A 70,664-nucleotide genomic window follows, 5' to 3' on the forward strand; every position below is an offset into this window, starting at 1 on the left:
TGTTAATGCATATATGTGGAATCTAGAAAGATGGTACAGATGAACCCATTGTGGGGCAGGAATAAAGACGCAGACATAGAAAATGGACATGTGGACACAAGGGAGGGGTGGGATGCATTGGGAGAGTAGCACTGACACATATATACTACAATGTGTAAAACAGATAGCTAGTGGGAAGCTGGTGTATAGCACAGGGAGCTCAGCTCAGTGCTCTGTGATGACTTAGGATGGGGAAGGTGGGAGGGAAGCCCACCTCAACAGGGAGGGGATATATGTAAACACATGGCTGATTTGATTCATGTGCAGCAGAAACTAACACATTGTAAAGCAACTGTACCCCCCAATAAAAATTAACTTGAAAAAAGAAGAGGCACCAAAGTGAGTTCTGACACCCTGCACCCACCCACCATCCACCTCCCACCGCTCAACTCTCTCCACTGTCTGCAAGCCCAGAGTGCTCTCACCAGAATTCCATCTTTCCTACTTGATCTTGGGCTTCCCAGCCTCCAGAACTGTAAGAAATAAACTGCTGTTTAAGCTGCCCAGTCGGTGATGTTTCCTTAGGGCAACCCAAGCAACACTAACACAATTAGATATCTGAAAAGGTCCTAACATTTAGGGTAGGTCAAGACAAATCTGGAAATCAATTTTTTGGTTTTTTAATTGTATGGTACTTAATAGAGTTGTAGATCCTAAAACTTGTATGGCAAAGCCCAAGTCACAGTAAGCCATTTCAGCATAAAGAAAGATCCATACATTCCTTGCAGAGCATGTGTGGGAAAAAAATCCATTTTGTCCAGTTTTATTAAAGTATAATTGACATATATCACTGCACAAGTTTAAGGTGTACAGTCTAATGATTTGACTCGCGTATACTGTAGAATGATTACTGCAGTGAATTTAATTGGCATTCATCATCTTATATAAATACAGTAAAGGGAGAGAGAAAAACTTTTTTTTCCCCTTGTGATGAGAACTCTTAGGATTTATTCTCTTAACTTTCCCATATAACATATAGCAATATTATATTATTTCCCTAGTACTTACTTATCTTATAACTGGCAGTTTGTAGCTTTTAACCACCTCTCTCCTCTCCTCCCACCCCCTTCCTATGGGAACCACAAATATGATCTCTTTTTTCTTAGTTTTTTTTTTTTAATTAATGCAGATGAATCACAGACAATTCATAAAAAGGTGTTAAATGTATGTGTACAGCAGTATCTGTAATACCTATAACTCAATGGACTTGATATTTTAAAGTACAGTTATAGTACCCGAGCAAAATGGAATCATATGTCACTGAAACAAGTTAACCAGAAAGATCACTGGGGTTCTGGAGCCAAGATAAATTTTTTTTAAAGGTAAATTTTGAAGTCTTCTTTAAGTTTTGTTGTTTAGTCGATAAGTCTGTCCAGTTCTTTTCGACTCCATGGACTGTGGCCCACCAGGCTCCTCTCTCCATGGGATTTCTCAGGTAAGAATATTAGAGTAGGTAGCATGTTCTTCTCCAGGGGATCTTCCCGATCCAGGGATTGAACCCACATCTCCTGCATCACAGATGGATTCTTTACTACTGACCCACCAGGTTGTTGTTCAGTTGCTAAGTCGTGCCCAACTCTGCCATACCAGGCTTCCCTGTCCTGCACTATCTCCCTGAGTTTGCTCAAACTAATGTCCATGAAATTGGTGATGCCATCCAGCCATCACATCCTGTCACCACCTTCTCTTGCCCTCAATCTTCCAGCATCAGGGTCTTTTCCAATGAGTTGTCTTTTCCCATCAGGGAGCCAAAGTATTAGAACTTCAGCTTCAGCATCAGTCCCTCCAGTGAATATTCTGGGTTGATTTCCTTTAGGATTGACTGATTTGCTGTTCAAGTGACTCTCCAGAGTCTTCTCCTGCACCAACACTTGAAAGCATCAATTCTTCACGCTCAGCCTTTTTTATGGTCCAACTCTCACATCCAGTACATGACTATTATTGTAAAAACCATAGCTTTTACTATCAGACATTTGAACCACAAGGGAAGCCCCTTAAATTTTTTAGTGTTTCCATTAGGAACACTTGTCAGAATGATTGTGACTCAGATGGTCGCATTGGAGCTTCCCTATGGCATTAATTATAAAATGCTAGATTAGGGATTTATTCTTCAAAACATAAGAAAAACCTAGTTTCAATTAATAATTTACCAAAATGTAACATCAGCAGTCCCCTTCCACCCAAGTCGGCTCCAGTTCGGAAACATGCTAGAGTTCAGAAATGCTCTGGGCTTCATAAGCTAAAGGTAGCTGGTTCTTTGCAGTTATTGGGTCCATAGCCTATTTGGTCCAAACAGTTAAGGTCTACCTCTCGCTGGGCTTTTTGATCATTTATCTGCTCACTGGTATTTTTACACGTTAGGATAGCCAAGAAAAGAAAGGAAGGTAACTTGCTTAATATCTTTGTCCACACTGGAGTTTAATAAAGAGGGTAGAAGTTAAAGTAAACGGAGGCGTTCAGGTTGCCTGGCAACGTCCTCTGTCAACAGCCTCAGCATCCCGCGCAATTCAGCAGGACACCCCAGTCTCAAGGATCCATGCACGGACAGACACACCGGGTGATGGGAGATGATCTCCCCCACTGTGCACCTTGAAGGCACCGCGCTGACGGTCTGATCCCGGTCACTGCCTGCTGCCCCAGGCCGCCTCCCCGGTGCCCGCCCGATCCTCACAGGCTGGCCGCAGACGGCGTGACCGGTCGGTCTCGGGCTACAGGGTCCCCTTTCCCCGCTCTGGGCTCCTCCTGACTACGGAAAACACCGATCGCGAGAGCTGGGGAAGTAGCGAGCGGCGTCCAGGGACCTGTCGTGACCCCCGCCGGCCTCCGTACGTCCCCGTGACCCCCACGGATGGCCTTCGTGACACACGCCGGCCGCCGTACGTCCCCGCGAGGCGCCGTGACCCTCGCGGGTCGCCCCCGTGACCCCAGCCGGCCGCCGTACGTCCCCCTGGCCGCCGTGGACCCTGCCGGCCGCCGTAGGAGCGCCCCCAGCCCCGCCCGGGCCGCGCTCTCAAGATGGCTCCCGGGCCTCACTTCCCCCCGGCGCACTCGCTGAGGGCAGGGCAGTGGCCCTCTGCACAGGCCTCGCGTTCAGGCGCCCGCGCAGCCTAGAGGCCAGGAGCGGCCGACCGCCGGCCCTGCGCGAGCAGTCTCGCGGGGCGGGGCGGGGCGGGACGCCGGGCCCCTTCCGGGGATGGGCCCGGGCTCCTCCCCGCTCGGGCGGGCGCTCGGCCGTGTCCCCGCCCGTCAGCCCGCCCGGCCCGGCTGGCTGCAGACCGAGCCCGGGCAGTCGCACCGGGAGCTCTCAGCCCGCAGGCGTCGGGAGGCGGGTCCCGGGCCGCGACCGGGCCGTGCCGAGCGGGCGGCCGCATCATGTTCTCGCTTAAGCCGCCCAGACCCACCTTCAGGTCCTACCTTCTGCCGCCGCCCCAGGTAAACAGCCGTCTCCCCGCTACGCCCTCTCATCGCGCTTCCGGGGAGCCGCGCGCGGGCCGGCCCGGGAGGCTGTCCCGGACTCCGGACCCCGGCCCCGGATTCCGTTGAGGGGAAGCCACCTTCCAGCGAGCCCAGCCGGCTCGGTGGAAACTTGCAAAACTCCGCCGCAGCCGTTGTCGGCTCGGAGACGGAACCCCAGGGAGCGATCGGACCTGGATTTACTTAGCCCTTTGCCCGGCGGCTGTCCATGCTGTGACTGCCGGCGGGATTGCATCGCCTGCGGGCTTCTAGAGGAAGGGGTCACCTACCTGTGTAAATGTGAACACCTGGAGGCGCCTCAGGCGGTTGTGCAATAGTGTTTTTATGGTCCGACTCCCAATACCTTCCCGAACAGATCTTTACAGGGGTTTAGTAAAAATGTGAAAGAATTTAAGTGGGGGGATACGTGCCTGTCGCGTGTGTCATCACTTAGAAAAAAAATTTGCCTTCTCTCACGGAGTGAGGGGGGGATTTTGATTTTGATTTGTTTTGCTAATGTGTTTCAGACTGACGATAAGATTAATTCGGAACCAAAGATTAAAAAACTGGAGCCCGTTCTTTTGCCAGGTAAGCATGAGAGTTCTGGCAGATACTTTGACAGATACTGGCCTAAGATTATTTTACCAACTAGTATCATGTGGTTAACTTTACTCATTTACTTTAAACTTTAGTGAGTTAAACATCTAACAACTGTGGAGGGGGGAAAAGTTGGTTAGAACTAAAGGACAGCAACAAAAAGTAATGATTAATTGATGTTTGTCCTTGAAAATTGAAGCATCATAGAAAACTGTCAAGAATGTCATTACGTCATTTTCTTTTTGTCTCCTGAAATGTTCTTTTTTTAAGCAGTCATGAATTGCTTAGGTAGTGAGAGGACACTGCTCTTCATGCCCATCTGCAACTTCATGCGTTTGTGGTTAATAGTCAGATCATCATTTCAATAGTATGAAAAGCAACTTTTATTATGTCTCAGTCTCTGTACTAATAACAAAGCTTAGTGCACTTTGAATCACTTACTTGGCAGTTGTTTTTTTGAAGGTGTCAGCTGGCTGTGTTTGCAAATCTCCTTGTTTGAATTTAGAATGGAGTTTCCCAATAGAGACACTCCAGACATTTTGGGCCTGGTCATTGTTTAAGGGTTGTCTTGTGCATTGCGGGCTATTCAGCATCATTCCTGGCCTTTACCCCCAGATGCTAGGAGCACCCCCTCCTCTACCTTTTGTGAGAACCAGAATGTCTTACTAAACTGTTTTGTCAGCGGAGCTCTAAGCACAAAACTTTCTCCCTGTGGAGAAGCACTGGTTTAGAACAAAATTAACCTTAAATGACCTTAGAGGTATCAGTAAGAATTGATGGTAAATTGTTACACACTTTAGTTTTAACGCATATAAGATATTTATTTGACTGGTAATTTGAATTGTATAGTAATCATATGACAGTTAGGAAAAATCAGTAGTTTAACTCGATTATTGGGGAAAGTAACCAGGAGAGCCCATTTTAAATCTGAAATGCTATCAAATACCAGTCTGTGTGGCTACTATCGACATTTTAAAATCTCAGTCATTACTTAATGCTAAATCTGGTAAAATGACTAAAGCTCTATAAGTAGTAACTGAACAAATATGGAAACTTTAAATTTTGTGCTGTAAAATTTTAAATGTTAAGTAGGAACAAACAAATTTAAAACATCAGCCTTTGGTTCCATGTTACAGATGTTAACTTTTAAAATTGTTTCAAACTTAATTATGGAAGTTAGTTATAAATATTTTCTCTTTATTTTGTTAATGCTTTTTAGCCAAACTGCATGTACTAAGTAATCCTTTGCACTTGTCCCCAGAGTGAAGAATAGAATTAATAAATAAACTTTGCTCCTTGTGTGTGATCTGTTTTGGCCTTAGTCACTCTGGTCTTTTAAATGTCCCTGCGGCAAGCAGTGCTCATCCTGAATGAGAGCCTGTGAACTACTGAACTTTGGCTCCTTTTGCTCTGACTGAGCAGGCCCTGTTCTTTGATTCCCTGCTTCCAATACTTGATTTGATTTGACACTAATAAACCACATGGTCTTAGCTACAAATGATAGAGCTTGATTTTCATTAACTTCTGTGTTTAAGATATGCTTGTGAAAGTGTTGATACATATCAGTAAGCTCTAAGAACTTTGTGCGCTTAGTCACTCAGTCGTGTGCAACTCTTTGTGACCCCATGGACTGTAGCCTGCCAGGCTCCTGTCTCCATGGGCATTTTCCAGGCAAGAATATTGGAGTGGGTTGCCATGCCCTCCTCCAGGAAATCTTCCCAACCCAGGCATCAAAGCCAGGTCTCCCACATTGCAGGCAGATTCCCTGAGCCACCAGGGAAGCCCAAGAATCCTGGAGTGGGTAGGCTATCCCTTCTCCAGGGGAACTTCCCAACCCAGGAATCGAACTGGGGTCTCCTGCATTGCAGGAGGATTTTTTCCCAGCTGAGTTCAACTAAAAACTGGTTCAGTTGCTAAGTCTTGTCCAACTCTTTACGACCCTATGGACTACAGCACACTAGGCTTCCCTGTCCATCACCAACTCCTGGAGCTTGCTCAGACTTATGTCCATTGAGTTGGTGATGCCATCCAACCATCTCATCCTCTGTTGTCCCCTTCTTCTCCTGCCCTAAGTCTTTCCCAGAATCAGGGTCTTTTCCAGTGAGTTGGCTGTTCGCATCAGGTGGCCATAGTATTGGAGCTTCAGCCAGCATTAGTCCTTCCAGTGAATATTCAGGGTTGATTTCCTTTAGGATTGATTGGTTTAATCTCCTTATAGTCCAAGAGACTTACCTTTCTGTTAAAAAGTCAGAGTTTTCTGGGGAAGATGGAAACCTATTTCCTAACTGTCAGTGGTTTACTTGTCTTAGAGATTGCAGCTCAATCTGGATCCTCTTAGCCATGGTAGCGTTTTTTTTCTTTGGCTCTGTGTGTGCACACATGATGGCTTGACACCCAGCATTCTGTCTGCACCTAACCTGTTCCTCACAGAACGCTTAGTCCTAAATTAGCCTGTCTTTTGCCCTCCTTCCCCCTCCTGTTCATACCTTCTCCTGGCCTTCTCACACCTTTCCCATTCTTCCTCACTAGCCACCCCACCCTGCTTCACCGCTCGGGTTGCATCTCTGACTCCCGCTAGAACCTCTGCTGCTCTGTTTCTGGCCTGCAGCCACCTGCCCTCCACCTGTGGATCCTGGGAGACACATGGAGAGTAACTGCAGCATTGGTTATCTTAAGACCTGGGCTAGCTTAGGGCTTTTACTAAGAGAGCTTAATAATACAGTTCTAGCCTTCTTTATAGTTTAAAAAGAGGAAACTTGACCAAGTCACCTGTGGCTTTGCATAGGCACACGAAACAAGGAAGTAATTGTTCAGAGATGTAGTATTGGACGTTACGCTTTGGCATGGTGCCTTGGGTTCAAGGATATCCTACTTCAGCTGCCCAAAGTTTGAACTTTTAATTCAATAAGCAGATGAAAATTGGAACACACAATCAATTGTTTATTTGTGTGTAGTTACCATGTGTTCTGTTGAACTTAATGAGGCTATATTAAAATGAACTTCAGCTTTTATTAAGCATAGAAACAGAAGAAACTGACTAGAAATTTAATTTAGATGGTGGTTTATGTCAGTAATTCCCAGCTTGCCCAGTTTATGAAACTTGTTGAGGTGAAGGTTGTACCTAATTCAGCTTTGTGGCCCCGATGTCCAGATTCATCATTACCTAAATCTCATCCTTAATGTGGAGAAGACAATGGCAACACACTCCAGTGTTCTTGCCTGGAGAATCCCAGAGACGGGGAGCCTGGTGGGCTGCCGTCTATGGGGTTGCACAGAGTCGGACATGACTAAAGTGACTTAGCAACAGCAGCAGCATCCTTAATGACTGTGTTGTGTGTTGGTGATGCCAACACACAAATCATCCCAATCTTTTGAAAACAGGGAGAGTATGAATTTTAAACTGCATGTGTGCTTGTGTGTGTGTGTTCCAGCATATATAAGATTGTGTCTGTTTGGTAGCTGCTGGGCTGGCGGATGCCCTCTCTGAGCTCCTCCTGGGAGCCAGGCACCCAGGCTGCAATGGGGGGAGGAGTGGGCATGAATTGCAGCAGGGCCGGGGCAAGTTCACACAGCCTGTGGACAAGGCCGAAGGTGACCTGGGCCAGTGGGGCCCAGATTCTCATCAGGGCCTGACTGGCATCACATCGGGATGGAGTTTTTATCCACCCTTGGTCAAACTGAGATAATGAGGGAAAATGGGGCTTTTTTCCATAAAGCTAAATTGATGTGATTAAAAGGATTGTCCTTTATTCTAAGATTATGTCTTTCCAGCTTCTTTGGTGTAGATATGTTCTTCTGTTAGCAGCTGTGACTTTAATTTTTTTGAGTTTTTAGGTTAGCTCTTGTGTCACTTCCCCAAATTATTTTTGTAGTGTACCTGCTTTGTGGAATCTGAACTGGAGATCGTTCTGTAAAATTATTGTTATGTTAAAGGTACAGTTTAATGAGCACTCACACAAAGAACATCTCTTACTTTGTCTGCCTGGAGTCTTTCCACCATCTTCTGAAAAACGTACCTCTTCTCTTTTGACAAATTCTCCTTCCACATCTCCACCCAGCCCGGCGTTCTTGTGTGGCCAGTGAGGGTGATACCCCAACCCTAGACTGGCTGGCAGGCACACAGGTTTGCCTCTGGGTATCTTCAGATGGGCACTTAGGGAAGAGCTCCCTTTTGGTCGTGCTGCCTGTAGCTGAGGCTGCAGAGGACCTGCGCGAAAGAGTGATGTCACATTGAGAACTGCAGAGGCAGAGCCCCAAGGAGGGGGAGGGGGCAGTCTGGTGGTTCCCTTCTCCTTGAAGTCCAGCCGACACCAGAGACAGAATTCTTCTTCTTGCCAAGCCAGTTCCAGGCGTGTTTCTGACAGTTTCGATTAAGATCCTTAACTGATACATGATGTAGCCTGCAGGTAGCTCCTCAGAGCCACCCTGTGTGGCCGAGCTGAGCTGAGGCTGGTGAAGCACCGTCGGTCTCATCGTGGGGGGTGATTGAAAGGAGTGGGGCCTTTCAAAGGAGGTGAGTTCTCCCTCCTCTGTGTCTGGGACGTGGTCTTTCCAAGGATCTGCAGACTGGGAATGAGGACAGCCTGAAGTGTGTGGCCCCCAGCAGGGAGTGGACTGTGGCGCTGGTGCTGCATGTGTGCTCCCTACTGCCTGGCAGAGGAGGACCAAGCAGAGAGGGGGTCCTGCCCTGAGCCTTGGTCCCACTGAGGAGGGGCTTCAGTGGAGGGAGTGGAGGTGGTGGGGGCTCAGAGGAAGGGCACCTGAGCTGGACTGGGGAGGCCTGGGCTTGGGAGAGCACGTGCTCGGGGATCAGCTCCACTACCCCTTCTGTCTGCAGTGCCAGCAGCACTTCCACTAGATTAACCAGTAGAGCGATAATGAATGTGTGGATTGTCAGAGTCCTTTATAATCAGATCAGAAAAGGGTACGACCTTGGGCCATCCGGAAATGAAAATAGCCATTGTTGGACAGCTATCTGGTTTACTTGCATTTTTTTTTTTTAACGTATTCACTGCTTGGACCGTTCATGTATTGCTGTTCTTTGCCTCACCATAGGTCTTATTTCCTCTATCGAATTGTAAATCCCTTAAAGCAAAGTCTGTTTCAGGTGTCGTTTGTTTTGTTTTGTTGTATCTAGGATTTAGAGGTCACTGTAGACTGAATTTCATAGTATTTTAATTTTTAGATACCCTGCTTTTGAGAGACAAAGGCTTTTAATTGTTCCTTGGAACCGTGAGCAGTGTAATGAGCTGCGGTGTCTCCAGCTAGGTCTGTTCCTCACTGGGACAGCCTCCTGAGGATTTGGAGCCGGCCACTCCTCGGCTCCTGCTGCAGGACCTCAGGCCACCTTGGCGCTCCTGACCCTGCGGCTCCCACTCAGAAACTCTTCATGAACCTCCACTCCTGCTCAAGCAGGAGACCATCCCAGGTCTTTAATCTCTGTAATTTGCTGACCTCTGCTCTGCTTCCCAATGTTGATACCTGTCTTTCTCCAACCCAGATGACTTATTCCTTATCCAGGCCTTGGTTACTGGGATCACGTGTTCTCTCTGTCTTGACTGTCATCTGCCATCAAGATTTGCCTCTTCCTAAGGCCTGCCCTGCTGCCCTTCTCCAACCCCTATCATGGGCAGCATTTGCTGGGCCTGGCGCTTCATTCCGTGCTTGTTTGTGTCGTGTGTGACCCTGTGAGAACCAGGGGCAGCCTCAGATGGCTGGTGCAGAGTTTCAGCTTTCCTTTGTAACTGGTAGGCCACTTTAATTCCAGGACCTGAATTTCTCTGCATCCCAGGACCCTCAGGTCCTGGCTTTAGTGTTGAAAGTCCCACACCCGGGGATCCTCAGCCCCAGGCCATCTGGAACAGTCACTCACCAGATGTAAGGCCACGACTGAGCTATGCTTTGGGCCTCTGCACATTCCATAGGTTAATTAGCTTCTGTGTATAGTGAGGCTTTGTCTTAAGCTATTTTTCAAACTAAAATTTATGGGAAAGTTATTTTAATTCATCAGATATGTACTGACTTTCTAAATGTGTAAGATATTATGAAAGATAATGTGACAGGATTTTTTGGTTCTCAGGGAGTTAAAAACTTGCCTAGCTGTACCATTTAGAGACTTATTAATTTTAATTATATTTCCTTATTTATCTTTACAGATGAAAAGGTCTTGAGAAAACAAACTTTGACGATTTCTTGATCCCTTACCAGGTTGCAGTAGAATGTCTTGGCCTGTCATCTTCTAGTTCGGATTTTTCTCTGGTGCTTTTCGCATACCCTACACTGAAGCTCATTTCCTACTTTTTCTTTCCTGCGGCCCCTGTAGCTTCCTGCCCATGGTGTGCTGGCAAGTGCCTGAGGCTGAGGATCCTCCCACATGGCTGGCAGCACTTCGGCCTCCCTCCTCAGGGGAAGCCCAGGAGGACAGTCTCTGGGAAACCATCGAGGTTCTCAGGAGCTTTGAAGCTTTTGTGCTGAGTTTCCTCTTCAAGGTCACTAATTTAAAATGTAGCGAGAACAGTCTGATGGCTCTTGTGTGTCTGTATCTGTCCCCTCTGGGAAGAGGACTTTGTGTCCCCTATTTCTCTCCCGTCTGTGAGCTGGTTTCCTGGCCTACAGCTGCAGGACGTGGCTGGCAGCCGCTGAGGATAGCTCCTACCCAGGGTCCCCGCTTGTTTATAAAGTGTGAGCAGAAGACTGTTTTGCGAGCAGAGAGCCGGCTGTGTAATCCTTGTACTATAAAGCCTGGGTCTATAGTGTCATCAGCTTAACCTCCAGCCAGGTTAACTTGGCGCTTATTTAATGACGTGCTCACAAGAAGAAGCCCCTGCTCTGCATCTCCCCGTGAAAGTGCCCTCTTGTTCTTCTACCTCCATCCCGCCTTCCTGCCTTTTCTGCCAGGGGCTCATTTCCACTCCACGCTTGAAAAGTTGTGCAACAGTTTTCCTTGAAAGACCACAGCCCAGCGGATCTCTCTCTTACTTTGTTGTTTTATTTTTGGTTTGTATTGTTTGTTTCTTGTCCACTTTCTTTTCTTTGGTAATTTTATTTTAAAGTAAACGTTGTTGTAAAAGAGTACAGATAGTTAACACATAGTCTTCACCCAGCATCCCCTAATGTTACTATCTTATAACCTCAGTAAATTTAGCTGAACTAATAAATTAATTAGTCAGCCAGGTGGCTCAGTGGTAAAGAATCTGCCTACAATGTGAGAGACGAAGGTTTGTTCCCTGGGTCAGGAAGATCCCTTGGAGAAGGAAATGGCAACCCACTCCAGTATTCTGCCCTGGGAAATCCCATGGACAGAGGAGCCTTGCAGGCTGCAGTCCATGGGATCGCAAAGAGCTAGACATGACTTAGCAACTAAACAACAAGAAATTAACAGCACTATTAACTAAGCTGCAAGTTTTATTCACATTTCCCTAGTTTTGTTTTTTTTTTTTTACTAATGGCTGTTACCTGTTTTAGAGGTCCCGTCAGGACACCATAGTGCACTCAGCTATCCTCTCTCCCTAGCTTCAGTCTGTGACCATTTCTCCATCTTTACTGATGGATCATGAATTCTTTCATCTTGGCTCCTGTATCCTTTTGAAATATCCTTTCTCTCCTTTTTCCTCTCCCTCTCTCTCCCCCTCTTTCTCTCCCTCCCTCTGTTCCCTGCCCTTCCCCCCACCCCAACTGTGGCAGACACATCCAAGGGAAGTCGTGGATCTTCAGCACTGCTGAGTGGGCTTCCTGAGCCCCCTGAGGTCACTGCATCATTGCAGGTTGAAAGTGCCTGTTTTCTGACAGGACGTGCCCAAGTGCTTTTTCCAAGCCTCATTTCCCTAATGTTAAGAGTTGTCACTTAAGTGACTATATCTAGCACAGAGCTGGGCAAGCATCTTCTGTGAAGCCCCAGTCAGTGTTTGAGACTTTGCAAGCCCTGAGGTCTGAGACTTTGCAAGCCATGAGATCTCTGGTTGCAAGTACTTAGCTCTGCCTTTGTCCTGTGGAAGCAGTCCTGACAGTACACACATGAATGAACATGGCTACATTTCAATAAACCTTTATTTACAAAAATTGGGGGCTGCCATCTGGGTTGGCCCACCTCGAACCCATTAAACGCCTTCTGCTCCTTTTCATGTTTGTCTCATTTTTGCTGCCTTGGTGGACTGCATCTATTGTATTTTTGCCTATGGAGGAGAGTGCAGCTGGTGGGGAAGGGCTGCCCAAGTACAGATGTCATCAGCATGGTTGGCTAGCAGCACTACTGTGGTCGTGTGTCCTGTCCCACGGGCCCACCATCCCTTCCTTTCCATCATCATCCCTGCTCCCCTTCCCGGGATCTTGAAATCCTGTGGCGAGGCTTTTTTTTTTAAGCAAAATTTATCTGAGCATAACATACCCCCAAAATGTGTATGAATTATGTGTGTTAACCAGGTGTGTTTTTGTAGCATTGTTTTGAGACTCCGGGTTAATTGGCTCCTTGAAAGTGGCAGAGCATTGAATTGGTGTGGGCTCTGCTCAGTGAGCCAGGAGTTTGTGTAAAGAGCTCAGTGTTACAGGAGTGCCACCTCGAACTGTCTGAGCTGGAAATGACTCTTGTAGTTTCAGGGTTTTTTTTCCCCTCCAAGTTGACTGTCCTCTTACGATTGGTAGCTGTGATTTTCTAGTGGAGAAAAAAGGTTGAGTGTTCCGTTGCCAGATTCTGATATGGCATTTGGTAAACATTGTGTCCAGGGGGTTATGGAAGATTTAAATTTTATGTATTTGGGTTATTTGGTGAGAATCAACATATGTTGATGGCTAGCACTTTGAATCTGTAGTTCTGTTTGGTGCCTCCTGCTGCATCTCGATACAGAGCATTTAATTCTGTGTCAGACAGTAAAGAATCAGCCTGCAATGCAGGAGACCTGGGTTTGATCCCTGGGTTGGGGAGATCTTCCTAGAGAAGGGAACAGCTGCCCACTCCAGCATTCTTGCCTGGAGAATTCTGTGGACAGAGGAGCTTGGCGGGCTGTAGTCCATGAGGTTGCAAAGAGTTGGACATGAATGAGCGACTAATAACTTTTCATAAAGAAACAAGTTGAAATCAGAACACTTGCTTGTAAGTTCCAAGTATACTGCTTGCTTAAGATCTTGGTCTCTCTCTCGGTCCAGGTCCCTCATCTGACTCTCTCAGCTGATGAGTTGCTGAGAGAACCACATAGGAAAACATTGTGACCCTCCCACCAGAGGATTTTGCAGCTCTCTGTGGTGTGGCAGAGGAGCAGGATGGCCTGGGGTGGTTTTCCGAATTTGTGGTTACCGCTAGCACTTATCTCCTGACCCTCTTGGCACATGGCCCTATGACATCACTGGTTTCTGTCTGGCTGGAACCATGCCTGCCCCATTGGTGGTGCTGGTCTGGTGAACCCAGGGCAGTGAAGTGGTTCATTCACTTGTGTGCTAGCACTCATTGACTGGGCCCCAGCCCCATGCTCAGCCTTCACCTTACAACTACACTGTCAGCAGTGGAGAAAAATCAATCTGTGCTCTACCTCCAGGGGCATGTGGTCCTGAGGGTGGGACAGGCACTGACTTTATGTAGAGTGTATGTCATTGTACAGTAGCTGTGATTAGGGCTGAGAATTACAAGTAGATGATGCTGTGATTGATGGAGTTAATCTCTATAGAGGTTTTTCTCAGGCATTCCTGAGAAAGCGATTGGACTGATGGAGAAGGAAAGAGTATTCCAGGGAATGGGCACAGGGTACGAAGACCCCATGGATGAAAGTAGTCCAGCCCCTGAAAGTGACTAGAAGCCCACTGAGGCTGGAGAGGAGGGAGGGTGTGAGGACAATGCGGGGGCACGAGGGACCTGGCAGGCCACATGGAAGAGGCTTGTCTGCTTAAAAGGGACAGTTACTCCACTGGTCCAAGCCAAGAATTGGACATGAGCACATTTAAATTTAATCCTCAAGTAAATGTTAGGGTTCTGTTCTTAAAACTAGTCTTGCGCATTTTAAGAATTTTGAAAGTTGTCTTTGCAATTCAAGTTTATTTAAGAGAGAAGATTGTTTTGAGACAAGTTGTGTTCTGTGAATTGGTGGGTGTTTGGGTCTTGTCAGCAAACAGTTCTGTCCATCACTATTAGAGGGTTTATCAGGCAAAGTGGATCAGCACCCTAACCCTTCCACCGAGGACTCTAGACACGGATTATTGAAAAATATCCCTGGGTCTGATTGTATTTTAGAACTTGAAGGATTAATGATGACCATGGTTTAAATCAGTTACAGAAAATCACTCTTTTCAAAGAACATTATAACTTTTGTTTTGGTATCTTATATTTATTTCTTTTAACTCTTTTAACTCAAAAGCTATATTGTAGTTTTGTTGCCAACTAGTTATCATGTGAGTGCAGCAGGAAACTCGATTTGGCTTTGTGGGTTTATTTTAGGTTAAATGGGCTTCCCTGCTGGCTCAGGCAGTAGAGAATCTGCCTGCCATGCAGGAGACCCTTGTTTGATCCCTGGGTCCAGAAGATCCCCTGGGGAAGGAAATGGCAACCCACTCCAGTATTCTTGCCTGGAGAAACCTATGGACAGAGGAGCCTGGCAGGCTGTAGCCCATGAGGTCACAGAGAGTTGGACACGACTGAGCGACTAACATTTTAGGATAAATAGATTGCATTCTTAATCTTGAGATTAACACTGAACTGTTTCTCATCCCTTATGAAAGGAATCGAAGACATGGGCTTTGGAGATCAAGTCACGTGTTAATAGAACACAACTATCCCATCAAATAATACTCTGCAGGAGACAGGGCAGGTCATTTCTTCTCTGGGATGCCTTTCGGTAAATAATGAGAGGCAGTGTAGCACAGTAGACAGTGCAGACTCCCGCTCAGCCCTTCTGGTGGAACATCTCAGACCCAGGTCTTTGTGCCTCAGGTTCTGTATCTCACAAATGGAACACAGCGCCCCACTGCGGCTGTTACTGTTGTGAAGTCCTGGCTCAGTGTTTCTTCTTACTGTCATCAGGAAATCTTCCTTCTAGGTCACACAGCAACTGTTGACATTTTATGTGTGTTTATAGTTCACACAATGATATGTTTCTTTTTGTAAAGGAGAAATTGTTGTAAATGAAGTCAATTTTGTGAGAAAATGCATCGCATCGGACACAAGCCAATATGATTTGTGGGGGAAACTGATATGCAGTAACTTCAAAATTTCCTTCATTACGGATGATCCAATGCCATTACAGGTGCGTTTGATTTGTATGCTGTTTAATTGTATGAAGGCTTTATACTCTTATACCTTATACCTGGAGAAGGAAATGGCAACCCACTCCAGTATTCTTGCCTGGAAAACCCTGTGGACAGAGGAACCTGGTATGCTACAGTCCATGGAGTCACAAAGAGTCAGACACGACTGAGTGACTTCACTTTTATACTCTTATGCAATACATATTCTTACACAAAGCACAGATATGGAAAAATTACAATAAAATTATTAATAAGTGAGTAATGTAAGGTTGGATCTCCTTGCAGTCCAAGGGACTCTCAAGAGTCTTCTCTAATACCACAGCTCAAAAGGATCAATTCTTCGTCACTCAGCTTTCTTTAGAATCCAACTTTCACATCCAAAAAAAAAAAGACCCTGATTCTGGGAAAGATTGAAGGCAGGAGGAGAAGGGGACGACAGAGGATGAGATGGTTGGATGGTGTCACCAGCTCACTCAGTGGACATGAGTTTGAGCAAGCTCCAGGGGTTGGTGATGGACAGGGAAGCCTGGTGTGCTGCAGTCCATGGAGTTGCAAAGAGTCGGACACAGCTGAGCAAATGAACTGAACTGAACTGAGTGCAAGGTTAGGAATGTATTAAATTAAAATTCGAAGTAAAGTTTAAGGAGAATGTTGAGACGGGTGCAGTTAGTGAGATGGTTTTAAGTCACATTGCTATTTTTATCCTCTGTGATCTTTGCTTATGTAACCTTTTAAATAAGGGAGCTATTATTTCCTTCTAAATCTTTTAACCTACATATAAAAACAAAGAGATTCTTTTTGACTGGTCATAAAGAGAAAAAAGTATACAGCAAATAATCTCATAAATGCTGCATGTTTTATGTATTTCATAGTATCTAACTGGTATTTTTCCAAAAAAGTCAAATTCTTATTTTAAATTTCTAGTACAGTTAGAATGAAGAAAATATTGATTAATAACCTCTTGCTATTTTATTTTCTAACTGGATAAGAGTAGCTCCATATAATTTGAGTTCTCAAAAGTTCAGTCATTTGACAAACTTAATAATTAGGGACTTTTCCTCAATTCTCATTTTCTGTTTTGATTTGTAAAGTGTTATATACTTTACCCCCTAGACTTTTATTTGTGATAGTTATATTTGGGTGTTAATTCTAAACTTTTGACTGAAGTGTGTAACTATGGATAAGTATATTTCAATCTATTGCAGTGTGTAGGGATATTTAAATTTAAGGCATTTAGAGATACTTGCTATGTAGAGACATTGGCTTATTAGACTGTAAACTTGGGTTTTTCCTCTTGTTTTTAGCTTTATTTCTATCTTTGGCCCCAGATTTCACTGTAAATGAGACCTGTATACCTGGAAGAGCTTAAATCCAGTACCACTAGTAGAAAAAAATAAGCCAGTGCCCCACCAGCAGAAGGTTAATACCATCAGCTATGTCCTTAGTTTAAAAGTGTGTTTAAAAAGTGAGTTTAACAAACAAGCAGTAGTTTGACTAAAGATTTTTATTTCTGGTAGACTTTCTGCTCTAAAATCTCCATTGTGAAAATCAGGCCATGACTTTACCCATTAAAATCTGATGACTTTGAAGGCCCATTTCTTTACTATTTTAATGACAGTTTTACCTGAACTAGACATGCATGTGTTTGCTGTGAAGTGATTGACAGGATACTGTGACATACCCTGTAAGTTATAGTGACACTGTAGTGTGTAATCCGCCCTAATTTTATTGTTTAAAGTGTGGGAAAAAGGTGGAGAGAATGTGATCAAAGCAGGCATGTCATGTCTCTCTTCCTCCCCTGATTCCCACTGGAGTGTGTCCTGTGCGGCCACAGTGCCAGCACTGTCAGAGCTGCTGCTGCTGCTAAGTCGCTTCAGTCGTGTCTGACTCTATGCGACCCCATAGACGGCAGCCCAGCAGGCTCTCCCGTCCCTGGGATTCTCCAGGCAAGAATACTGGAGTGGGTTGCCATTTTCTTCTCCAGGGCATGAAAGTGAAGTCGCTCAGTCCTGTCTGACTCCTAGCGACCCCATGAACTGCAGCCTACCAGGCTCCACCGTCCATGGGATTTTCCAGGCAAGAGTACTGGAGTGGGGTGCCGTTGCCTTCTCCAACTGTCATAGCTACACACAGACAAGAGCTTTCTGTTCTTTTCAGAGAGCGTCCTTGCAGCTTCTCATCACACCTAATAGTAAGGCTTGTTATTACCATTGGGAAGTGATTGCTAACAGAATTAACATGAACATACTTTTTTATTTCAGAAATTCCATTACAGAAACCTTCTACTTGGCGAACATGATGTGCCTTTAACATGTATTGAGCAAATAGTCACACGTATGTATTATTCTTCACTCAGTTGCTAAATTCTTGCTTGAAGAATTATATCCCTCGAGTGCTTTGGTTGAAATTTTATTTCTGTAGGTTTTTTTCCTTTTTTATTTTTTGAGTCCCAGGAAAATTAATGAGAAAGTAATCAGTAAATTATTTTAAATAGAGATATAAAATATATGGCTTTTTATATTTTCTGGTATTTGTCCTCTTTTTAATTAAAACTTTAATCATTAAGTATAGATGGTAGTGATTTTGTGTAAAGAGATACCTTTGGTATCATCAGAAGCAGTGTTAAAACTGACCCCCCAAAGTTCTCAGAATCATATTTGAATGGGAAAGATTCCAGAGAGGCAGTACCCAAGTGGTGGGTGATCTTCCAGTTGTTCTCAGCAAGAGTTTGTTAAAGTATACTAAAGGGTAAGTATCAAGAAAGAAATTTTTTTCCTTTTCAGTAAATGACCATAAGAGGAAGCAGAAAGTCCTGGGTCCAAACCAGAAGCTGAAATTTAATCCAACAGAGTTAATTATTTACTGTAAAGATTTCAGAATTGTCAGATTTCGCTTTGATGAATCCGGTCCTGAAAGCGCCAAAAAGGTAATCCTGTTAAGTTCTGTCACAACTTTTGCACTGTGTTTATCAGTTGCAGTTCCTTATGGAAGTTCTCATTTCTCAGCTGCTCAGTTTTGTTGTTGTTTTTTTGGGGGGGGGGAAGTTATTAGATGTCTCCTTATGTAAAGTGGATGTCAGAAATGTTTCTAGAACTCTTTCCTTGGACTAGTTTATGGCTACTTTAAGCTATTCTACATAATTTTTTTTATCAACTTCTAAAATACAAAAAACTATTGTGTACCTTTTACATTAAGATCATTACCATCTGGTTTTTTTCTCATTAAAAAGATTGAAAAGATGATGCTATATTGTAATTGAGGTTTGGTAAGACTTAATTCAGAATCTCAGAGCTTTATCATCAAACTAAAAGCTCAACTGAGGTTACATAAGGTTAGGTAAATATGCAGTTATAGGAGGGGTCTAATAAATATTGGTATGATAAAGAAATTTTAATAAATTAATTTAAATGATATTCCACAGGGGCAACTAAAAGCTAAGGGCTTTTTAATTGCCTTGTTTTTCCCCTGCCTTCCAGGAAATGTTTACCGCAAACTCATGGAGTGAGATTCAAGGGCAGAAATTCCTTCTTTGAGTCCATATTTTGGCTTTAGTAGAGGAGTGAAGCTGGTCCTAAGCAACCTCCCATCCCAGCTAGTCTATGGTGCAGCAAGTACAGAGTCTACTAACAGAATCTCCAAGGGAGCCTTGCTCTCATGTATTGGGAATAGAGGAGCGATGAGGGAGTTTTGGGCCATGAGAAATGGGTGCATTTGTTCTCCATGGTCTGTAAACTTACTGTAGTTAATTTTCTGTTGATATCAGTGAGGCTATCGGAAAAATCTTATGGCAGCTATCTTCATGTACTTTGGTGGGGAGGTGATAAGTTTATTTTTAGAACCAGAGTCAACAGTTTCTTTACAGGAGGGCAAACATGAAATGAATATCTGAAGATGCCTGGCCATTGCAGCTCGGTTAGGTAGCAGAAGTGGTGGTGGGTTGGTGGCTGACCAGTTTTCAGAGAGTGTGTTAAGACCAACTTTCTGCATGCTGCAGGATGGGAAATTCAGCCAGATAACTTTTATGGCTGCTGTTAGCCATTCAGTTCTGCAGTTGTGATTTTGGCATTTTACTAGTTTGAGGTACCTGTTCTTATGTAGAAAGACTTCAGAATTAATTAGGTGGTAGATTACATATAAAATAGTTGAACCAAGTTAATTTTTAAAATTCCTCTATAGTTGTTTAATCAAAGCACCAGGAATCTGCTTATGGAAACATCACCTTCAGGACGTATAGCATGTCAAGAATAGGGACACCATTGGAACTGAGGGAATGGAGTTACAACAGGATTTTTTTTTTTTTTTTTTTTAAGTAAGAAATTGATACAGTGGCCCAACAGTCTTCCAGGAAGTTTACGTTTCTCCCATCCTCTATTCTGTGTCTCAGATGACACTGTGTCAGTCATTGAAAATCATAATTATCTAACTCCTTCTTGCGCCATCTAGGATATTTGTTGCTAAGTATAATTGAGGCAATAAAGCGTGAACAAATGAAAATTAAATTTAACAGTACAAAGTAGAAGCATGAAAGATGTTTCCACATAAATGATTAATTTCCAAATGAATGATACAGGAATTCAGAATATCCCTTATCTGTTGTTGCTGCTTGCAAGTGCTTCAGGGGCCTCACTGAACCATCTACACAAAACTGGCCAGGTGGCTCCAGTTTTTTATGCCCTTTCTGCAGACCAGATTGCTGGCAAAAATCCTTTACCCACTGTCTTAAAATATAAAAAGCAGTTACCTCACACCCAAAAGAAATACTGTTTTTGTACAATCATAAGGGGGGAAATACAGGAAAGAAACATAGGCATTAAGAATATAAATGGAGGGACTTCCCTAGCAGTCCAGTGGTTAAGACTCCGTGCTTCCACTGCAGAGGACTCAGGTTCATTCCTGGTCAGGGACTCACATGCTATGTGGTATGGCCAGAAAAAAAGAATACAAGTGGAGAATTTTTTCCCTGATTTACATATCTTCAAACACAGAGATTAAATCATGTATGGCTGCCAAAGTTTAATGTCTTCATGAATTTAAAACAAAAATTCTAGTATATCTTTTATTTCATGTGAAAATTTTTGTTTGAAACTAGGTCACAGTCGGGAAGTTACAGCTTGATTCTACCTCCTGGAAACTTTGAATACTGTTTTCTCTGGAAGTGCTCTGATTTTTGTAAATTGTTTTAAAATGACCAGATGCGTGTTCACAGTTCTCTGATGTATGAACTATTGATAATTTTTGGAAATACAGCAGTTATATTCCTATTTGAATTACAAAATCTTGAAATGTTAAATTGGTTCACGTATTGTTAAATATTGCTCCAAAGCCTTCTGGTAGTCTTATTTTGTTATTGCCTAAATATCAATCAATAGTATTACAAAAAATTACAATTTCCTACAATAGCCAGGGCAAATGAACTATTTCAGAAGCAGTTTTCAAAGGTGTAGAGTTTTTCTGAAAATTTTTTAATGCTTAGGGAGTACATTACAAGATTGGGATAATTGTACATGAAAATGAGACCTACTTTTTTAAGTCTCTTATTACACTCTTAGTGATAGAACCTAGGAACGTGGACATAGGCTTTCTAGGTAGTGTGTGTGGAAAGGCTGAAGGAAGAGGACTCCTGGCTTTCCTGCTCTTCTCAGAGTGTCCTGCAGTGACAGTGGGAGTGTGACACAGTTGTGTGTGCCTTTGTCTGGGTTCCCAAAGGTAGCTCGGACTGAGGTTACCTGAGCGGAGTCATGCGCACTTGTGGTTACACTGCTGACCAACAGCTTAGGTCCGGCTGTGTCTCCTTCCCCCAGAATCAACTGTAGTGCAAGAGATTTAACTGAGTCAGTGTCACAGTATTTTTGTAGTCTTCTTTAAATGCGAATGCAAAGGCTTGTTTCCTAACCTTTGTAAATATGATGTTGTGCTATTTTTAAGGGCTTTTTAGAAATGGGCTGCGCTGGGTTTTGCGTAACAGATAGGCTTGGTAGCCATAAAAAACATAATCCATCGTCAGTGATCTGTGGATTTCTTTTGTGTAAACACGGCCCCTGACTGCTTTCTAAAGGTCTCAGAGAAAATGATAACTAGTATGATGGGCTTGGAGTACTTCCTGACTACATTAGGAACTCATTCTGTAAACTGGTATTTTCAGTGCAGCTGTTCTGAAGTGCAGAGCGCCCCCAGAAGGTACTAAGGAGATGGCAGAAGTGTAGAGTCTCCTAGGCTTCTTCAGATGTGCACGGAGGCGTTGCCTGGTCTTCTCTTCTAAAGGACTAACGTGCTTTCTCCTTCCCTCACTTTATCACCTTACATCCTCTTCCCTCCTCGTTTTACTTTCCCCTTTAGCACTCACACTTGTCTCTTTTACTATAGACTTTCCTGTTGATCTGGTTCAGTGTCTGTCTTCCCCACTAGAATGTAAGCTCAGGGTGAGCACAGGGTTTGTGTTTGTTTTGTTCATTCTGAGTCCCCAGGACTTAGGACAGGTGGCTGCTCCGTAAGTACCTGTTGAAGGGAGGAGACATGGTGTCTGCCCTGGAGGAATTGAACTTCATAGTAGAAGTAAAACAGATCCCAGTATCCTCCTCCTTATCCATGCTCATGACTAGTATGTGAAGCCCTGGAAAGGACCACTCCACAAGCTCAGTTAACTACAGAGCATTGACCGGAGATGACAGCTTCAGAGAAAGAGTGGTTGGTTGATCACTGGGGAAGGGCTTCTTGAGCAGAGTGTGGAGAAGGAGGTGGCTGGGACCGAGTCAGACGGACCATATTCAGACAGGTGCTTCCAGACCAGAGACTGCTGAGGGATGGAATGGGGGGTGGGGGTAGGTACAGAGACAGAGGGCTGGTAGAGCCTGCCTGATGGAGGAGATTTAATTCAGCATGCAGGTATCTGGTAACTGCAGCAGATAATCCAGAGAACAGAGTTGTTGCTCAAAAGTTCATCTTTAGAAGAGAATCCTTAAGTGTTATTATTTTTTTTTTAGAGTATAGGAAAGCCCAGAGAGATGCCATAAGGCAGGTATGGCTTAAGATTGTGGCGTGGGTAGTGCTGAAAAATGGGACAAAAATGAAAAAAGAATCTTGAGTGCAACAAAGCTTATAAACTAATAAGCATGCTGCCCAGAGGAGTAGGAAGTGACAAGGACTTTTTCAAGGTGTAGATTCTGTAGTTTGCTCCTGGAAGAAGTGCTCTAAGGACTGGTGAGCAGGCAGGGGATGGAAATGCAGGTCACTGTCTGCTAAACTTCCCAAGTGGGATGGTCTCTAAGAGAAGGCTCTCCCACAGGCGTTAAGAATAGCAAGGTATTTCGTATGTTTCAAGGAGCCATTATTAATGTTGTTTTTTGTCAAAACTGAAACTAATGATAACCATTCTCCTAGTTTTATGTTTTAATTTAGTAAGACAGAAAGCATTTATTCTATAGAAGGCTTATAACATATATTTCTAAGAACTGACACATACTTACCAGTGAATAGAATCTGCATCAGCCCACTGCAGACATGGCTAATTTGACAAGGACTAACAATTAACTAAACTTCTTGCTTGCTCACTGTCAAAAGCATATCATTTTGGCTTAATGCTTTTTCTTCTAAAGGATAACTTTTTAAGTAAGGTGGTCTGTTTTCTCCTTTCATCTGTCTTCATTTTCCTCTGTCTGCTATGTGAGATTGTTTTCTCGTCTCCCGTCATCTAGTCCAGGGCTCTGTAAGCATGGAATACCATCCTTCAGTCTGTCCAGTAGCAGTTGAGGTTGACCGCAGCCATATCCCCCGTGTGCAGCTGCTTCTGAGGCTGGGCATGTGCTCGAGTTACCCATCCTCAGTGCAGTCTAGATTTCATCTTCATGGTTCACATGCCCAGACTAAGGCTCCAGGCAGTGAGTTGACTTCACACAGGTTCCTGGCAGGTGCTTGGTGGGGCTGGGATTCAAGCCCTGATCATTGGATTACAAAGACCATGCTTTTCCCAGCACAGGCAGAATCTCAGCCATTTTACTTAAGCAGTTGTTTTTTTTTTTTTTTATGTATCTCTTGTAACCACCCATGAACTTTTGGGTTTCTTACTAATTTTTATTTTTTTGTAGGAAAAAAATTGTAGCTTTTCTGTTTTTAGATTTTTCTAAAATCTAAAATGAGGTATGAACATTAAAAGAGCATCCCTTATACTGAGCCTTCCGAATTGCTGGTATTAAATAATTATCATCCTTAAAAAATGAAAATTTCTCTTTTTTTTTAGGAGTAGATATGTCACTGCCTTTTTTGAGAATGCTTCATTTACTTTCCCAGTTGTGTTTATCTGAGTAAAATTATTTCCCTGTTAAAATTCAGCTCAGCAAACACGTACTGAACACTTAGCAAGTAGTCACTGAAGACTGAACAGTGTCTGGGGGCATAGCAGTGAATGAGGTCCCTGGCCTGAGAGAGCCCATTCCAGCTCTGGGTCAGCAGGAAAACATGGAAACAAGTGTCCATAGACCCTGCCCCAGATGATGCTCCCCACACCCAAGGCCTCGTTGTACGTTTCATTTAACCACATGTGTTGAAATCAATTCTAAATGTAGAATTTTTCCTAGGTATGCCTTGCAATAGCTCATTATTCCCAGCCAACAGACCTCCAGCTACTCTTTGCATTTGAATATGTTGGGAAAAAATACCACAATTCAGGTAAATATGAAAATATTAACTACTGTGACTAACTTTACATTGTCTTAAATTTTATTCTTCTGTTTTATGAGAAGCCTCCAAGTACCTGAGCCTTAATGATTGTTGAATTATTACCTTCATAACTATTAGAGAATTAAGCAGTCTGTACTAAAAGAGATAATATTTGTCAGATTATTTCCTTTAAAAGTGAAGAACCTATAAGCAACTGTAACGAAAGGCTTATGGGAAGCGTGTTAAGTGTTTTACCTGCAGTCAGTGGCTTGTATTTTATGATGAAGGAAGATAACTCTCCCTCTCCACCACTAATTGGTAGCTTGAGTTAAAGTAATCTTACTTGTTAAGAAAACTGGAGGAAATTAAAAGACATCTGAAATTCATAATATTTTTTGGAAAGGTGTGATTTCATGCAAAAGCTGAAGTGGCTGAACTCTTTAATGAACTTCATTAAGTCAAAATGTTGACTTTATAATTATGAATAAGATTCATGAAAGGAAGATGAGCATTCATCTGAAGGACAAAAAAAAGTATATTTTAAACCGATTTTATAAAAGTGAATAGTCTGTTCACATAGATGTCAGTGATGACACCACCAAAGAAAATTGCAAGTGATCATATAATTCTGAGTTCTTTTATATACAAGTGTAATTTTGATCAACCGGTTTCCTTTTTTTAACCTCATAAAAGGCTAGAGGAAAATCAGTGAGGTCATGTGTCACTTCACCCCCTCATAGGTTAGTGACCATCTGTCTGTTGCTTGCTGAGTCTCATGCTTGCCCTGTCTTTACGGGAGCAGGATGACTCAGTTGCATGTTCATAGTGAAAGGTCCCTTCACTCAGCCAGCATGGTCCTGATGGGGAGCCTGTAAGTTACTAATTTTACTGGTCTTTCACATTTTGTTAGAACATGTATAGTAATCTAAGTAATGTGTGTAATAAAAGTGTATTCCAGTATCATCATGTTGTAAGTGCATTAAGATGCAGGAGCAGCACATAGCACCCGCAGATACATGTGGTGTCAGTGCACTTCACTGCTTCAGACGATTCTCCTGAACACTGCAGAGATGACAGGTGGAAGTCATAGCTTTTGTCTTATGGTACTATACTTGAAGAAATTGGATAACAAAATGTTTGTAACTTAATTTTTAGTATCAAAATATAACTGTTTGTAACTTAGGCTTGAACAATACAAATAATTTTTTCATTTCTTAACATAAAGAAAATCCACTTATTGTCTGAAGATGAGGTGCTGTAAGTCTTCACTAGGAGGTGGACAGATGGCCCTCTGGCACATCATCAGGCTGCACATGTGATCCTCGGGGTTATCCCTAATCACACTCTCACCTCTCCTAGGAGGGCCTTTGATTCCCACTGTTCATGATACAAACCAGCTGCCTTTTTTCTGGTAGGAATGAGTCCAGTGTAGAGACCTGCAAGTTCTGCACAGTGTGATGCCTGGAGCTCACTCAGGACAGTGAACTGTCTGATGCATTTGGTGACCTGAGGCCTGATTCCCTGACTGCTTATGGTTGTCTCCATCTACTCCTTGTGGGCATCTCTGGGATGTTAATATTTTAAATAGTTTATTCAGTCCATAGCCCTTCTACCACTGGGTTTCCTTATTCCCATCCATCACTTCTGTATCTTCTCACTTGTAGCTTGTCGAGAAAGTAATGATTGACGATTAACATGTAAAATATCTAGGAGCACTTACTATTGCATCCTTCAGACTCCTCCTCCTCGGCAGGCACTTTGTACACATAGTACTCAGCCAGAGTTGTGGGAAGGTTCCTCGTAGGGTAACATCCTTTCATACCCTCCCTGCTGTTGCAGAAGGTACACTGCATCTGTAAGATCAGAGGAGGCCTGAAATTTCCACACACTGCAGTCAGAATCCATACTGTGAATGGAAGACCCAGTAACCCTTGACCTTCCGGATGACACCTTGATTCAGCAGCTGGATTAGAGAAGCTCTTACTACAGGCAGGCAGGTGACAAAGCTGTTCTCACAGTTGGGATGAGCAGCAGGAGGATGTGCCCAGCAGTTATCTAAGAGCCTTTTAGCTGGCCTTAGTCGTCCTGAGGTTTTGTCTTGTGTTCAGCATCACTTGAATGCTTCTGGGAGGATCTTGATGTTTGGGAAGATGCCCGGCACCCGCGGGGTGGGACATCCCTTGGGACAGCCCCCACGCTGACACTGCGGGAGGCATAGGCACAAACAAGAACAATAGTTCTGTTTTTCCTCTTTTAACCTGAAAGCAACCACGAGGATGCTATTTTCACCAGTCAGTGTATTATTGGACAAATATCGTCCAAAAGATACAGGTCCATCTTTGTTATGAAATTGACAAGAGGTCAGATTGTGCTTCTAGACTAAAGAGTGAAAACCTCAGGTTTCTGGCAGGCCCAGGGTCAGCAGCTCCACCCTGTGACAGACCCCTGCTTACAGATGGGGCCACAAGATCTCGGGGTGCAGTGTAAACGCCACAGGAAAGTCATGTTTTCAGTGACGTCGTTTTGTTTTGCAATCTTATCCTCCTTTTGTAAGCACGGGTCTGAGTATTGGATGTTCCTTTCGGTGCTTATTGGAAAACCGCTTGCAGAGTATGAACTCCATTCAAAACTGTAGAAAGTTTTAGTTTTTTGTTTGTCAGTTCTTCTAACATTCTCATGTAGCTGTGAATGGTTGTGACTGGTGCTCGTGTCTCTGCAGTAGGAATGCATCAGTCTATACACCAGAATCCCTGTTGGGAGAGCTTTTAAAAGACAGTAACACTGGCGCCACCCAGCCCATGAGGTCTGAATGTTGCATCCGAACCACTTTGTTGACAGCTCTCTGGAACTTCTTCATGATCACAGTTCTGTTTTTCTCTTCCTCGCCCTCTGTGTGACTCTGATTTCTGCAGTGTCATTGAAGTGATGGGCTTTCTTTTCCTGTGTTGACCGTTTTATGGTCTTTACTGTTGCTTGAGGCCATTCTAAATATGGAGGGGCTGGTTACATGGAAACTCTGTAGGGCTGGAGTCTGGGATAAGACCTGTGAACTGTGTCACAGGAGCTAGTGAAGGTCAGGGTGCTCTTGACCTTGCTCCGTTTCCTGTCCCTGTCAGCTGGCTGACGACAGCTATCCTGAGACCTAAGTCAGCAACGTCAGGGTGGCCGACTCTTCTAGAGGACCAGCCCAGCCAGCCTTCCCTGGGCATTCGTACACAGGCAAGGGCTTCGGTCCTTGGGATCCTGGAAAGCATAAAAATTGCCGGACTCGCTAGTGACAGACTTAGTACCTGCTGCACATCCCATAATAAGCTCTCGCTGGAGAAGATGTCGAGTGTCCAAGAGCCCTGATCCTGGCGGCTAAGACATGGACAGGTTCTGAACAGGCAGAACCTATGGAATAGCACACAGTGCAAGACCCTGTAGGTGCCTTCGCTTCATGTTCAGAAAAAGCCATCTCTTCCTCCTCTGATCTTGAGATATTTTTGCCAGAGGAGCAGTCTCATAAACAGTGTGTGTGTTCTCAGCCCAGCTTCCTAGTCTTCGACCTCAGGACACTGAGAAGCACGCAGTCCTGTCTCCCCCCAGGGCAGAGCTGCCAGAGTATTTACAAGCTCCTGGCGAAAGTCCACAGTGTTCTTTCAGCTTCTCTGTGGTGGTGGTCTCGGTGCGTGGCGGGGACCTCTGTGCGGTGGTGGTAAAGGCAGCGTTTCTTTTCTCGGTTTCAATGTGGATGATGTTTGCTGTTTGTTTCTGATAAATAGGCTTTATCGAGTTAAGGAAATTCCCTTTTATTCCTAATTTGCTAAAATTTGCTATTTTTTTATATCATGAGTACGTGTCGAACTCAAATGTTTTTCTGTTCTTGGGAGGGTTTTTCCCCTTTAATTTAGTCATATGATGAAATACTTAGGTTTTCTAATATTGGATAGTTTGCTGTGGGTTTCGGTGTTTTGGAACACTGTGTAAAGTGGGAATTACCTGGGAGTCCCATGTGGGTTCTGAGTTCTAGAGCAATCATGGGTCCCAGGTTTCCCAGCATGTTCCTGTGGCTGTCACTCTAAGAGCAGGTGCTGAGACAGAGCAGCATGCCAGGATATGGGCGTAGAAGGAGCATTTTAACTTTTAACAAGCTCTGTTAGAATCATAATCATCATAATTCTGATGCCACTTAAAGGATAAAATCCAAAATTCCTAGCCTGGCGCCTGAGACCCTTCCTGATCTAGAGTCATGAGTGCTGTCCAGTGGTGGCGTGTCCTGTGCCCTGCATTGTCCAATAGAGAAGCCGCTGGCCGTATGTGGCTGTTGAGCACTGGAATGTGCCTGAGGCAGTTGAGGAACTGAATTTAAAATCTCAGTTAAACTTAAATTTCAGTTGGAATGTAAAGAGCACATGTAGCTGGTGCTTGCTCTTTGGTACAGCACACCTGTGCGTCTGGGCATTCCCCAACCTCCCTGCCGCCACCTCTGGCACCCTTACTGCTCTTAAGGTAGTTAGCTCACTACTCAATGGTGTACAAATCAGCCACATTTCTTAAGTCCAGCTCTGTCCAGCACGCCCCTCTCCTTCTCATCAGCCACTGGGCAGCGCTTGCTTTGGCTGGTTCCTTAGGACTCTGCTCCGAGCATCTCGGGTCAGAAGCCTTCTTGCCCCACCCAGCCTGTGGCCCCAGCAACAGCGCAGGGCTTCCTGCTTCTCATCGCTCACGTCCACCCAGTGCACTGTGATAAGCGCCTCGAAGTAGGGGTGAAGTCTTACTCATTTGTCCATTTTCAGGCCTTAGCCTGTGGTCAGATCTCAGAAAATACCTGTTTTACAGCAGGTTTAGTAAGTAGTCCATAGGAACGGGCATGGCATGTTCATCGGACGGAGAAAGGTCTTCACAACTACAGGGGGATGGGAGTTGGAGAGCACTGGGCAACAAGGGTCAGGGCAGGCCTGCGAGGGCACTTCAAGAGAATGCAGTTGGAGACGTTGGGGCAAGGGCAGCATCCTGAAAGCCTGTTTCTCAGGAAGCGTGTCTTGTGGCAGCAGTGGCTGGGCTGAGTGCAGCTCAAGTAGCAAGAGCCCAGGCTGAGAGGGGTGCCCTCCGTCACCCAGATTGGACCCTTCTTTCCCTCTGGTCCCTCTGAAGCCGTGCACATGCTCCCAGCAGGTCGCAGCACTTCTCAAGTGGAAAGCTTCCTTGCTTGGGAAGGTCAGGTCCTGGCCCCTGTAACCCTCCATTGCATCGGCCCTCTAGTGGGGTGTGAGGAGTCCATGTGACCTTATCATCAGAGGAAAGCTAAGTAGAGACCAAGAGTGTCCCAGTGAGTCACAGTAGGCAAGGGCTGAGAAGTCGGTTGTGGAGAGATGAAAGGTCCAGACGGCTCAAGAGTGCAGGCGCTGGTGGATGCATTCATTTCTCTAGGCAAAACCAGCAGTGACCTGGGTTCATGCTTCAGCTTGGGGCAAGGGGTCAAGAGTGACCACAAACAGTTGAAAGTTGAGGAGGAGATGACTGGAGAGGAAATGTGGGAGCAGCATCGTTCAGACCCTGAGAAGGTAGTCAGTGAATGTAACAGGCAGTGTGTATGATGTAGAGTGAGGGTGGTCCAGGTGGCCACGTGAGCGCCTTCTCTAGTGCTGGAAGGCACTGCAGGCAGAGCCAGTGGATGGACAGGGCATGGAGGTACTGCAGGAGTGGACGCGGGGGCTGTCCTGAGAGAGGAGGGGGCTGCCTCTTGTCAAGGACAGGGGAGGACAGGCCAGGACAGGTGAGGTGGCCTTGGAGAGACCAGAGACAAACAGAGATGCTACATCGCAGTGTGTTGGCGACAGGAGGCAGGAGAGAGGGGATTCAGAGTAGGCTTAATACTGTTGCTTTTTCTTGTAGCCAGCAAAGCTAATGGAGCACCCTTGGGAGCTGGGGGTGGCAGCAGCCAGAAGACGCCACTGTTCGAGACGTACTCAGACTGGGACAGGGAGGTGAAGAGGACAAGCGCCTCGGGCTGGAGGGTCTGCTCCATCAACGAGGGCTACATGATTTCCACGTGGTGAGTTTGCTCTTGCAGGGTGCTCACTGCTGGGGTGCTCCTAGGAGTAGTCGTCAGACTCTGCTGTCATTGGTAACTGGTTGGGAAACAGACGAGGGAGAGAGAAGGAGTCGATGCTTCTCCGTAGACTTGAGGGTCAGGTTGGGTTGGTGTGACTGGTGTTTCCTACCCCATAGCCTGTTGAGAGGACCAGGGTGGATTTTGTGTTTTTTTTAGAAATTGCATACATGTTTGATTAATAGTCATTCTAGACAATATTTCAAATGCTTCCTTTGGATTCTTCCTCTGCTATAATACAGCTTTTGGGATAATTGACCATGTTGCATCTGTTTTAGACCGTGTCTAGGCTCCTCAGTGTACCCACAGTGCTCACCAGGTCGGGTGCACGTTAGTTAAAGTGGGGTCTGCAGAGCACGCTTGTCCCACTGGAAGCCAAGCTCTCACATCATGATTTGTGTTTTCATCTGCAGCCTCCCAGAGTACTTCGTGGTGCCGAGCTCGCTAGCAGATCAAGACCTGAAGGTCTTCTCCCATTCTTTTGTTGGAAGACGGATGCCAGTAAGTGAGGCCTGCTGGGTCTCTCCAATACTGTGTTCCACTTTCCAGCTGGTTAAGTAAAGATCCTGCTTCTCTCCTAGTTCTGGTGCTGGAGCCACTCGAACGGCAGTGCCCTCGTGCGCACGGCCCTCATAAGAGACATGCTGCAGCAGAGGAAGATCGAGCAGAGGTGAGTGGGCCACCGCCCTCGGAGCTTGGTGTATCTTTGTCGTTCTAGCTAGAGAGTCAGAAAGCACCATGTACTTCATACAAGCATTGCCATTGTAGAGAGGATGTGAACGTATTAAAATTAACTCTCAGGTTATACTAAACATAGTTTAGTTCTTTGGCATACAAGGATCTTATGTTGCTGACATCTTGCTGTAGTGTTGCCTCTAAAGAACTTTCAGAGTGCAGTGATTCCCGGTCAAGACACTGCAGAATGAATCAGGTTTTTCTTATAGTTCAGTGCGTCCTAGGTTTATCAAGTCAAACCAACTAAGATGGTGGCATAGTTAGCTCATAGTAGGTGCTCAAAACATATATGTTGAATAAAAGAATGAATAGTGACTCAAAGGTTTTGTCTTTATTAGGATTTATAATGCAATAACTAAAAGTCATCCACAGAGAAGTGATATCTACAAGTCAGATTTGGACAAGACCTTACCCAACATCCAAGATATTCAGGTGGCTTTTGTAAAACTTAAACAACTGTGTGTTAATGGTAATTTTATCCTTATTATATATATACACATGTAAACAATGACTAGGTGATTTTATGAGGCATTGTACGAGGCATGTCAGGAAAAATGACATTACTTAAAAATTTAGAAATAGTTAATAAGTAGAGGCTCATTGAGATACCTGTACAAATTATCATTATCTGAGACTGTCAGAAGCTCTTAGAAAATGAAGTTTAAGCTGCGTTTAGTTTTGGAGGAAAAGTGTCTGCTAGTAGAACAGTGTGCGACCTCACAAGTAAACTAAGACCCTAATGTGCTGAATTATGTTTTGAGCCACATGAGAATGTGTGCAGCCTCAGAGTTCCCATATTTTTGCTGGAGCACACGCTCATGGGGTGCTTAGATGTGCCTACCCCTGGATGGCTGAATCACAGGAAAGGGCCCTTGGTGTGAAGGGTGCGCAGAGAGCCCCTCATCACTGGGTGGTGGAGAGGCAGCATGACGGGAAGGCGAGCTGGAGTGGGGCGGGTGTGTGTTTGGAAACACAGCAACTGTATCTTTCAGCCGTCCAGTACTTGGGGTGGCTGGGGATGGGGTTTGTGAGGCAAGGGGCACCTTGAGACGAGCCAGGACAGGCCCCGTCAGGAAGCTGCCCCCTTCCCTGCAGGGGTTGCACCAAGGCCATGTCAGCCAGGCAGTGGCAGCAGGGAGGGGTGGGAGGCAGGGAGGGCCAGGCCTCTGGTGGGGAGGCTGGGGAGGGAAGGCCAGGGTCAGCAGCTCTAGGAGGCAGAGGTGGTCGGAGTCTCTGAGATTTCCCCGGAAGAGCCAGAGAGGAGACGGAGGCCTGGGGAGTGCTTGGTTCCATTCTTTATAGAACTGTAGTGCGACTTCTTAAATGTTTTTATTATTAAATGCAAATGCATTACACTTCTTGAAGCCAACTTTTAAGTATTAGAAACTGTGATGTATCATCTAACTCTCAATTTGATCATGTTAAGAAGCCCAGAAGTGTTATATTGAATATATATACGAGTGTATAGAATTACATATGTAATTATATTAATTGCAGAACCATTTGAAGAAACTGAAGAGAAATGGCTATCTTCACTGGAGAATACACGGTGGTTGGAGTATGTAAGGTTTGTACAACTGCTTTCTTTTTCTCTTAACTCTTTATTTTGAAATAATTATATATCTGCAGGAGGTGCAAAAATATTACAAAGCCGTGCACTCCTTACCTGCTTCCCAGTGGTAACAGCTCACACAATGGGTGATGGCTGTGGAGCCGAGGAGCTGACAGCAGTGTGAGCTGGGCCCTGTTCAGCATTGATAGACAGGTGTTCTCGTGGCTTCTGTGTGGGCTCATCACGTTTGTAGACCCACGTGACCACCAACAGAGTCAGGATGCAGACCGCCCCATCACTACATCTCCCTCCTGCCACCCCTGGAGGGCTGCGCCCCTCTCCGCTACAGGTCCACCCCTGCCCCCACTCATCTCTTCTCCGTCTCTGTAGTTGGGTGATTTCAAGAAGGTCATGTAAATTAGCAAAAGTTAATGAATTTCCCTGATACAGAAACCAAACTGTATTCATATAAATACTGCAGAAACTCAGAAAGGTTACAGAGACTACAAATGGGTATGGTGAGAGATTAGATTTGCTTGACTTCAAGTACTTTAAACAATATATCTGTAGTGGAAGTTTGGTTTTTAACATTGTGTTTCCCTTTCTGTTTCCAGGGCATTTCTTAAACATGCAGCAGAACTCGTGTACGTGCTAGAGAGCAAGCGTCTGTCTGTAGTGCTGCAAGGTAACTCCTGACCACCGCGGTCCCTGGGCCATAGTATCTTGGGTGCTGTAGCTTTAGGGTACACTTTGAAATTAAGACATGTAAGTCCTCCAACCTTATTACCAAAATTGTCTTGGTTATTCTAGGTCCTTTGTATTTCTGTGTAACTTTGAGGATCAGCAAAAAGCCTGCTGGGTTTTGGATAGGACTATGTTGAACTGGAGACTGGGGAGAATACTGTCTTAATGTGGAATCTCCCAATCCATGAAATGAATGTCTCCCCGTTTATTTGGATTTTCTCTCATGTCATGTCAGCTTTATAGTTTTTAGTATAGAACCCTTGCACTTATTTTGTTAAATCTGTGTTTTATTTTTGATGCTGTTGTGAATAGTTGCTTTTTAAATTTCATTTTCAGATGTATTGTGTACTCATTGTGTATAAAATTCCTTCAACCTTAGTAAACTCATTCATTAGTTTTAGTAGTTGTTTATGGATTCTTCAGGGGTTTTATTTTACATATGGACACACATTGTCTGCAAATACAGTTATTGCTTGTTCCTCTCCAGTTTAAAATGCCTTGGATTTCTCTCTTGCCTGATTTCCCTGTGTAGAGCTTCCCGGACAACATTCAGTAGAAGTAATAGAACAGACATCCTTGTCCTGTTGCCCATCTTAGGAGGAAAGTGTCCAGGATCTCACTGGCAAGAGTTGATGTTAGTTGTAGGTTTTTGTGGATTCCACTTGTCAGGTTGAAATTCCCGTCTCTTCCTAGATTGCTGAGAGTTTTTATCCAGAATAAATATTGAATTTTAATCAGACAGATGCTTTTTATGTATCTAATGAGATGATCATGTAATTTTTGTCCTTTATTTTTTATTATGGTGTGTTACTTTGTTGGGTGTTAAACCAGCCTTGCTTTTCTAGGATAAATTTTTGCATTCCTGAGATAATTTGGTTTGTTTATACTTTGTTGATGACATTACATATAAGGAATACTATATGATAGTTTTCTTCTGATTTTTGTGGCTGGCTTTGATATCAGTATTTCTGGTCTTATTATTAAAGGATATCAGATATGAAAGATGGGAGGGAAGCATTTGCAACCTTGTCAGATGATGGTGGATAGTTCTGTTTCTCTTGTTCACCTCTGAGTCACCCTGTCGAGCTATCAGTGGAAAGATTGTGGGATATTTAATGCTGTTGCCAAAACAGGAATAGAATGGACTCTTGGGAGATTTTTACCACAGATCATTGAAATGTAAAAAGAGTGAGGGCTATACTTCTGATATCTAGAAAACATTCATATGTAAAAGTCCATCTCTCCATTGAACATGAGTGTAAATGATCTGTAGGTAATATTTAGAGTTGCTGGCCTGAATGAAATGTCCCAACACGGATGATCTCGAAGGCCGCCGCACACAGAACACTGCAGTGTATGCTCTACCTCCCCTTCCGTCCTTCTCTGAGCATGCTGCTGTGTACTGAGTGTTGTCTTTCTGTTTCACTGACAGAGGAGGAGGGAAGAGACCTGAGCTGCATCATAGCTTCTCTGGTCCAAGTGATGCTGGACCCCTATTTCAGGACCATCACTGGGTTTCAGAGTCTGATACAGAAAGAGTGGGTCATGGCCGGATATCCGTTCCTGGACAGATGCAACCACCTGAAGAGATCGGAGAAGGAGGTAACGAAGCCTTTGTGCTTATCATCAGCCCTTCAGTGTGCACAGGGTACAGCTGCGTCATCGTGGGGAGAGAGACTCTGTGCGGAAGGGGACAAGGAAGCTTCTAAAACATTGCCTTCACTACATCCTAGCTTCTTAGTCCAAGACTGACCCGTGGATTAAGAGTTCAAGTTGAGGTGTTTATGAAGACTATCATAACTATATGATAGGCGACACTCTAAAAAGTAATCTGTTGAGTTTCTCTTAGTTGAAAACTGCTTGAAGAAATGCCATTAATACAGCAGGTCTTCCGTAAGTAGACAGTAGGCACATTAGATGTTTTGGAAAACCAGCTTTGGAGTATCATAGTTTCTTAAAATGGGGTACGAGGGAGGCTGGGGGGCACATGTAAGAGCTGCGAGGCTGGCAGGGCCTCGGGTCCTTGTGGGGCTGTGAGAGCCCTGCGGTGTCCCATGTCAGGGAGGCTCCTAAGAGCACTGCTGACTCGCTGTCACGTGTAACAGTCCCTGCCATCTGAGGAAGCCCCAGCAGGGAATGCTTCCCGGTTGACTGACTCATCAAGGCACACTGGATGGGTGCAGGGGCTGCTGCCAGCTGCTGCATTGAGGGTGTGCCCCGGGACCCCAAGGCCACACCAGCCAGTCTCTGAAACCCAAGTTATGTCTCTGGATGCTGACTGAAGGGTCAGCCAAAAGTTGTTAGAGAAGCTGCTTTATGGTTTGGAGGTTTTTGTTTTAAATGTTCTGAAGAACTATTTCCAGGTTCGGCTTAAACACGTATTTCCCTGTTCCCCCTTCACAGGGTGATTCCCTGCCTGTCTTTCTGGTTCACCACTTAAGTGTGGTGGACTTGTTTGACAGAGCGGTGCTGAGACATGTCCCAGGGCAGGCTCGGTTTCAGGGTGGCCATGGCTGTCTAGTCTACTCATGTATGCTGAGCTCAGCTTCGGGGCCACGCACACAGGCCTCACTGTCTACTAATCTCTTCCTTCACGTCAGTGAGAAGTTTGGGGGTAGACGTGGGCCCTACAGGCCAGCACTGAGTAATCTCATTTCCTCGTGTGTCTGCCAGGCTCCCGTGTTCCTGCTCTTCCTGGACACCACGTGGCAGCTGCTGGAGCAGTGTCCAGCGGCCTTCGAGTTCTCTGAGACTTACCTGGCGGTGCTGCATGACAGCACCCGTGTGGCCCTGTTCGGCACCTTCTTGTTCAACTCTCCACACCAGCGTGTGCAGCAGAGCACGGTGAGCACCCGCCGTGGCAACGTGCAGTAGCTGCCTCCTGTTAAACTGTCTCAGTTATGAATACCATTTTAAGCTGTAATTTCAGATGGATAACAGTCCAGGAACCTGAACCTGTTGCATTTGTGAGTGAGCATTCTAGGTGTTTCTCTCTGACATTTATTGAAAGATGCAGCTTATTTTAACCACCGTAAATGTTGTACTTTTGTATTTATATGTTCATGTTTGAGCTGTCTGAATGGGTAATTGGTAAGATCCTGTTTGAAAACATTTATTTCCTAGGACAGTAGAATAAAAGGGGTATAAAGCAAATGATTTTTCTTTGAGAATTCTATGGGGAAGGAATTTGAGAGGAAACACAGGCATGATGCAAGACTGGAACTCTTGCTAGGCACTGCTTACTGAGTATCCTCAGACCCTGATGCTGTGGGGCAAGTCACTTTTATATAGGCCTGTCAGCTTCCTGTCCCAACTCTTAACCCAGAGGAAGAACCGTGACTAGGGAGGGTCTCAAGCCAGACTTGAAACCAGCTTCTGGTTGCCCTCCTTCTGGAACCACGAGTTCTATCTTATCCATGTCTGGAGCAGTGGGTGTAGCCACAGAAGCTGCAGTGCCCAGAAGGACGCTCTCATGGGCCTTCAGGAAGACTGTAAGAGGGGCTGCCTTCACAGTGAGCTGTGGCCCTAGCCAGGGCTGGGACTCTGCTGAGTCTGAGTTCCTCATCTGTGAAGCTGCTGCCTCAAACCAGCAGCTGAGCATCCTGAAGACGCATGCTGTTCAAGACCGTGGGTGTGAGCATTTAAGGAGAGGGTTTTTTCAGGCCACTGCGCCAGGGTGAGCTCCCTCCACGAGTTCACACTCATGAACATGCTCACTACCCAGGGCCCCCCTCCTCCTCATGCAAGGGCCATGCCCTCCTCGTGCCAGCTGCCAGCAACGTCTGTTCTGGGGAGCAGAGTGTGCTGCTCCAGAGGTGTGGGAATCGCCCTCATTCAGAAAATTTCACTCGTGTAATGATGAACAACTCATCAAAAAGGAAGTTATCAATGAGGAAATCTTGAGTTTGGCATTTTTCACAAATGTTCAAATATTTTATTTTGCAGGAATTTGCTATAAGCAAAAACATCCAGCTGGGTGATGAGAAGGGTTTAAAATTCCCCTCCGTTTGGGACTGGTCTCTCCAGTTTACACCAAAGGATCGCACCCTTTTCCACAACCCCTTCTACATTGGAAAGAGCACGCCTTGTGTGCAGAATGGTTCTGTGAAGTCCTTTAAAAGGACAAAGGTAAACTACAAAAATGCATTAATGGTGGAAACCTGGTGTTTGCGCACACATAACCAAAAACATCTTTTTCAGAACAGAGTATTGAAAGTCCAGGCATGTCCCACGACAGCATTGCCAATGCAGGTTTGAGGGGTCATTTGCTTTCTTTCTTTTATGGCTGTGCCATGCAGCTCAGGAGATCTTAGTTCCCCAGCCAGGGATTGAACCTGTACCCTTGGCAATGAGTGGGAGGAGTCTTAGCCACACAAAGTTTTTTTCATTATTATATTTGTGATGGTGATCTGTGACCAGTGATCTCTGATGTGACTATTGCAGAAAGATTACAACTCGCTTAGGGCTTAGATGAGGGTTAGCATTTTTAGTAGTAAAGTATTTAAGGTGTGCACATTGTCTTTTTAGACATAATGCTGTTGCACACTTAATAAATTACCATATACTGGAAACATAACTTATATGTGCCAGGAAACCAAAAACCTGGTGTGACTTGCTTTATCGCGAATCCACTGTCTCCCAGAGGTCTGCCTATGACGGATTGAATATGTCAGCTCCACCCCCATACAGACCACAGCCTGGCAAAGTCAAGGCCCAAGTGTCCAACTTCAGTGGAGGAGGATTGGAGCAAGTATTACCAAGGGAGGGACAAAATGTCCTTTAAGGTTGAAATTCTACCTGAGTGTATGTTCACCATCACACTTTTACCATCTCTCTGAAAGGGGAAGCTCCAGGAGAATAATGCTAGAATCTCTCTGTACAGAAAAGCTACAGCTCCACACTGAGAGGAATGCCAGCCTCCTTAAAGAACGGCATCATCAGTGAGCAGGAGTTACGGCCAAGGAGAAACTCACTAATCCTGCAGGTGAAGCCAGCGCCTCTGGAGCCGAGGGACAGCCAGGACTGGGGCGCGGAGCAGTTCTTCCAAGAACGGGCCTCCAGGCCAGCCGACCTGCACGGGACCATCCTGCCACGTCTCTCAGGGGCACACATCAAGCTGTGGAAACTCTGCTATTTCCGCTGGGTCCCCGAGGCCCAGATCCAGCACGGGGGCTTCATTACAGCCTTCCACAAGCTCTCACTGCTGGCCGACGAGGTGGACGTTTTGAGCAGGGCGCTGCGACAGCCCCGGGGTGGCCCCACGCCAGCCCCTGGCCCCGAGCAGGCCCCAAGCAGGCTGTACTTCCACGCTGGCGGCCCACACGACGCCCCAGGCACACCAGACTTCCTCTCGTCCTCCTTCCCCTTCTCCCCAGTGGGCAATCTGTGCAGGCGGAGCATTTCGGGGACACCGCTGAGCAAGTTTCTCAGTGGGGCCAAGATATGGCTGTCCACTGAGACCCTCGCCAATGAAGACTGACCATCCTGAGGGACGAGCGGGACTGCCTACCCATGTGGGGCCGAGATACGGCTGTCCACTGAGACCCTCACGTGGAGACCAAGGGGGTCTTCCTGCACGTCCTAAGGGGTGAGCACAACTCCTGCCCTAGATGTCGGACATGCTCATCATTATCTGTAACAACTGAGATTTGCACTAATTCTTAAAAACACGTTGAATTATGTTTCCTTCACAGTTTTTTAAAAGACAGGCCTGACTTTTGTTATTTATGTTCTCTTTCTCTCATGCTGGGTCTGGCTCGTTTTTAGGTCATTTGCAGGCAGACATTCCCACGATTTTATTACTGTGATCAGACTAATCAGGTTTTGTGTGTGGCCTTTGTCTTTCTAACCACCTACTAAAGCTTCCCTGATCCTTGGTCGGATTAGCAGCCCGAGCAGCAACCATCAGGGGAGTCAAGAACTAGTGTCTGGTGTATTTTCAAGAAGTATCCAGCAGACCCCAGTGGGTGTTCATGGGTATTTGTGCATTTTGCTGGTCACTTTCATTATCTCTAGTTGAACTCACCTTAGAGTTGTGTGTTCCCACACTGTAATTTATTTTAGATTGCTGTCTGGGACCGTAGATCACTGTGTTTTAAAATCATGAGTTTGCTTAGGGCTAACTTTAAAATGATGTGCACTGTGGACTTCAAAAGCATTTGCTATAGATTATATAATTAAACTTAGAAGTGCCTTTGATTATTAACTATTAAGATATGAATAATGCAGAGTAAAACAATTTGAGTTAGGATATCAGAGTCCCACCGCACATCAGAAGGAGGCTAGTCACGAAGCCTCCAGCTGAGAGTCAACTGGACACCCCAGGTTTGGGGGTAGGGGGGAGCGGAGCCAGCACTGGCAGTGTTACTGAGACCCAGCCACTCTGGGCACCTGCCCCTGGAAAGGGGTGGTGAGCTCAGGAGTCAGGTCACCTGCAGGGAAGGACAGAGTGCCAGCACTTGGGGAGGGAGGACAGGTGCGTAGAGGTGGACTTCTCTCAGGATATTGCCATGTTAACCAAGAGCACCTGCCCCGCCCCACCTGTGACAGCAGCGCTGAGGAGACAGACGAAGACGGGTGTGCTCTTGTCTGAGCTCCTGATGGCAGGTGTGTCACGGGAGCTGCACCAAAGCTGCAGGGCAAGAGCATGAGCTCGTAGCGGCCGTGCTGGTCAGAGTCACTACACCCTTCACTTTTGGGAAAAGATGGATGTTGGAAATGTGGCTGTCATATCGTTGTCTTAAACTGCCATCTTATTTTTTTCAAAAAATGTTTAAAGTGTGCAGTTAGATTATGTCCTTTTCTAAAACAGGTTTTTTCAAAAACAGTGCTTTACCTTCATATGTAAGAAATAGGTATTTCTGTTTGAATTACTTGCCTTTAGAAAATTGTTGGATAATGCCTCTGGATTTAAAAGGATGGAAGTTCCTATGCAGTGTCTAAGGAAATCCATCTTGTGGATAAACCCAGTGTTTCTCCCAACCTGCCGAGAAAATAAGGGCTTTTTTAGTTTACGTAAGTAGCACTGTTGCCACTAAACATTTTATAGTCCTTGACTGGAACCAGCTCCAGCCCCCTGAAAACCCCAAAGCCCATCTTGCCACTGCAAAGTGTAACAGTTCTTCCCCATTTTTCACTAGGCGGCTTTTTAATTATTACAAATTGTCTTAATTTGTTACTGTTTTTTCAGGTTAAGCATTTATTTCTCTATAGCTTTCCTCCCTATCACATTTATTTCAATTGTTTTAGTAAATGTTTTTAACTTGCAAGTTTTAAAATGATTAGGTACTCTTAATGCTGTTTTAAAGTAGAAAATGTGCATATTTTTGTATGATAATCAAATGTAAAATAGTTTTTTGTTTTATTTTTGCTGAACAGTTGTTATATCATGATTATTGTGCCACACTTTATCGTGCATAATATGAACAACAACTATCCCAGCATTAAGTCCTAGCCCCTGCAGAGCCACCGGCCCCATTGCTGGCCCAGGATGTGGGGACAGAGTCCGAGGGCAGCACCGGCCATGGATGCCCAGCTTCTGCTGACAGGGCCATGCGGGCAGACTCTCGGATAGGACCTCAAGGTGTAAAGTGTCTTACTGTTGTTCGTGATGGAAACCAACTTTAAAACCAAAAGTGTCTAACTTTATTTAAGAAAGTATATTAATTTGTGCTAACAGAGGGTGAAAATTGTTCAACGCGTACTTCAACAAACTATTCTGGCTATAGCAGTAACCTCGAGTAGCTGAAACTTGATTTTGAAAGAAAATGAAAACCTTTGTGCCTAAAATTGATTGTGACTTGCATTAAAGTAGGATGGGCAGGAAGGTGAGAGATTCTGCTTTCCAGCAGTGATGAATGTGAAGGAAGTGCTGAGTGCTAATAAAATGTCCATAGCAATGGTTTCCTTTGTTATTGATGTGAGAGGTGGGATGTTTTCTCCTAGCTGTGCTTGTGTCTCGTCCCTGCTGCTGCCTGCTCTAAACCTCAGTTCACAACTGGCTGTCGTCACAGCCATGGGGGTTCATGGACCAGGCCCTAACTCGGCCTTGCACTGTATACATTAAAAAGCTGGGGAGTGGTGTTTCCTTAAGAAGATCGGGGAGTAGGATCCTGGCCGAGCCGCCCAGGCCTCCCATCCTGATCAGTCCCTTCCTGTGTCCATTCCCCTCCCCACCCTGCCCAGGGCTCTGCACACCTTGGAGACACTGCAGGTTGGTTCCACACAACCACAGTAAAGTGAGTATCATCACAGTCTGCAAGTCATGTGAATTTTCTGGTTTCTGAGGACATGTGAAAGTGATGCTTCTGGTATACTATAGTCTATTAAGTGTGCATTATATCTAAAAGAAGTGTACACTCCTTTTAAGTATTTTAAAATACTTTCCTGCTGAAATATACTAACCATCATCTGAACCTTCTGCAAGTCAAACCATAACAAATATAATAACAGAGAAGTCTGAATCTGTGAGAATCACTGGAATGTGACTGAGACCCAAAGTGAGCACTGCTGGAAGGATGGTGCTGACAGACCTGCTCGATCCAGGGCTGCCCCAGACCTTGGATCTACAAAAACAGTAGTGCTAAAGTGAGTTCTGCCAGCGTGGGAGACTGCCTCAGTCATCGGGGACATCCCCAAGGGTCAAGACGGAAAGGGACAACTAAATGCCTCTGGTAGTGAGTGTCCCTCCCCATGGTGATGCAGGCCCAACCGGAGCAAGTGTTGACAGAAATAACAAGGCACTTGATGACAATGTGTTTCTTAATTCCTAAAAAAATCAGAGAAATCAGAAAACATATAAATTCAAGAATCTGTTTCTAATATATTTTTTAGAAACACTGTGTGCTACTTTCATAAAAGACGAAAAGCTGTGAATCGTCTCGTTTTGCAGTTTTCCAGTTTTCTGTAAATATAACTTAATAACATAATGCATTCAGCTCCTGAAACAGCCACCAAGGTTCTGACCTTTTTGGAAGTTCTTTACTGATATGTGGGATCAGTGAGTGCCCTGAAGCCAGTACTGAGGTTGGTGATACAGACACTGTACAATGATGAGTCCTTAAGGTGCCAGGTTTATTATGACAATAACAAAACCAAAATTAAATAGGATGTAGTGACATTCTATGCTCTGATGGTCCTAGATGCTTCCGAGCCCTCAGCTCTCAGTCAGGACCCCTGCTCCTGGCCCCGACTGCAGCCACGTGGCAGACCTCCACATCCGCCCCCAGCCGGCGCAGCTCGTCCAGCCAGATCATCTGCTTCTGCGACAGCCGGTCGTGGGGTCCCTTCACTTCCACCAGCTGGGAGGGTAGTTGTGGAGTGATCAGTGTTTTATTGAGACAGAAGGGCTATTCAGGTGGGCTGTGGCAGTTCCCACCAACGACCATTTATTTAGAAGGCTTGTCCAGCTGCACTGCTGTACTTACATGTCTATAACAACTAAACATGTACATATGAATTCAGTGAGAAAGTCCCTTATTCTGTAGAAACCAGACTGTCCTCCACAGAGAATTAGGAAATGGATTCATACGTAATACGGCAGCTGAAATAGTTTTCCAGCACACACAGCACTGTTATTCTCCTGCTCAACACCCCTCAGTCACTTTTTTGTTGTGTCTGCAATTAGACCCAAGCTCCTTGCCAGGACCCACAAAACTGTGTGGCCTGGTGTCTTCCCCACGCAAGCAGGGCCCTTGCCCGTGCTTGCCAGTCCCACTGCCTAGTACACGTCTCCCTACTCTTCACGTGTCTGACACCTTCCCCCTCAATGCTCAGCTCAGATTTATTTCTAGGAAGGTCCTTTCCCTTCCTGTCTACTTGTTTACGATGTGTATCATAAGATAAAACTGCTCATCACACATCAGCTCCATGGAACCAGAACTGTGTCAGAGTTGTCTATCACAGAGCACCAAAATTCAAAACACAGCGATGGAGACTACCAACATGAACTACAAATGTTTTTGTTTTCTTTTTAAATTAATAAAGCATTTCCACAGCCTAACAGGAGTTAGAGAGAGCTTAACAGAGATCCCAAAGGGCAGAACAGAGAGAAAAAAATATTTGAATAGATAATGGCTAAAACATTTTTCAAAGTTGATGGAAATTATAAACCCAAAGATCCAAGAAGCTCAGTGAACTCCAAGTACAGACCCCTAAAGAACACGACTCTAAGAAACATAAATTGCATGTAAGTTTGAAAAAAAAAAAAGGCAGGGTGGGGGGGATCTAATAAAGCAGCCAGAATTTTTAAAAGCCAGAGGGGAGAGACTACAGACTTCTCACTAGAAACAATACAAGCTAGATGACAGTGGACAAATATTTTAAGGCATTAAAAAAAAAATTCTTTGCCTAGGAAAAAATATCTTTCAAAAACGAAGACTTAAAAGTCTTAAAATGTATAAAACCTAAATAATTTATCATTAGCACACTTCCATTGCAAGATATGTGAAAGGAAGTTCTGTCAGGAAGAGAATGATAGTACATGGAAATCTGAATCTATATAAAGGAGTAACCATTAGAATTTGTACCTATATGAGTAATTATAAAGGCTCATTAGTACACTGTAGAAAGCAAAATAATGTGTTACAGGGTTTATAACATGTTGACGCATAATGTATGAACACAGCACAAAGGCTGAGAGAGGAGATATATGTTGTAGGGTTCTTTATATTCTGTGTGGACTGGTAGATCACTTCAAAGTAGATAAGTGTAAGTACACACTGTAAACACCACTCCAACCACTTAAAACACATGAAGAGTCAGAGCTAACAAGCCAACAGAGGATAAAATGCAACCTTAGACAAAATGAAGAACTGAGACAAAAAACAAATGGAAGGTTTAAAGCCAAACATGAATAATCACATTAAATGTAATATTCCCAATACTAACAAATTAAGAGCACAGGTTGTCAGATTAGATTAAAAGTAAGACCCATATATATGCTGCCTACAGAATATAAGAAACTCAAATATAAAAACAAAGATAAGTTTTTAAAAAGTATATTAACTGCCGGCAGCCAAGAGAAAGCTGGAGTGACTATATAATAAATTTATATCAGTTGATTTCACAGCAAAGAACATTACCAAGAATTAAGGAAGGTCATTTTATAAAAGAGTTCAATTCATCATGGAGACATGACAATCCTAAGTTTATATGTTGAATAATAAAGCTTCACAATATATATAAAGCAGACATTGATAAAACTGAAAGGAAAAACACCCAAATCCACAACTGTAGTCAGAGGTGTCACGTGACACCAGAAGCATGACGCAGAGAGAACAGATGAGCTGAACTCATCAAAACTTAATACTTCAACTGTTCAATACACTAGACAGTGAAAAGTCAAGTCACACACTGAATGAAATGTATCTGATAAAGAACCTGTATCATAATTTTTCTTTTCATCTCAAAATTCAGTAGTTTAAGAAAACCACTAGCCTGTGACAGGCAGGATGAGACCAGGTAGACCAGGTGAGGAAAGGGTGGTGGCCGGCCTACAGCATGTGAGCAGATGCTCACTCTCGGAGCTTAGAAAAATCACCCCCAGCCATCCCGGCCTCTTACCTGCTGCTTACATCCTAGGCTCATACCTGCTGAGTCCCTGCCCTTGACCTGCTTCCAACAGTGGACACAGCACAAGCAATGGTTTGTTGCTGCCAAGCTCAGCTGATAAAAGAGACTAACTTCATCCTGCTTACAGCCTGGCCCTTCTCCCTCACCTGCTCGGATGAAATAGGCTGCCGCGTGGGGAGAGGCCAGGTGTCAGCACTGTGAGCGCCTCTATCAGCAGCCACCGAACAATCCTAGCCCTCAGTCTAGCAACTCTTGAGGGATTCAATCTTGTCTATCACCAAGCAAGAAATGCCTGGATTATGGCCTTTAAGTTGATCATAAAATTACAAACATGACTTTCCATTCTAGCTCAACTGACCTTGACGTGATGACTCTGGGAGCTCCACACAACCAGGTCGGGGAGGCCCCCTCGGCAGTGCCGGAAGTCCACAGCCAGGCGCCGGCACACGCCACTGAGGATGGAGCCCCCTAGGCAGGACACAAGATCCTGGACAGGAGACACAGGGACGGTTAGCCCTCCCCTGGGATGGAGACCCCGGAGCCCCCATTGATGGTGAGACGGGGGAGACCCCATGTGTCATTCAGCAGAGATGGGGTCCTAGGACACCAAGCGTCCTTCTGCCCCTGGTGCTGGCACCCCGGCCTCTGGGGACGCTTTCTCCTTGGTCAGTTACCAAGCTTTCACCCGGTCAGGAACATCCAGGGAGCAGCTAAGAAGAGAGGATTTGGGGTGAGCACTTAGGATGCGACAGTGGACCATGGAGGCCACTGGTCACAGGACGGGGAGAATGTCCTCCCTCCAGGGGCCACAGGCCAGGCCAAGGAGGCTGCCAACCAAACGGGCAGAAGGCATAACTGGGGCTTGTTCACACTTGGGACTGTCCCTTCAGGAACAGAGGCCTGTGGGCAGGGGTACAACAAGCACATGCATATACACATGTGTATGCATGTGCTTGCATATATACATGAACAGGTACACACATACACACAGGTACATGGGTGTGTGCATACATACAGGTACACATATATGTGAATGTGTGCATGTATGTTTTTTGTTACAATTGCTAAAAGGAAACCCACATTGGAGGCACTTCCTAAGCGAACCCCGCCTGCAGACTCTCACCTGGGCTTGCTGCAGAGAAGAGAAGCGATCCCAGCTGACCAGGGAGGACACCCTGCCTTCCTGGGCCTGCCACGCAGCTGCCACCCAGGCCCGCAGGCTCTCCTCAGGGGCGCTGTGGATCTGCTGCAGCCGGGCTTCCATGGCTGGTGCCCTGCTCTCGAAGAAACTGTCTGTGCAGAGGTCCAGCGGGGCCGCCTGTGTGCAGGGAGAACCAGCTCACACTAAGTCTGGGAGGCTGGGGTCATCAGAGGAGCCAACACCCATCAAATCTGGAAACTGGCTACTCTGATGAAGTGGACTCAGGCTTTTTCTCAAAAGATATATAAAAACCACCCAAGTAATCTGATATAAAAGCAATTTATGACACTGGTTTTTTAGAGAACTAATTTGCAAAGACAAGCACAATTTGCCAAAAGAGTTCTTAGGTTAAACTGGTGGAGCTCTTGGACTTCCCAAGTGGTGCCGGTAGTAAAGAATCCACCTGCCAATGCAGGAAACACGGGTTCGATCCCTGGGTCAGAAAGATCCCCTGAAGGAAAGAATGGCAACAGACGCCAGTATTCTTGCCTGGAAAATTCCATGGCAGGCTATGGTCCATGGGGTCACAGAGAGTTGGACAGGACTGAGCGACTGAACATGCACACAGAGTGGAACTCTTAGCAGACATGTGTGACAACACAGGAGTGTACCTGGGCCCCACCAGGGTGAAGCCAAAGACACTGACACTAAAAGTTTCAAGAGGAATGATTCCAGTAAAGTAGCTTACATTTTAAATTCTATGAATCAGATTTAAAAATTAAAAGCCATTCTTACAGTGAAATTAGCACTAGGATGCAGAAGAGTATAACTGGGGGCAAGTTTCTGGGGCTGCAACCTCAGGGTCCCAGGGTGGGAGTGACTCACGTGTGAGTACAGAGTCTCTGTGGCTTGAACGCAGCCAGGGTTACCTGATAGGCGTTTCTGAAGGCGTCTGGCACCCCATCCATGAATATGATGTCCCACAGCAGGAGGCCAAACAGGGTGCTGAAGGTGGACCCCTCCCCATGGATCCCTGAGACAAGGCACATATGAGAAAAGTCCATCTCTTCTGTTCTCCAAAGACACCACCATATCCTACTGCCAACTCAAGTTGAAGAAAGTAGCAAAAATATTTCAGATTCAAAGCACAGGCTGTTACTGTTTATAATAGCCAGGACATGGAAGCAACCTAGATGCCCATCAGCAGACGAATGGATAAGGAAGCTGTGGTACATATACACCATGGAATATTACTCAGCCATTAAAAAGAATTCATTTGAATCAGTTCTAATGAGATGGATGAAACTGGAGCCCATTATACAGAGTGAAGTAAGCCAGAAAGATAAAGACCATTACAGTATACTTACACATATATATGGAATTTAGAAAGATGGTAATGATAACCCTATATGCAAAACAGAAAAAGAGACACAGATGTACAGAACAGACTTTTGGACTCTGTGGGAGAAGGCGAGGGTGGGATGTTTTGAGAGAACAGCATCGAAACATGTATATTATCTATGGTGAAACAGATCACCAGCCCAGGTTGGGTGCATGAGACAAGTGCTCGGGCCTGGCGCACTGGGAAGACCCAGAGGGATCAGGTAGAGAGGGAGGTGGGAGGGGGGATCGGGATGGGGAATACATGTAAATCCATGGCTGATTCATGTCAATGTATGACAAAAACCACTACAATATTGTAAAGTAATTAGCCTCCAACTAATAAAAATAAATGAAAAAAAAACAAAAACAAAAAACAAAGCACAGGCTGTTTTCGTGCCATTCCCAGATCATTTTCTTAACATTAGATTGCTTATATACAGAAGCCTTGCTTAAGGATGAAAGTCTTGGTAATTATGACAAAATTCAAATGCATGTTTCAGAGTGGAAAAACCTAAGGGACATGTTTAAAAACAAACAGGAGGTCTGATGTGGGAGGGTGAATGCCCAGGAGTCTTTGCCTTCTGACCCCATTTGCCTCCTTCCACAGCACTCCTCTGCCTCAACCTGGACACCACATAGTGCCAGGGTTTTTAAGACTCGGGGTTTTACAGAAAACTTCCAGTCAGAGACCACCCAGTCCAGACCCCCTGTCCCCACCCCACATCCAGACCACAAGATGGGGTGGTAACCTCAGAGAGGCCCAGCCCAGTTCCAGGCCGTGTGAGCAGTGAAGCAGGGTCCCCAGGGCTGGGGCCTCTCCGAGTGGGCCCCTCCTGGCCCCTTGGCACACCTGATGCCCCCACCCGAGACCCCGGCGCTCCTCCACACACTGCAGTACCTCTGAGCGGTTGGCTATGGGCAGCATCTTGTGGTCCTCCCCCAATCCTGTCCACCTGCCTGACCCAAGATCTCCAAGAGCAATCCAGCCACCCTTGCTCCTCATGTCCCCACCAGAACACGCCACCCTCATGGTGGCAGGTGTGAACACTGGCCATGAAGAAGCACACGGCCCTGATGAACTGGGGTGATAAAATTCTCTCCTGAGCCCTCTAGGGCCTCCCACAGGGACAGGATAGAGTGACAACACCCCCCAGTGTGGCCACATGGCCCAGAGTTACCCTGGTCGAAGCCGCAGTGTCTATAATGGGCCAGCGCCAGCTCCTCCACAGAGCACAGGAGAGTGGCAGGGGTGGCTCCCCCAGCCTCCAGCATGAAGACAGACTTCCCTGATCCACGCTGTGGGCACAGCCGGCCTGTGACAGTCACCTGGGTGATGGGGAGGAACAGCCGTTAGCCCCACTCCTGCTCCAGCCCTGAAGCCCCAGACAAACTCTCCCAAAGGCCCCCCAAAGGCCACCTGTCCTTAGTGCAGCGGTGGGCTGGTCTGTGAGGACATGGGCAGGTCATCGCCTGGCCCCCAGGAGTGCTGCTCCGAGCTGCTCTCCAGGGTCCTGACTGGGCTGTGGGCAGGAGGCCTGGCAGGGGTGTGAGCTGCTGACTCAGGGGCAGAGTCACAGCCCCTGCTGACCAGGCCTCTTTGACACCTTGATGCCAGGCTGAGGTTGAAGCAAGGCTGGGTCACTGCCCACAGCAAACCAGAGGGCTTTCTGTCTATTGAGAAATGTGTGCTGGAAACCGCTCTTAGGCTGTGTTCAGGAAAAACCCCTGAAATGCACCCACAGTGCCCCCAGAATATTCACTCACGTGTCTGACATCCTCCACGGTGACCTCTGGGAGCTGGCGGAGGAGGTGCATGTACTTCTGGCCGCTGGGAGAGGCCCGCAGGCGCGCGGCCCTTTGGTACAGTGCCAGGCGGTGGCCTGTCCGGACGTGAGGATCGGCCAGCCCTGCAGCGATGCACTGGACAGCCTGTGGAGAGCACGGCACTGTCAGTGTCAGTAAGGCCCAGGCAGCGGCACCCCCATTTCATGGGATGGGAAGCCCCACCATCAATTAATCATTCCTTTTGCTAATTAGCGGTGGGCAAAGCCGCCCTCCAGGGACAAGGACATTATTCCTGTAGATCTCACACAGACACGTTCAACGCATAGATGGAGCACAGACCCTGAGGCAAAGGTGTGGGGCAGAAGCAGTCATGTTCCCAACACCATGTCCTGGTCACACGTGTGGACACATTGCCTCTGGAGACAGAGGAGACTGGGGAGAGGGACCTGGGGTAGGGGTGCTCGGGGCCCCAAGGGATGCTCAGGCCAACTGCAAAATTATATGTGGATTTTTGACCATGTGGGGGTGGGGGGGTGGTCAGAACCCCTAACCTCTGAGTTAGTCAAAAGTCAGCTATATAATTAATGCCACTGAACTGTATACCTAGCAATGGTTAAAATGGCAAGGTTTTTTTTTGTTGTTATATATAATTACTACAATAAAAGAATAAAAAGTAACAACAACAACAAAAAAGCCCAGAAGTCAGTGAAGATCAGACCATCAGAGTGTAGCAGCCCAGAGGAATCCAGCAGAGAGAATGAGGCCCTAACGGAGCCGGGCTAGCTGTAGGGAGGGGTAGCCTTGGGCTCGGCCTGGCCAAACTAGCTGCTGGGCAAACATGAGCCTCTGCTGGGCTGGCCATTGCCTGCTCTGGAAACTGACATACAGAGGGAAGGAATGGTGACAAAATCACAGGTTATGAGTGGCCAGGAAGACCTCTAGGAAAAGGCTAAAAAAAACCAGGATGCTCCATCAACGTCAAAAATAACCTCTGAGCATTAATGAATACTCCTCTCAGCAGACCCAAATGACGGGAAAGTCTATAAACTCCTCTGAAATTTTATTTCAGGGAGAGAGAGAGGCAGTGTGCACACGCCCTCTGTCCACACTGGGTGGGGGCCAGCGGGGGCCTCTCCTGACACTGGGCACCATACCCACCTCCAGGAGAACAGTTTTCCCTGGCTCAAAACACTTGAGGTGACAAGGTGCCTTTTAGTTTCAGGCAGTAAATGGAACGTGTCCAGGCCCAGAGTCAACTTTTCCAGCCCTCCATCACCAGATTCACGTGACCTGCCACTGGAAGAATAAAAGCTCCCAGGGCAGCAGTGCCCTCCGCTGGATGCAGACATGGGGTTGGCATGGACATGGGACCACAGGCGGCCACACAGAGGACCACTGTCACTGCCTCACAAGGCCCTACCCTGCTGGCCACAGTGGCTGGCAGCCAACAGTGTTCTCAGACTCAAAGTCCCTACCAAAGAGGGCAGCACCCAGATGGGATGGAGCCAGACGCCACGTCTTCACCTATGTTTCTACCAGGAGGCCCTGGGCAGTGAGTGAATGAAACCACCGTTTCCAAACCAGAGAGCGCAACTGTGTGAAAGTGGGGGACACCTAACCCTCCAGCTCCCAACATGATCCACCCGCTGACCCCACGGTCACCCTGTGGTCACACCCCTGCTATTTCTGGGGTTGGCAGAACACAGACAAAGAGGGATGTTTAATAAATCAATGCTTTAAAAAAAAAAGAAATCAATGCTTTAAATCAACTATAGTCCAAGATAAAATATAAACTTAAAAAGAAAGAAAGAAATCAACACCCTCATGACATTTAGAGTCTTAAGGTATTAACAGTTTGCTTTAATGTTAAATGTACATGAAGCTGAAGAAAGGTCGGTGCCCCTAGCAGCTACGTACCGGCTCCAGGCGCTTCAGGTGCTGGTGTAAGTTAAGGGCCAGCCGGTCCCACCATCGGCCCCTACTGTCGGGACAGTACACGTCCTGGGACAAGAGGTTTTCAAGCTCCTCCACGGCTTCCTGCAGCAGCAACAAGAAGGGGCACGCATTAGACTCCTGCACACTAAGGCTGCTGTTACACTGAGTTGTCAGGAAAACTGGTGAAGGGTATCAGCATCCTTTCCAGTCTAAAATAAGGCCCAGGACCCAGGACTGCCGGGAGGGGGCCCTGGGATGTCCCCCGAGAGTGGCCTGAGCTCCAGAGGCACCCCCACTTCTCAGCAGGGCCCCTGCCACCTCACGTGGATGCAGCTGTGACACCGTGTGGCACTCTCTGTGCACCAGGTCAGCAGCACCGGCCACACGGGGCCAGGCTCTGGGCAGGAGCAGCAGCTGGGCTGCAGGTCCACATGCTTCTGGGAACCCAGCTGGCCATACGGCCAAGGGTGCGAGGAATCGGGGAGGGGGTTGGATAGGTATGAGGCGGGGTCTCCACCCAAAGGCCCCACCTCAACAGGCGGACTTTGTGGTCCATGTTCATGGCTCATGTCTCATGCTCATCTTTTGTGGTTCCCGAATCTCTGAAAAATCTAATGATTCTCCTGAGAAAAATGCACAAACCCCAGAGATGCAACTGCAGATCTACAGACTGCTGAAGCCAGTCCCACGGAGCTGCCCAGGGTCCATGGACCCAGGTGAGGAAGCCCAGCTCTAGCAGAGCCTCTTTGTAAGACGCCGAGTTTCAATACAGAAGTATCCGCACAGCAAAAGCTGAGTCCTGCAACCTCACAGCTCTGAGTGTGAGCAGGGGCGTGACTGGAGCCCTCACTCCTGACTGTAGGTTACTTCCAGACTGTCCATGACTGCTGTCCTGGGAACTTGAGCTGAGGCGAGGCTTCCACCTCAGAGATGTGGGGAGACCCTCCCCATCACATGGGGGCTCTGACAGCAGCTCAGCCCTGGCTGCAGACCACGACGGCAGAAGTCAAGAGCCAGGGGCGGATGGCTGGTGCACTCACCTTGTACAGGTGAAGTCTCTGCAGTATTTCAACGTTTCGGGACAAAATCCTCGTGTAAACCCACCCAACGGTAAAACACCGGAGGAAGAGCGGTAAATTCTCATGGTACCTAAAACGAAGACGTCCACCAGCAGTTTAGTGGTTTGGTGTGTATATTGTAAGACAATCCTAAGAGGTGATTTAGAAAAGGCAGAGGAACCAGAGATCAAATTGCCAACATCCATCGGACCATAGAAAAAGCAAGAGAATTCCAGAAAAACATCTACTCTTGCTTCATTGACTATGCTAAAGCCTTTGACTGTGTGGATCACAACAAACTGTGGAAAATTCTTAGAAATGGGAATACTAGACCACCTTACCTGCCTCTTGAGAAATCTGTATGCAGGTCAAGAGGCAACAGAACTGGATGTGGAACAAAGGACTGGTTCCAAATTGTGAAAGGACTACGTCAAGACTGTACATTGTGTACATTGTCACCCTGCTTATTTAACTTATATGCAGAGTACATCACATGAAATGCCGGGCTGGATGAAGCACAAGTTGGAATCAAGATTGCCAGGAGAAATATCAATAACCTCAGATATACAGATGACATCACCCTATGGCAGAAAGTGAAGAACTAAAGAACCTCCTGATGAAACTGAAAGAGGAGAGTGAAAAAGTTGGCTTAAAGCTCAACATTCAAAGAATGACGATCATGGCATCCGGTTCCATCACTTCATGGCAAATAGATGGGGAAACAATGGAAACAGTGAGAGACTTTATTTTCTTGGGTTCCAAAACCACTGCAGATGGTGACTGCAGCCATGAAATTAAAGGACACTTGCTCTTTGGAAGAAAAGCTATGACCAACCTAGACAGCATATTAAAAAGCAGAGACATTACTTTCCCAACAAAGGTCTGTCTAGTCAAAGCTATGGTTTTTTCCAGTAGTCATGTGTGGGTGTGAGAGTTGGATCATAAAGAAAGCTGAGCACCAAAGAATCAACGCTTTTGAGCTGTGGTGTTGGAGAAGACTCTTGAGAGTCCCTTGGACTGCAAGAAGATCCAACCAGTCAATCCTAAAGGAAATCAGTCCTGAATATTCATTGGAAGGACTGATGCTGAAGCTGAAACTCCAATACTTTGGCCACCTGATAGGAAGAACTGACTCAGTGGAAAAGACCCTGATGCTGGGCAATATTGAAGGCAGAAGGAGAAGGGGACAACAGAGAATGATATGGTTGGATGGCACTGCTGACTCAATGGGCGTGAGTTTGAGCAAGCTCCTGGAGTTAGTGATGGACAGGGAAGCCTGGCATGCTGCAGTCCATGGGGTTGCAAAGAGTCGGACACGGCTGAGCGACTGAACTGAACTGAAGAGGTGAAAAAGCAGACTGAATTTCTTTCTTCTAAGAAGATACATTCTGAACACCGCCTGTCGTGTGCAGTTTTTTACACCACAAATCTATGCTCTCATGGCCACCTGCTTGAAGTCACCAGACGGCGATGTGAAGTGAGAGCCAGAGGTCAGCAGACACCAGCCCCCAGGCCGGACTCAGGGCCTCCACCTGATTTTAACACAAGTTCAGTGTGGTTTCCATGTTTATAAATGGCTAAAAGAAGTCAAAAGGAGAAAAACTGTGTGGCACGTGAAAATTACAAGAAATATACATTTGGAGTCAGAGAACACACCTGCACTGGGACAGTCCCGCCCATTCGCTGGCAGAGCCTGACCACTGCCCCACTGGGCCTCCACACAAGAGGCTACTGACTTCTGTCCTACAGGAACCCAACTTTCCCAGCCACGAGGTCTTATCTTTTTTTTTAACCAAGAAAATCATCCATTAACTTATTTTAACCATTTGTTTTGCTGTTTGGTCTGAGAAATGTTTACACATTTGCCCAATTATCTTAAGAAAATCCCCCAGGGTCCATGCACATCATGGGCTAACACTCGTTGTAAACACTGGTTGTCTCCTTCCTGCAAAGGCCTATAAGTAAATGCCTCACTCTGTCTGAATTACTCCCAAACTAAACACGGAGAAAATATTCAGTTGTTTTTTCTTAACAGTAAAGGCTATTTTCCTGGCTATGGTTTTTAAGTTTGTATTATTTCTGTGTAGACTTTTGTCCTAAACGTCTTTCTGAAAGAGATATCCAATACTACTAATTTTTCTCATCACTTTGTACTAAGGAAGGAAAAAGTTTCTTAACCCTATGGAACACGTTGAACATTTTTTTTTCCCCACGTTGAACATTTATTAAACCAAAAAGAATGAAGGATCATGTGCTGTGTACTTGAACTCTTGAAGTAAATGTTCAATTTCATTTTCTTTTTTTTTTTAAGGTATGATTCATTTTCTTGTTCAAAACAACAGCTCCTGGAATTTCCACCAGAAGAAGACAGCTTCTGTCCTGAGGCCAGGCTTCCCCCATGGTTGTAATTCAGCTAACCAAACCCCAGAGGGGCCAGTCCCCCTGCAGGTGGCAAGCCACTGTCTGCCACAGATAGACCAGGGTTATAAAAATCACTCCAAACTTTCAGACACTCCCTGCTACTCACCCGGCACTTTTGACCCCATGTAAAGCGAGGAGGAAGTTCAACTACACACGCTGGCCTCACCACAGAACAAAAGGAGTGCGTTCCTCATGAAGAAGATGATCTTATACAGTTAGAACAACTAGGTTGGTCGGTAACCCTCACAGGCACCAGAGAACCACCTCACCTCAGGGACGGGTGGTCTTTCAGTCCATCCCAGTTCTGCTTTGCACACCGAGCGAGCTCCCTAGCCTCCTCCCAGGCCCCGCTGGCCATCGCCGTGGAGATGTCATTCAGCATGTGTGCGGCTACCGCGTACCTGGCGGGGGCGGGGACAGGCGGGAAACCACGACATTCAGGTTTCAGGGGAGGATGAGCACTGATGTACAGAACCTCATATCCCCACATCCCACCCAACACATTCAGATCCGCTTTTGAAAACACAAGGGTTACGTTTTATCTCAGTAATAATTTGACTATTACTCCATGAATAGCCTAGAAGTGTTCATACAGGCCTCCCAGCCAGAAAGCTGAAGACACACACACCTTACCATCACATCACATGTCCCATTATATGATGCAACACTGACCAGCTCTTCCTCCCTGACCTCCAGTGCCCACTCACTCATTCATCCATTCAACAATCTGGGAGCAACTATGACAACATGTAACCAATCTCAGGATTATACAGAAGTGTAGGTTTGGTCATTTAATCACTAAGTCAGAGATGGCCAGAGGGATACTGCCCAAGCTAAGAGAATTATTTGGGATTTTCAAAAACAACTTCAGGGACAGTATCTGGGAGATGGCAATGCTGAAATGTTCTGAACCCATGTAACTGAAGAGAGACAGCTTCTCAGCATGTCTTTAGATACCAAAGCAAAGACACAGGCCCCATAGTTCTGTAACACTGAGTGCATAGTCACTGTGCTCTGGACTCACCCTCGAGAGAAAAGCACACACCAGCACTGTGTGCAGAAACTGTCAAATAAGCAAAAAACAGTCCCCCAAGTGTAAAAATTTGCTCACGCACGCTTCCATCTAGCTCTCTTTTAATACTCAACTGGACAGCTCTAAGGCAATGAAAAATGGAATTGGAGAAAGCATTCTAACTAGAAGATCTGACTGAAAAAGTTAATCCTACTGAATACAAATAAGATATTGACCATCCTAATAACTAAGGCAAAATGGGCTAAAATCAGTTTACATTGACTCTGTTTTGATCCAATCATTTCAATAGCTTATTTTTTAAAGCACATACTAGACAACACTTAAACATCTTTCCTAAAATCAAATATCAGAAACCATTTCAGCTAACTTTGAATCACAAACCTGCAACATCTATGCAATTTTTTTTTAAATCAAAATCCACTTTTGCTAAACACTGGCTAAATCCATGCATCAAAACAGATTCATGAAAACTTCTATTGTCCGCGTGATTCTGGTATATGGTCCACAAGTTGGTTATTAGCTTTATTTTAAGCATCATTACCAGGAAGATATTCAGCCTTGTTCATGCCAACAACATACTCACAAGGCAGGTTTGTTCAAATGTCTATATTTAAAAAATGCTCCCCCTGCCAAAGCTATTTGGGAATATAAACCAGGGGAAAACAGTGAAGCTCTAACTCAAAACTCGTGGGTTTTGGCAACCTTAATCAAACTGCATTTCTACATTCTCCTCACAGTCCTGGAAAAGTATACAAGTAAGCAAAAAACTAAACAGGAAGCAAAAACTTAAAAAATGGTTTTGAGCAGATGTTTCTCTTGTGGATGGCAAAAAACAATAATAGATCCTTCTGCATAAATTTAAAAACACACAGATGTTACAGTGAGCAACCACTCTTACCTAATGAGATCATCCCTGTCCTGGAAGATCGGGGTCTTCCGATTGATGGTGTATCTGGGGAACTCCAAGCGGCCCAGGTTGACCAGCAGCACAGTGGAGAGCTGACCCTGGCCCCCACAGGCGGCATCCTCATCTTCCACCATGTCGCTCAAGGAGAAGAGCAGCAGGGCCCGGGAAAATACTGCCCGAGGGCCTCGAGAGACTCTCAGGGAACATCCCGCCACGTCTTTAGCTCTGAAAAATACACAGTATGGAAGAGACTTGCTGGTCTGTAAGCATTTGGACATCAGATTTCATAGATTATTTCAAGCTAAACAGTATTCATTATTCTAAACCTGAAGCAAACCTCTGGCCTCTGGCTGTGTGATGTTAAAGCATTTGTTAACCTCTCTGGGGTTCAGAGCCCCACCTTGGAACACGGTGAAGATTCGATGAAATTAAACCTGCAGATGATTTCACATAGTGTTTGCCTCAGTAAAAGAGCAGAATAAGGTTTATGCTGGTCCCGAACACATGAAATAACCAGAGAAACTCAAAGTGTTACCTGTTTGACATTAGCAACTCTCAATTCTTGACTCCAGTGACAATTTAGATTAAATAATAGATATTCATTTATTTAAGATAACTTTATTTATTTATTTATGGCAGTGCTGGGTCTTTGTTGCTGTGTGCAGGCTTTTCTCTAGTTGCAGCAAGTGGGGGCTACTCTCGAGTTGTGGTGCACAGGCTTCTCATTACAGTGGCTTCTCTTGTTGGGGGGCACAGGCTCGAGGGTGAGTGGGCTCAGTAGTTGCAGTTCCTTGGCTCTAGAGCACAGGCTCAGTAGTTGTGGCACGTGGGCTTAGTTGCTGGCAACATGTGGGATCCTCCCACACCAGGGATTGAAACCATATCTCCTACACTGGCACATGGATTCTTTACCACTGAGTCACCAGGGAAGCCCCACAGGTCTTTATTTAGAAAGTCATTATCCAAGGCTCTTGGTCAGGCAGCAGGTCACAACCAGGGCCTTCTGGCTCTAACAACCTGGACACCATGCATGACAGGGTTTCTCTATTGACATCTGGGCATTAGACAATGCTCAGCTGTGTCCCTAGCCTCCACTCACTAACTGTCAGTGGCACCCACTACCCACCTCAGTCACAACAAGAACGCCTCCAGATGATGCCAGGCATGCCTGGAGATCAAGGTCCCCCAGTGAGAGCTAGAGTCCAGTGGAGGACCTCACCTTTCCTACCAGCCCAGAAGCTATGAAACCAAAGGCAGAGCTGACTCCCTAGGGCATCCAGAGATCAATGCCCCCAGCACAGTCTCGAAGACACAGGGGTAGGGTTCCCACCTTACCACCATCTACATGAGGACCACGCAGCCACAGAGCCTGACAACACCCCAGCCTTCCTCCCCATGCAGTCCCGAGCGTGTCCAGTGGCCCGGGATTCCAAGTTGCAGAAGGAAACATTCAGTGTGACTAAACACACAGAAGGATTCAGAGAGTGCGAATAAGGAGGCTTTTTCTGCAGAGGAAGGTAACCAGGTATTACCTTCATGTGGAGACTCAGGTTCCACTCCTGGGCTCCACAGCTTAATGAAGAAATAAAGGACACTGTCTGTCAACAGACAAAATGATAAAGGTGTGCTATGTAATGGAGTATTAGCCATAAAAAAGAAATTCTTCCATTTGCAACAATGTGGAGGGATCTAGAGAGTATTACCCTTAGTAAAACAAGTCAAAGACAAATACTACATGTTATCACTTCTTTGTGGACTCTCAAAAACAAAACAAATGAATGTATATAACAAAAGAGAAATAAATTCACAGCTAGAAAAAATAAACTAGTGGTTACCAGCAAGGAGAAGGAAGCAGGGAGAGGTGAGACAGGTAGAAGAGTAAGAGAGATGAAATACCCTGTAAGAAATAGATAAGCAACAAGGATGTACTGCACAGCACAGGGAAATACAGTCATCATTTTGTAATAAATTTAAATGGAGTATAATCTGTACAAATACTGACTCACTATGCTGCACACCTGAAACTAATATGTCAACTATATGTCAATCAAAAAAAAATTTTTAAGGATAGTGATTCTAGTAAAAAACTAGAATACTCTTAATGGGCTTACCCGGTGGCTCAGTGGTTAAGAATCTGCCTGCCAATGAAGAAGACACAGGTTGGATCTCTGCTCCAGGAAGATCCTACATGCCACAAAGCAGCTAAGCCCATCCGCCATTAACTACTGAGCCTGTGCTCCACAGCAGGAGAAGCCACTGCAATGAGGAGCCCTTGCATCATAATTAGGGCAGCCCTGCTCACCGCACCAGAGAGAAGTCTGCACAGCAACTGAGACCCAGTCAGCCAAAAGTAAATAAATAAATTTATACATGTAAAAAAATGGTCTTAAGATTCTCATTTTCCTATAATTCTCATGTCAGTGATAAAAAATGTTCATCTCAATTCTATTTCTGTTCCTACATGCTCAGTGCTTAAACTGAGAAACAGCTAATTTAGTGTTCACTTACTTTTAAAATATTACACACATGAATACCATGAAATACTTAAGAAATAAAATTAAAGACTTAGAAGACATTTAACCACAGGGATGAGGATCTTATACCCCTAAATCAATTAAGTATAAATACATAATCTAGTTAAATACTTTTGGAAAATCTACAGTATAAACTTTTTGAAATGTTGACAGTGACATTTTTCTTAATAATGTGTGCCTTATTTATGCCTGTGTTTTACTAAGATTAATATTTGTAATATCTTCCCAATAAGGATGGCTCTTGGCACATTAACAGCTCAAAGTTACACACACACACACACACACATTATATAAAATAACAATGACATTGCTTTAAACTGTTTGCCAAAAGCATTATCTCATATCATTTTCAACAACTCTGGAAAGTGGATTTCCAGACTAAGGTTGATATAGTTATACTTTAGACATAACATGGGCAGAAGAAATAAATTCTGAGATTTTTATGATCTTTCCTAACCTGAAACTGTTCAGGAGCTTTTATAAGGACAAAAGAAACCATCCACACAGCTTTTGGAAAATTTTAATGTTTCAACTCAAGAGAAATTGCATATTATTGCTGACAGATCATGTTTCAATAAAAAGTCTACTGAAATAAAAATTTGGCTGGATAATTCATGTTTAAATCTTGTTTAGGAGAGTAGTTAAAACTGCATTTTTCTTGAGTAACAAAACACTAGAATATGCTAAGGGCCCAGTGCCTCTAACCTCTTGGCTCTTGGTTTTTCTTGTCCTAGAAATCAGTGTGGTATGACAAGAATTACAAAAGCTAACCCAAGAAAGAATCCAGACCTGATCATTAAGGTTCTCTGCCTTTTCAGTATGGCAGCAATTGCAAAAACAATCACAATCTGGAAACACGTACCATCTGTTTTAAGACCTTAGTATGTGCTGTGTGTGTGTGTGTGTTAGTAGTGCAGTCATGTCCAGCTCTTTGTGACCCCCATGGACTGTAGCCTGCCAGACTCCTCTATCTATGGAATTCTCCAGGTATGAATACTGGAGTGATTTGCCATTTCCTTCTCCAGAAGATCTTCCTGACCCAGGGATGGAACCCAGGTCTCTTGCATTGCAGGCAGATTCTTTACCACTGAGCCACCACAGAAGCCCAACCAACAACTCAAAAGTTCTTACTGTAACAAGTTCCTTCGCTGTTCACCTGAAACTACCACAACATTGCTAACTGACCACACCCCAACGCAAAATGTTTTTTGTGTTAATAAATAAATAAAATGATTTAAAAAAAAGAGCCACAAAACCTTTTCAGGATCACTGCGCCAATGCCAGGCTGGTTCCGGCCCCAAGTACAGACTGAAGGCTGCTTGGCCAATCTGAGGAACGCGTCCACCAGCTGCTGCTTCTGCCCATGAGCACTTGCCAGGTGGAAGGTCTTTGCCAGGGCTTTCAGTTCCGGAGCAGAAAGGAGCTCCAGCACCTCAGGGAGTTCCTGCAACTCAGATTCTGAAATTTTTTTTTTTTTAAAAAGTACTTTAAATAAGTTTATTATTTTCCAGTTTTATTGATACTTTGAGAAGAAAGCTTATTTGTTGTCCTAAGATTAAGAACTCAATTTAGGGATTTCCCTAGTGGTTCAGTGGTTAACTCTGAGCTCCCAGTGCAGGTGGCCTGGGTTTCATCCCTCTTCAGGGAACAAAGACCTTACATGCCACAACAAAGATCCAACACAGCCAAATAAATTTAAAAAAAAAACAAAAAAAAACCCCAATTTAAAAGACACACACAATCACTATTTCTCAGGCACCAATCAGGAGATGACATGAAACTAGCACCACCCTCATTTTGCAGAAACTCCCTTCACGGTGTTTCCACTTTGGTTCCCCTGGACGAACCATACCTGTCTGCAGGAAGCCTGCATGTGTCAGCTCTCCAACCACAGGGGTTAAGTCAGCAGAGATCTCTTCATAGGCCAGCTTGTTCACCTTAATCCAGCCAAACTTACGTTGAAAAAGTCTTACGTATAACTTCTGACCATTGGCTGTGATAAAGTTAAGATAATCAGTGAAAAACATTCTATTTCTTCTCAAAAACCACCTCAGTCCTGCTACCATTTCCTTTTGTAAACCAAAGTGAGTAAAACATGCTGTGTTACAAATGCACATATGCTGACTCAACTGATCTTCCAAGAATATCATTTTCTTCCTTTGGAAGACAGAACTTATTTCAAATACAAAGTCCTGTGGGAATGTCTCCTTGGCCTGTGTGCAGGACAGGAGGAGCAAGAGGACACAAAGCCTTTGTGACAGTCTTTGGAACTAAGGCTCCCTCTTCTCTTCTGTCATGAAAAGTGGGAGTGGGCGCCAGTAACACCATCCTCCCAAAGCTGGTGAAAAGATTAAACAAGATAAGTATATAAACCATTCCAAAGTTGGTAATGATTATTAGCCACTTAAAAACCTAAAGGACTTCCTTGGTTGTCCAGTGGTTAAGAATCGCCCATCCACTGCAGGGTCCCTAGTCAGGGAACTAAGATCCCACATGCTTGTGTGGTGCGGCCAAAATTAAATAAATAAAATTAAACAGAGAAATAACACCATCTATTTAAATATATATATCTTTAAAAAAATAATAAAAAATAAAAGGGTAAGATGAAAGTTCCCCACTGTCTAACCAACATTTCTAGTCCCTCAAGAGAGGCACACCCGCCCCCTCACCGAGAGTTCCAGTTATTCTGTTCTCTGTTTTTGGTTTCATACGCAATATTCTATTTTAGGCTGAAAAATCACATGAAAAGGATTTTTTAAAAAAAGTCTGGCTTTGGTAGAGCAGCCATCTCTAACTCAGTGATTTCCACGAAGCTATTTAATTAACCTGGTCTCAAGTTTTCCTATTACCCAAATTATCTTTCAATTTCCAAATCTAGAGTGGTCTCGGGACTTCCCTGGCCATCCAGTGGTTAGGACTCTGCTCTCCCAATGCAGGAGCACTGATTCCATCTTTAGTCAGGGAACTAAGATTCTGTATGCTGCATGGTATGGCCAAAAATTTAGAAAAACAAAATGATATGACTTTATTTATTAAATTTTCTACAGTTATTTCCCTTTTCTCTTGAAAGAGGCAAAATCGATTCACAGTAGCTATTTTCACAACAGAGACACTAAAGATGATTCTCTGTGGAGGGCAGCCCATAAGAATCTGCAGAGCTTACACTAGGAAACTGTTCCTACTTCTCAATCACACCACAGCCCAGGGTTACTAACTACTTTCATAAACGCTCGTACGCCAACCAAAGATCTGTGACCACCCTGGATACAAGAGTTGATAGGGTGTCACCCACACAAGCAGAGCCACAGTTCCACTGTGTGAACGTAAAACTGAATTCCTTCTCTTACCCGTTATTGGTAACGTTCAGGACTTCTTTTTTGTAACTGGACTGGGAGTCAGACCTGCCACTATTACTAGTGGTCAGCATGGCCCCCAAGGAAGCTTTTCCTGCTTGAGAGGGACTCATGTGCACATAGCCATCAAGATCCTTTGGATGAGCAGCTGATGGCGGGTGGAAGTGGGGCAGGAGGGAGTGCACAGCTCTTGCTCTAAACCTGCGCTATTAGCTTTGAGCCACACAGCTGGCTGCCAAGGAATTTAGGTATGTTTTTAAATGTACCAATTTACAAAATTAAAAAAGAAAAAAAATTAATGTATCAATTTAGCTTGAAAACTTCCATTTCCTGCATACCTTTACTTTAAAAGGCAGAGCCCAGGCAACTAAAGTGTTATTGGAGGAAAAAAATATGCCCCAGTACCCCTTAGTTTGTTTATTTGCCTGTATTTTATTTTCATTTTTGAGGAAATGGCCCGCAAAAACAACAAATCCACCAAATACAACCACAAGCTTGATTACATGCCTGAAATGCAAGGTACACTTTTCTAAGTTACACTATTTTTTTCCCCCTAATCTGGGAAAGGCTGTTTTTACAACCATCAAATATACATAAAAAGGACAAACAACTGCTTCCATTACAAGCAAAGTACAGTGTATAAGGATGACAGTGCAGAAGCAGGCATCACCTGGCCCCAAATCTTATCTCTTTTTAAAGGCACATCGTTGTTGAGCTGAACACCATCACTGACTCTGATTCCCCTGAGTATTCCCAGGGGGCTCCCCAAACCACTGACTCCTCGGGGTCATCAGCTTTCTGCCCATCACATCCCAGATGAACTCAGGGCAGCAAATGGCAAACAAAGCCTCAGAAGCAAACAGGCTCAAGATACCTGATAACTGATGAAACTTAGTTACAATGCCCTTCTCCTGTTCATCAAAGAGCATCCTGTCTTCTTCATTCTCAAACACGGCTTTCAGCACCACCAGGAAACTCCGAAGGTAGTAAGGATGGTCTGGCACTTCTGGACTTGTGACCCAGGACACATCACAGCTTGACCTCTTCTCCAAAGGCATCTGATGAGTGATTTTATCCTCTAAGCTACTGTCAGATTCTGGAGGAAGCATTTGGCTGTTGGTCTGTATAGAAGCACCAACTGTGGAACTCGGAGGTTTTGCCTCCCGATGTGAGCCCTGATTTGTCACTTCTGAAACAATAGTCATTTTCACCTCTTCATAATGACCTGTCTCACATTTTTCAGTAACTTCACCATCTACTCCTTTGACACTCTCCTGCTTTGCAAGATGGTCCTTAGAAGCAGACTTTCTATGCCCGAGAATTAAATCTGATGAAAACACAGGCACATCACCTGTGCAGGCAGGTGTTAGGGTTGACTGCTCACATTCCTGGGCAGCTGTCTGGCCTTCAGCTTCCTCCACCTTAGTGCTTTCCACTGTATGTGCTGGGGTGCTCAGCTCCTCCTGAGAATCACCAGTAAATATGTTCTCCTTTTGAGAGCTATTCTCCAGAAGTGGATCCTGGCCCTCCACCTCCAAATGCTGATCAACCAGGCTCTTAACCCTTGTGCATGAGGACCTCTGCAGACTCTGATTAGTGAACCCCTCATTCTGATTCAGGGATCTTTTAGCCTTTATGTATCTTCTGGACAATTTAGAGGACAGGCTTCCCAGAGAAATGACTTTTACATTATGATGTCTCAGCTCTTCTTGATTTCTGCACACCGAGTCACCTTTACTTTTAAAGTAGGGGCTGGTCTGCTGTTTTTTGCCCATTTTTGCTGAATCATTTTGACAAGGGGTTAAATTTATTGTTGATGGTGACGACTTCTCTGGCGTTATATCTTCTAAGGCATTATTGGTCAAATCTATGGTGGGCACGTTTGAACTTAGGCCAACATGCCCCGGACCACCTGGAGTCATGTTGCCGTGGTCAGCACACATTTCATCAAGGTGCCGGTTCAGGTCATATCTTGGCACCATCTTACTACAAATAGGGCAGGCAAGTTTAGCAGGGGGTGCATTGTTAAAAAACGAAATAATAGAGTTAGATTCATTTTGTTTAGTCTTGCTGCTTGATAAACTTGTACGAGGCCTTTTTTTTGAGGATTTGCCTACAGACATCATGAGTATTATTAGGAAAGCTGGGTGGGGACTTCCCTGGTGTCCAGTGGTTGGGATTCTGTAATTCCACTGCAAGGGGCCCAGGTTCGATCCCTGGTCTGGGAACTGGGATCCCCTGCATGCCCCAATGGGCAGCCAAGGAAAAAAAGGCAAAGTTGGGTGTTTGTTTCAAGTAGTAAAACACAAGGTAAGACTTGGGAAAGAGATCAGTGGTTTACTTTTACTTCCCTGATTCGAAATCATAAAAAATGGGATCCTATTGGACTTCATGTTACTCATTTAGTTTCTTCTTCCTATGAAACAAAACATGTGAATTAAGAACATATTTATGAATTCAACACCAGAGGCGGGAAACGATCAACGATAGTATCTCATGGGATGGGGCCTTGAATAGACTCTGGCCTTGGAAAGAAAAGCCCAAGGCCCGGCTGTCCACGCGACCCCAGGGTGTCCCTCAGCCGCGAGGATAAGTTCTAAGACTCCTCTGTAAGATCTAAATCAGCCACCCTAAAAAGGGACGTCTGACTACGCGAGGTCTTCGTTTAAAAACCGCCGCACGAGTAACTTCTCCCAGGCAGAGCACGCCTATCCCGCCCGCACAGGCCTGTAATGAGAAGCGCCGCCGGGAGTCGCGGGCATCTGTCCACCCCACCTCGTCCCGCCTCCCCGCGATCCTGCAGCTCCAGCCGCCGAACCTCCTGAGGCCAAAGCTCTGGCAGGCCAGCCCTCCCCTGGGATCGTGTGCGCACCTGAGATACGCACCTGGGAGGTGCACCTGGGACTCCGCCGCCAGCCCGGCTGCCCTCCTCCCTCCCTTCCTTCCGTTCCCCCAACTCGCTCTTCTGGCCCTGCCGCCGCCAGCAGCCAGCTCTCCTCTCACAGCCCCCAACCCCGGCCAGACAGCCCCGCGCCTTCTACGGGCTACGCGCGCCAGGCATTCCCAGACGATTCCCGAGGACTCGGCCATCACAGGCTAGGCCAGCGGAGGTTCGAGCAATCAATCGGCCTTCCCTCTCCCCTTAAAGGCAGCCGGCGGTTCGGGGAGGCTGAGCCAGAGTAGGTCGGCCCAGACTCCCCACCTCCTGCCTTTCACAACCTGGCGGAGGCGGGCGGGCGGGAAGGTGGGCAAGTTGCTGTTCTCGAGCATTCGGTGACCAAGGAAGCCGCCTCCTGGGAGGAGACAGAGGCGAAGACTCCACTTGGCCAGCAAGCGTGTGCTGAGTTTCCTGGAAGAGATGCTGTTTGCTGCCTAATGCAAGAGATTCCAAAACCTCAGGAGCACAGGAGTCCAGGGCCATACCACCTTGAACTGAACGCACCCCATCTCATCAAGAGCAAAAGGCTAGTAGATCAACAAGGACCTACTGTGTAGCACAGGGAACTATATTCAATATCTTGAGATACCCTACAATGGACAAGAATCTGAAAAAGTACACACACACACACACACACATCTGTATCTATGAATCACTTTGCTGTTCACCTGAAATATTGTAAATTAACTGCACTTCAATTAAAAAAGGTAAAAGAATAAATGTATTGTAGGTAATAGGGAATGGTGAGTTTGCACATTTTTTACATTAAAATGTAGTTTGTAAATGTAGTTTTTCTTTGTGCTAATAGTTTAATATAATGAGGTTACATAATTTAACATAATGGTTATGTGTAACAACAACAAAATTACTGAAAATTTATCAGCCAGACCTTGAGTGCAGTTACCCTTATGGCAGAAAGTGAAGAACTAAAGAGCATCTTGAGGAAAATGAAAGAGGAGAGTGAAAAATTTGGCTTAAAGCTCAACATTCAGAAAACTAAGATCATGGCATCCAGTCCCATCACTTGATGGCAAATAGATGGGGAAACAGTGGCTGACTTTATTTTTTGGAGCTCCAAAATCACTGCAGATGGTGATTGCAGCCATGAAATTAAAAGACACTTAATCCTTGGAAGGAAAGTTATGACCAACCTAGACAGCATATTAAAAAGCAGTAGACATTACTTTGCCAACAAAGGTCCGTCTAGTCAAGGCTATGGTTTGTATGGACGTGAGAATTGAATTATAAAGAAAGCTGAGTGCCGAAGAATTGATGCTTTTGAACTGTGGTGTTGGAGAAGACTCTTGAAAGTCCCTTGGACTGCAAGGAGATCCATCCAGTCCATCCTAAAGGAGATCAGTCCTGGATGTTCGTTGGAAGGAATGATGTTGAAGCTAAAACTCCAATACTTTGGCCATCTGATGCAAAGAGCTGACTCATTTGAAAAGACCCTGATGCTGGGAAAGATTGAGGGTAGGAGGAGAAGGGGACAACAGAGGATGATATGGTTGGATGGCATCACTGACTCAATGGACATGGGTTTGGGTAGACTCCGGCAGTTGGTGATGGAGAGAGGCCTGGTGTGCTGTGGTTCATGGGGTCGCAAAGTCGGGACATGACTGAGCAACTGAACTGAACTGAGTGCTGATGTCAGCTGGTTCCAACACCCCAAGGGACCCAAATGGAAACTTTCTGAGGACGGGGCACCTGTCTGTGGTCCCTTACCACTGCCTACAGCAGCAGCCAGCACTGTGTGATTACTCCATAAATGTGTGCTGAATGATTGCATGAATAAATGAACAAACCAAAGAGAAAAGGGACGTGAACAGGGAATTCACTGACAAATATGCATCGAGTGCCAACCTCATGCCTGGTAAAGTCCTTGGTGCTGTGAACAGAACAAAGAATGCAGAAATGAGGGGGAAAAAAATCCTGCCTTTGTGGCGAATACATTTTGATGAAGGAAGATAGAGAAAAAACAAAAATATACGTAAATTATAGAGAGTTTAAGGCAAGTACAGATTAAATGAAATTCCTGTTTTATGACAAGGTGAGAAAAATTTAAACACGTCTTTCCCAGTTTGGGCTTCTGCATTAGTGTTGTGTGTTCTGTTATCAGCATTAATCAGACCTCCTTTTTAATCTTATCAAGGGTCACAAGTCCTTAGGAGATAAGCTTCCTTCTCAATAGTGATGGTCCATGACCCACTTCCCTCTCATGCATAAATCTAGATGTGTAAACCATCAATAATACAGCATTTAATGTACAGATCTGTGTCTCAAAACCATATGTAATTGCGCCTTGACCTCTAACAGGCGAAACAGTTGTCAGAGGGGAAGGAGGCTGCCAGGAATTCCCTCTTTAGGGTAGCTTTTCCTACCAGGAAGGAGACCAATAGTAAACCTCCCATAAATTCCCTCTCTGGGGGCATTTTATGGCTATGAAGATGGAAAGACCCCTGGCACCTGAATTTGCAAACATTATCACAAACTTATCTCCCATTTGTTCTTGACATCTACCTGCTTTTCTTTTCCCTGACAAGTTAGGTGGATAAATCTCTAACCATTTACCCATTTGTTTAACCATTTGCTTCTTTTGTAAAACTACAATACATGAATACTTTCTCCTGTTAATCTGTCTTCTATTGTCAGTTTAATTCACAGCTCTCAGGGACTAAACCTAAGAGGGTAGAGGAAAAGTGTTTCCTCAACAGCAAAAAATCTAGATGGCTCTTTCAAGAGGTTTAGTCGTGAAGGAGAGCAGAGAGGTGAGGCAAAACTGAGCAGGTAGGTGGGGTTAAGAGTGTTGTTACTAAACAAACGCTGCAAAGGGTATGGAGAAAAAGGAACCCTCCCACACTGCCATTGCTGCTTCAGCGTCAGCTTTGTTCTCATCCTCTACTCCCAAAAGGGTAATGTGAGGCCCTAATAGATGAAAGACAGTCTTCCTTGGCTGGGAGGTCAAGACAGGGAGCACCATGGTGGTCATGGAAGGTTCCAAGGGCCACCAGTCTGCCCTCCCAACACACTCACTTCTCTCCTAGCCATGTCACCTGCCTCCTCCCACCTGAATGGGGATGGGGCTCCCCAGCCTTCACAAGCCTCTGCTCATGCAACACAAGATCACTTCCCAAGGAGAAGGATGTAAGATACATGGATGGAAACCCCACTGTCCTGTGGAAGGATGGCAGGGCAGTGGGAGAAGAGAACCAAGGCCCCCTGAAGACACGTGAGGACCTCTGCTGTGGGCAGCTGGCTGTGACAGGGAAGGGGGGTGGGGTCCAAGCCTGCAGACTGGCCCCTTCCCTGGCCAGGCCTACTGTGGGGGGGCACTGGGAAGAGAGGTCCCCACACACACCCAGAGCAAGGCTTGCTATTCTCAAACATCTGTAGTCTGTGTGAAGAAAAGTTCTCAAAAATTTTATTACAAAACGGAACCATGACAGAATATAAGCTTACACATGTAAATAGTATTTACATTATATGCAAAATATATTACAGCTTTAATTTATGAACCGATATATCCTGGTTTTTCTTCTTTTTCTTCTCGGTTTTCTTTGCATTGCTGATTTGCATTTTCACTTGATCTTGTAATTTAGAAAAGAATGCCTGAGATGATTTTAAGGCTTTGTCTTTACCTTCATCCTGCAATTAGAAATAACACAAGGTCATGCTGTAAGGTATTATGCTTAAAGATGAACAAAACCAAATGATTACAACAGGGCATCACGGTGTAAATGTGGAAAAGAACTAGACAGAAGAATTATGACAGCCTATGTCAATTAGAGCAGAAGTATTATACACATTTTAAACGACTACAGTGGTCTCACAACGTCGGGTGACCATGAGCCCCTGCACTTGAAACCCAAGGTTTAGGCTGTAACACAGCCAGTGCCCACGGCCTTTCCCCTCCCCTCCCTTCCCTTTCCCTCTGTGGGTGGGCTTGGTCACTAGACGCCCAGGTCACCTAAAGTGTGCCATTGGCCCTGTATTCACGCCCCGACAGCTCTCCTCCCCATCCTCACCTTTAGCAGAGAGGCTTTGCCCGTCTTGGTCAGCTGTTTCAGCTTTTCAGAGGCTACTGCTTTGGTATATCTCCCTGCCTGGTCTGGGTTACTCTTTTCAAGAAGTCTTCTCCGCTTTTCTTTCTCCTTTATTTTCAAATGCTTTTGATATTTCTTTTTTCTCCTTTCTCGTTTCTTATCTGTAGCTGTTTTCTCAGCAGCTGTTTTTATATCTCCAGCTTTATTTTTTTCCTATTGAAAAACCACCAACAACACACTCATTAATCTAACCTAATGACTTCGGAAGCTGTAAGAGAAGCAACTGCATGGACTGTGGCCTAAGTGTGAGAAGCAGCCCGATCCCACCCAGGCTCTGAGGGGCTCTGGCCACTCAGCAATGTAAGACCTGAGAAGCGCTATAAGACCCAGGAGGCACTGTAAGACCCATGACGTGTGCTCTGACGGTGACAGTTCGGTCTGCATACTCCTTTACGAAGGTGGCCTGGAAAGCATGGGTGTCAGGCTTCCCCTCTTGGAGAAGCAGGCAGACCCCATCTGGGCTCCAGGGACCTGCCTAGGCTGCCCAGCTCTGAGCCACTGAGGGCAGGAAATCTAGCTGGTGAAGGTCCACTTCCTCCCTTTTCTCCTCCACTCCAGCTCAGCCTAGGGTAGTAGGCAGAGGCTCTGAAGGGTGGGTGTGGGTGGAGCAAAGCAAGTGAGCACAAAAATGGAGGGCTCTGCTGCCAGGCTGCAAGGGGGATGAGGCCCTGGGAAAAATCAGTCCTCCTGGCAGAAACCACCATCCCTGTGCCAGGCGAGGGCTCCCAAGTACACAAGGCAGGGGTGTCCTGTGTGTGGTATGTCCAGCTCTTCCTAGACCCCCACACTCTGTTCTAGACCATGATTCCAGGACTGATAAGCTTCACGTGGATACAGCAAAAGGGGGAAATGCTAATATCAACGCACGGCTAAATACATGCAGTTTGTTTCAAGTCTAACATCTTAGCTAACATCTAAAACCTCAAACTTCTAATATTCAACCTGAATTATAACAAGATACTGATGCTAGATATTTGTAATCAGCATTTACAATATTTCTCAAACCTACATCTCATAATAACACCTGATTATAGAAAACTTGTATTTGAATATTCTATAATATTACTAATTTGATTATAGGTGGGAACTGCTGAGATATGCTAGAATAAACACTACAAGCTCAGAGAAAACAATGTTAAATGGAGATCTGACTATAAACTACCAATTTATAAACAGACACTTCTATACTGGCTTCTCACCTTGACCTCCTCTGGGGCCAGGAGGGCTGCGTCACTGACACTCACAGGGGCAACCTCCTCCATGGTGACAGCGGGCAGATTTGATACCACTTTGATCTCTGGAACAGGCTAGAAAAAAGACAACACATTTGATAGGAAGTCAGAAGTGGTCCTCATGTAAAACACTTAAATACTGAACCTAAAGAAGTATAACATACTTCACGGAGATTATTTA

At 45.3% G+C, this 70,664-nt stretch overlaps 3 protein-coding genes across 4 annotated transcripts in view; 1 reads left to right on the forward strand and 2 right to left on the reverse strand.

Moving 5' to 3' along the window:
* The first annotated feature begins 2,961 nt into the window (after positions 1 to 2,961).
* Positions 2,962 to 40,991, forward strand: MTMR10 (myotubularin related protein 10). Its single transcript, XM_043489434.1, has 16 exons — positions 2,962 to 3,471; positions 4,020 to 4,080; positions 15,175 to 15,311; positions 17,574 to 17,646; positions 18,096 to 18,238; positions 23,883 to 23,973; positions 29,842 to 30,001; positions 30,472 to 30,559; positions 30,640 to 30,728; positions 31,132 to 31,262; positions 32,291 to 32,360; positions 32,960 to 33,030; positions 34,522 to 34,691; positions 35,763 to 35,933; positions 37,035 to 37,217; positions 37,972 to 40,991. Exons 1-16 carry the CDS (start codon positions 3,412 to 3,414, stop codon positions 38,566 to 38,568), a joined length of 2,295 nt encoding a protein of 764 aa, XP_043345369.1. The 5' UTR covers positions 2,962 to 3,411; the 3' UTR covers positions 38,569 to 40,991.
* A 1,153-nt stretch (positions 40,992 to 42,144) lies between these two features.
* FAN1 (FANCD2 and FANCI associated nuclease 1) lies at positions 42,145 to 65,261 on the reverse strand. Of its 2 annotated transcripts, none has more exons than XM_043489432.1 (14): positions 65,096 to 65,261; positions 63,085 to 64,626; positions 60,710 to 60,850; positions 60,114 to 60,315; positions 56,315 to 56,548; positions 54,653 to 54,784; positions 51,945 to 52,053; positions 50,887 to 51,006; positions 48,949 to 49,113; positions 48,363 to 48,510; positions 46,731 to 46,834; positions 45,784 to 45,978; positions 45,019 to 45,147; positions 42,145 to 42,388 (listed from the first exon to the last, which is right to left on the reverse strand). In XM_043489432.1, exons 2-14 carry the CDS (start codon positions 64,334 to 64,336, stop codon positions 42,251 to 42,253), a joined length of 3,069 nt encoding a protein of 1,022 aa, XP_043345367.1. In that variant the 5' UTR covers positions 64,337 to 64,626; positions 65,096 to 65,261; the 3' UTR covers positions 42,145 to 42,250. The 2 variants fall into 2 exon arrangements, with proteins under 2 accessions (XP_043345367.1, XP_043345368.1); XM_043489433.1 differs by having other exon boundaries at positions 65,083 to 65,261.
* Positions 65,262 to 68,547: 3,286 nt separating this feature from the next.
* MPHOSPH10 (M-phase phosphoprotein 10) overlaps positions 68,548 to 70,664 on the reverse strand; it is a 21,934-nt gene continuing 19,817 nt past the window's right edge. Inside the window, exons 9-11 of the mRNA XM_043434310.1 lie at positions 70,451 to 70,558; positions 69,174 to 69,404; positions 68,548 to 68,793 (exon numbers count right to left, since the gene is read on the reverse strand). Of these exons, the coding sequence (XP_043290245.1) occupies positions 68,644 to 68,793; positions 69,174 to 69,404; positions 70,451 to 70,558 (489 nt within the window). The 3' untranslated portion in view covers positions 68,548 to 68,643. The remainder of the gene's footprint in view (positions 68,794 to 69,173; positions 69,405 to 70,450; positions 70,559 to 70,664) is intronic.

Source organism: Cervus canadensis, chromosome 17, assembly GCF_019320065.1.
Source record: "Cervus canadensis isolate Bull #8, Minnesota chromosome 17, ASM1932006v1, whole genome shotgun sequence".
In the NCBI taxonomy this organism is placed as follows: Eukaryota; Metazoa; Chordata; class Mammalia; order Artiodactyla; family Cervidae; genus Cervus; species Cervus canadensis.

Excerpts from the sequence above, each read along its gene's own strand:
- MTMR10 (XM_043489434.1), top strand. The coding sequence starts at position 3,412 with ATGTTCTCGCTTAAGCCGCCCAGACCCACCTTCAGGTCCTACCTTCTG. Across the intron at positions 23,974-29,841 it reads GAAAAAATACCACAATTCAG|CCAGCAAAGCTAATGGAGCA; the intron begins GTAAATATGAAA and ends TTTTTCTTGTAG. Across the intron at positions 31,263-32,290 it reads TAAACAACTGTGTGTTAATG|AACCATTTGAAGAAACTGAA; the intron begins GTAATTTTATCC and ends TATTAATTGCAG.
- FAN1 (XM_043489432.1), bottom strand. The coding sequence starts at position 64,336 with ATGATGTCTGTAGGCAAATCCTCAAAAAAAAGGCCTCGTACAAGTTTA. Across the intron at positions 60,316-60,709 it reads TGCAGGCTTCCTGCAGACAG|AATCTGAGTTGCAGGAACTC; the intron begins GTATGGTTCGTC and ends AAAAAATTTCAG. Across the intron at positions 42,389-45,018 it reads CCCAGAGTCATCACGTCAAG|CTGGTGGAAGTGAAGGGACC; the intron begins GTCAGTTGAGCT and ends CTACCCTCCCAG.